General features: G+C 40.0%; 1 protein-coding gene across 1 annotated transcript; it reads right to left on the reverse strand.

The window, feature by feature from the left end:
- Positions 1-13,527: 13,527 nt before the first annotated feature.
- Positions 13,528-53,559, reverse strand: LOC126248517 (leucine-rich melanocyte differentiation-associated protein-like). Its single transcript, XM_049949566.1, has 6 exons — positions 53,250-53,559; positions 52,035-52,262; positions 41,391-41,530; positions 36,279-36,402; positions 18,637-18,721; positions 13,528-16,353 (listed from the first exon to the last, which is right to left on the reverse strand). The coding sequence occupies exons 1-6, from the start codon at positions 53,331-53,333 to the stop codon at positions 16,274-16,276; spliced, it is 741 nt and encodes a 246-aa protein (XP_049805523.1). The 5' UTR covers positions 53,334-53,559; the 3' UTR covers positions 13,528-16,273.
- Positions 53,560-72,089: the final 18,530 nt, after the last annotated feature.

Below are 72,089 nucleotides of genomic sequence, written 5' to 3' on the forward strand. Positions count from 1 at the left end.
AAGAAAAGTACGTAGCTTCTTGAATACTTAACTTTTAATCCATCCTTTGTATACATCGTTCTTGATGAGACATCTGGAGATTGTGGCGATACAAGTGAGACTCTTTAGATACAAGCTATCTAAGGCTAATGGCGCCTTGCTAGGTCGTAGCCATGGACTTAGCTGAAGGCTATTCTGTCTCTCGGCAAATGAGAGAAAGGCTTCGTCAGTGTAGTCGCTAGCAACGTCGTCGTACAACTGGGACGAGTGCTCGTACGTCTCTCGAGACCTGCCGTGTGGTGGCGCTCGGTCTGCGATCACTGCCAGTGGCGACACGCGGGTCCGACATGTACTAATGGACCGCGGCCGATTTAAAGCTACCACCTAGCAAGTGTGGTGTCTGGCGGTGACACCACATTATATACCTCAATCGGGTAAGCAGGTTAGAGAATTTAATTTGGGAAATGGATATATTAAAGTTAGCGATAGTGAGGGTTAATGAAGTGCACTAGCAGGAAGAACATAACCTGTGTTCACGTCAGTACAAGGTTATCAATGCAAAATCAGATAGAGATAATCTAGGAGTAGGTTTAATAATAAGACAATAGAAATGTGGGTAAGCTTCTACGAACAGCCAAGATATACAAAATCTTACAGGCATTACAGTAGCACAAGTTTATATGCTTACTAGCTCCACAGGTGATGAAGAGATTGGCGAATGTGTGCTGATATAAAGGAAATTGTTCAGATAGTTGTGATGGCTGACTGAAATTTAGTAGTAGGAAAAAGAAGAAATGGAAAAATACATAGTTTGGAACTTAAATAGTGGCAACACTGCTGTGGAGACACTATGCAATGGAATCTACTATTGTTGCTGATGTGCGCACAATCGAGGGAAACACAGTCACTTGTGAGCGAGTGGTCTAACGTAAAGGTGTCACTATGTTTTCGAAACAGGAGCAATGGAGTTGGAGCAAGATTGAATGTGCCAGAGGTCGTCCAGCACAACAGTGTCATCAAGACCTTCAAGAGGCATGTGGGAAATCGGCATTGCCGTACAGAATAGTGGCACATTGGGTAAAAACCTTCAACGAAGGTTGGCAAACTGTAGCAGACATGCATTGGGGAGGTCATCCTAGCATCTCTGAAGAAAACATGCATGCTATTGCCGCATTAGTGGACAGTGATTGATGACATATGATTCGTGAGCACGCCAACAAAACCAGGTTAGCACATATGACTGTTCTTTGCATCCAGAGGGAATGCCTGGGCATGAGAAAAATTTCATCGCAATGGGTTCCGCATGACTTGATGGAAATGCAGAAATGGATGCATTACGACGCTGCTCAGACACACTTGGAGCGCTATGAGCGTGAAGGAGTGGCTTTCTTGCACCGTATTGTAACACTGGATGAGACATGGGCCACATCATATGAGCCAAAACTGAAACACTAATCCAACGAATGGCGTCATTATGGGTCACCACGAAAGTTGAAAGTGTGTCAGAGCCCCAGTATGGTGAAAGTTATGGTGATTCTCATGTACGACTGTGATTGTGTTATACTAACGCATTACATTCCTCCATGGCAGGTCATCGATGCACAGTATTGCTGTTCATATTTGGAGCATCACCTGTGACCAGCTTTGCAAAAGAAGTGGCGACACTTTCTGCACAACCCACCCATCATTTTGCACGACAATGCCCAGGTGCAAGCTGTGGCTGCTCTGTTCGGTCGATGGGACTGGGAAGTACTGTACCATCCTCCATACTCACTGGATTTAAGTCCTTGTGACTTTGATTTGATTCCAAAGATGAAGGAACCACTTCATGACATTCACTTCAGAACTATTCCAGAGATTCGACAGGCAGTAGACGGCCCAATTCGCACCATCAACAGAACAGGCTTTGCTAACCGTGTACTACGCCTCCCACATTGCTGGCAATGGGTTCTACACAACACTGGTGACTACTTTGAAGGACAGTAACAGGTGCAAACATGTAACTCTTTTGTATCAGTTGTGAATAAATAGTTGCCACTATTTAAGTTCCAACCCTCATATTTGGAGAACATGGTCTGGATAAGATGAATGAAAGAGGAATCTGCGTGGTAAAATGTTACAAAGAACGTAACTGAATCATTGCCAACATTTGATTTCAATTCATGTAAGAAGACTGTGTATGGGGAAGACACCTAGAGACACTGGAAGGTATCAGAGTGATTATGTGATGGAAAGACGAGATTTTGGAATCAGGTTTTAAAGTGTAAAGACATTTCCAGAGGTAGGTGTGGACTCTGACCATAATTTATCTGTTATTAGCTGTAGATTAAAAGTGAAAAATTAGCATAATGGTAGGAAAGTAAGGAGATGGGACATGGATAAGTTGAAAGAACCAGAATTTCAGAAGGAGCATTAGACAATGTTAGACTGAAATAAGGGAAACAAATACAATAGAAATGAATGGATAACTTTGAGAGGTGAAACAGTGAAGGCAGCAGAGGATCACATAGGTAAAAAGACAAGACCTAGTACAAATCATCGGGTATCACAGTAGATAATGAATTTAATTGGCAAGAGGAGTAAATATAAAAATGAAGCAGGTGAGAGGGAATACAGATGTCTAAAAAATGAAACTGATAGAAAGGGCAAAAAGATTAAGCAGGAAGGTGTGGAGGTTAAATGCGAGGCTGTAGAAGCATACATAAGTAGACGAGAAATACATGCTGCTCATGGAAAATCAAAGAGATCTTTGGAAAAAAGAGAAGCGACTGTATAAATATTATGAGTTCAGATAGCAGCCAGCACTGTGCAAAAAAGGGAAAGCTGAAATGCAGTGTAAGATTATTGCCTCTACCAGGGCAATGAATCTGAAGGCAAGATTATAGGAAGGGAAGAAGAAGCAGATGAAGATGAGGTGGGAGAAATGCTAATGGAAGAATAATTTAACAGAGCACTGAAACATCTAAGTGAAAACAAGCCTCATGGAGTAAAGGACATTTCCTCAGAGTCCATGGGAGAGCTAGCCATGACAAAACTATTCCACCTGGTGTACAAGATATATGACAAAGGCAAAATACGCAATGATTCCAGGAAGAATATAATAATTCCAATTCAAAAGAACACAGGTGTTGACAGTTGTTATAAGAACTACCAAACCATCTCTCATGGTTCCAAAATATTGATATGAATTATTTACAGAAGAATGGAAAAACTAGTAGCAGCTGACTTTGGTGTTGAAAAGTTTGGGTTCCAGACAAATTTAGAAACCATGCAAGACAATACTGATCCTATGACATATCCTACAGGATAGGTTGAAGAAAGGCAAACTTACGTTAATTGCATTTGTAGATTTAGAGAAACCTTTCGGCAATGTGGATTGGACTATATACTTTGAAATTTTAAAAGTAGCATGGATAAAATACAAGGAGCAAAAGTTGTTTACAACTTCTATAGAAACCACACTGCAATTATGAGACTCGACGGATGTAAAAGGGAAGCAACTGTTGAGAAGAGAGTGATACAAGGATGTAGTCTATCCCTGATGTTATTCAGTCTGCACATTGAGCAAGTTGTGAAGGTAACCAAAGGGAAATTTTAAAATGGAATTAAAGTTCAGAAACAAGGCATAAGGATTTGCAGTTTTCTGATGAGATTGTAATCCTGTCAAAGATGGTTAAGGACCTGGTAGCAGTTGAACAGACTGGAAATTTTCTTGAAAAGAAATTATGAGATGTAGGTCAATAAATGTAAAAACAAGAGAAGTGGGATGAAATTGTAATAAATCAGGTGATGCTGAGGAATTAGATTATGAAATGACACACTGAAAGCAGCAGATGAGTTTTGTTATTTGGGCAACAAAATAACTGATGATGGTCCCAAAATGGTTAGGAAATCTTTTCTGAAGGTACTTGACTAGAATGTAGCTGTGTAAGGCAGTGAAACATGGACAAAAGGAAACTCAGACAAGAAGATAATACACTGAAGTGTTAAATAAATTAGTATAGGCATGCATATCCAAATACAGATATACGTAAACAGGCAGAATACGGCACTGTGTTTGGCAGTGCCTATATAAGACAACAAGTGTCTGTTGTAGTTGTTAGATTGGTTACTGCTGCTACAATAGCAGGTTATCAAGATTTGAGAGTTTGAATGTGATGTTAGTCGGTGCACAAGCGATGGGACACAGCATCTAGAAGGTAGCGGTGAAGTGGGGATTTTCCCTTACGGCCATTTCACGAGTGAATTGTGAATATCAGGAATTTGGTAAAACATCAAATCTCTGACATCGCTGCGGCCGGAAAAAGATCCTGCAAGAACGGGACCAATGACAACTCAGGAGAATTGTTCCACATGACAGAAGTGCAACCCTTCTGCAAATTGCTGCATATTTCAATGCTGGGCCATCAACAAGTATCAGTGTGAGAACCATTCAACAAAACATTATCAATATGGGCTTTCAGAGCTGAAGGCCCACTCGTGTACCCTTGATGACTGTGCAACACAAAGTTTTACACCTCACCTGGGCCCATCAACACTGACATTGAACTGTTGATGACTGGAAACATATCGCCCAGTCGGACAAGTCTCACTTCAAATTGTATCAAGCAGATGGATGTGTACAGGTAAGGAGACAATCTCATGACTCTATGGACCCTGAATATCAGCAGGGGACTGTTCAAGCTGGTGGAGGCTCTGTAATGGTGTGAGGCATGTACATTTGGATTGACATGGGACACCTATTACGTCTATATATGACTTTGACGGGTGACATGTTCGTAAGCATCCTGTCTGATCACCTGCATCCATTCACGTCCGTTGTGCATTCCGATGGACTTGAGCAATTCCACCAGGACATACGTTCAGAATTTCTACTGAGTGGCTCCAGGAACACTCTTCTGAATTTAAACACTTCCGCTGGCTTCCAAACTTTCCAGACATGAACATTATTGAACATATCTGGGATGCATTGCAACATACTGTTCAGAAGAGATCTCCACTGCCTCGTTCTCTTACAGATTTATGGGCAGCCCTACAAGATTCACTGTGCCAATTCCCGCCCCTCCACCCCCCCCCCCCACCACCCCCCTCCCAGCATTACTTCAGACATTAGTCGAGTCCATGCCACGTCATGTTTTGGCACTTCTGCATGCTTGCGGGAGCCCTACAAGGTATTAGGCAGGTGTACCTGTTCCTTTGGCTCTTCAGTGTAGAAGCTTTTAGAATGTCATGTTACAAAAGACTACTGAAGATTAGATGGGTTGATGGAATAGTAAATAAATCAAAATGGGGAAAAAAGAAATGTAGGCACAACTAAACCAAAATAATGGGTCAGTTCACAGAACACATTGTGGGGTATCAAGGAATTATCAGTTTGGTAATGGAGGTATCACATGCTCTAAGCCAAAATCACAAAACCACCGGGTGGTCACATGTGCAACTCTGCTTGCTTGTCATCAACTGGCTTGTGAATAACACCGACCATTCCTACCCTGCTACATTACTGGTGACGGGATACGGTGTCTTCATGCTAACATAAGGAAAAGAAAGGAATGGTTGAGCCCAAACAAAGCAGCAAGTTCTCAAACAAAGACCTGGGCACATTCACGAAAGATAATATTATGCACCTGGTGGAACAGCGACATTGTGGGATACTAAAAATTGCCTCCCTAAGGTGTAATCATCACTGCTGACAATTAGTGTGACAAACTGAGATGTCTTGCAGACACAGTCCATGAGCAATGGCCAGGAAGACTCCATGAAGTGATGCAACTCCACGATAACGCCTGCCTACGTTCTGATAGACTGACAAAATACACTATACAGAAGTTGGTCTGGGAAGTCTTTCGTGCCCACATTATTTGCCTGAATGTGTGCCCTCAGGTTTTCACCTCTTCCACTCTCTATCAAAGAACCTTCAGGGAACTTCCTTCCCAGATGAAAATGCGCTGAAAACATGGCTCAATGAATTCTTCACCAAAACTAAGCGATTTCTACAGTCACAAAATCGAAAAGTTACCCTAACTTTGGTAGACTGTTGTAAACAATGAAGGAGAATATATAATTGATAACTAAAGGTGCTGTTATGTGTATCCATTGTGTTTATTAAACTTACAGAAATGTGCAACAAACTTATACACTAGCCAAATACGGCGTATAGTAAATAACAGATTTGCTCCTCATGAATTATTAATAGTGCATAAATTATTAATTGGATATGATTAAAACTGAAAAATTTGCGAAAAGGAAGTTAAGGAGCTGTGACACACATTAATTGAAAGAACCAGAGGTTGTTGAGAATTTCAAGAGTATTAGATGTTCGCCTGAAACTAGGGCAACAAATACAATAAAAAATGAATGGATAGCTTTGAGAGTTGAAATCATTTCCCAAAATTACATTTTTATTATAATTTTAATTTAAATTTGTTTGCTTTGAGCAAAACAAACTCATTGGTTATGTCTCTGAAATGAAATTGGCAGCTGTGTCATATTCTGTCGACAAGACAGCTAAATTTGACAATCTGTTTCACCTATACCCCCCTTAAGTAGCTTTTTATTATCTTCAATTTGCCGAAACTGCACTGAAAAGATGCTGGTGTCACTAGACTTGTTATAAGTATCCTCAACTAATTTCAATATTGTAGCCCATACTTGGTTAAAAAAACTTCAAAATATACAAATGGGAAGCTGTATCAGTGTTAATCAGCTTTTTTGCCAGGTATTTGAAAGCCACCATTTTGTTAAACAGCTCAGCTGTATCAATATTTCTGCTATATTTGACACCAAAATCTGCTGCATATTTTTCAAAATAAGATACAGAGCTCTCATTTCAGACATTGCTAACAGGGAATAAAAGTAAGATGAAATAATATGTTACATGTGAGATCTGTTTCGCATTTCACTTATTGTTGAATCAAATAATTTGAAACACTCTAAGTTAAACAACTTTACTTCAATCATTAGTTGGCAGAAATCAGCAAAAATCAGAAGCCTTCGGTCAAATATCATATTTGCTTCGGCACCCACTCACCAAACTTTGAGAACCTACAATACCGCAGCGAAGTTGCATCAGATACTTCATTGTTGTACGTGAGCTGCATAGTTGTCAGCTGTAAGAACCAAGAGTACTGTTACTAAACTGAGTTAACTTGGGTTGAAGGAATTTCAAGTCAATCCACATTAGATTGTTGCCAACTCAAATTGTGTTCATGCGGTGTGCGGCTGCCGTCGCTATCGATAAGTTTCATGTCAGGTTGGAGTTTACTGCCACTGTGCGGAGTGAACCTGAGTTGAATTGTGTTGAGTCTAAGCCTACAAAATGGAATGTCTCTCACTGTGACCTTTAAAAATGCAGTAGTTTATTATGATGAGCTTCGTCTGATAAAAATTTGTGAAGTGCTTGATAAGTGTTACTTACAAGAGGGTCTATACAGAAAATTAGCAGCATGGCAATTCAGAAAAATACACTCCTGGAAATGGAAAAAAGAACACATTGACACCGGTGTGTCAGACCCACCATACTTGCTCCGGACACTGCGAGAGGGCTGTACAAGCAATGATCACACGCACGGCACAGCGGACACACCAGGAACCGCGGTGTTGGCCGTCGAATGGCGCTAGCTGCGCAGCATTTGTGCACCGCCGCCGTCAGTGTCAGCCAGTTTGCCGTGGCATACGGAGCTCCATCGCAGTCTTTAACACTGGTAGCATGCCGCGACAGCGTGGACGTGAACCGTATGTGCAGTTGACGGACTTTGAGCGAGGGCGTATAGTGGGCATGCGGGAGGCCGGGTGGACGTACCGCCGAATTGCTCAACACGTGGGGCGTGAGGTCTCCACAGTACATCGATGTTGTCGCCAGTGGTCGGCGGAAGGTGCACGTGCCCGTCGACCTGGGACCGGACCGCAGCGACGCACGGATGCACGCCAAGACCGTAGGATCCTACGCAGTGCCGTAGGGGACCGCACCGCCACCTCCCAGCAAATTAGGGACACTGTTGCTCCTGGGGTATCGGCGAGGACCATTCGCAACCGTCTCCATGAAGCTGGGCTACGGTCCCGCACACCGTTAGGCCGTCTTCCGCTCAGGCCCCAACATCGTGCAGCCCGCCTCCAGTGGTGTCGCGACAGGCGTGAATGGAGGGACGAATGGAGACGTGTCGTCTTCAGCGATGAGAGTCGCTTCTGCCTTGGTGCCAATGATGGTCGTATGCGTGTTTGGCGCCGTGCAGGTGAGCGCCACAATCAGGACTGCATACGACCGAGGCACACAGGGCCAACACCCGGCATCATGGTGTGGGGAGCGATCTCCTACACTGGCCGTACACCACTGGTGATCGTCGAGGGGACACTGAATAGTGCACGGTACATCCAAACCGTCATCGAACCCATCGTTCTACCATTCCTAGACCGGCAAGGGAACATGCTGTTCCAACAGGACAATGCACATCCGCATGTATCCCGTGCCACCCAACGTGCTCTAGAAGGTGTAAGTCAACTACCCTGGCCAGCAAGATCTCTGGATCTTTCCCCCATTGAGCATGTTTGGGACTGGATGAAGCGTCGTCTCACGCGGTCTGCAAGTCCAGCACGAACGCTGGTCCAACTGAGGCGCCAGGTGGAAATGGCATGGCAAGCCGTTCCACAGGACTACATCCAGCATCTCTACGATCGTCTCCATGGGAGAATAGCAGCCTGCATTGCTGCGAAAGGTGGATATACACTGTACCAGTGCCGACATTGTGCATGCTCTGTTGCCTGTGTCTATGTGCCTGTGGTTCTGTCAGTGTGATCATGTGATGTATCTGACCCCAGGAATGTGTCAATAAAGTTTCCCCTTCCTGGGACAATGAATTCACGGTGTTCTTATTTCAATTTCCAGGAGTGTATATACTTAAAATTTTGAGTACAAAATGACTGAGGGTAATGATGAAGAAATGAAAATTTACACAGTTCATGTTAGAGTTGTGGTATTTGGCTACCTGAAGATCATCAGGCTGTCATCAAAATCCTTATAGCAAATGCTGCGTGTCTCTCATGAGTGCGTTTTTGAATTGTGGCCTATAGCACGGAAACCATTCATGTATATGACAAAGCATTTGGCAACCTTGAGATCATGCGAGCACCATCCAGATCTTACAACAAATTCAACATGTCTCATGAGTGTATTTTGAAATTTCAGCCCATAGTGTGGCATCCATTAATGCTAGTGATGAGGCAATTGGCTACCTTAAGATTATCAGATCACTGACAAACCACTACAGCAAATTCTGGGTGTATCACCATCTTCAAAATTTCATGAATATATAGCCCATAAGAAGAAAAACTTGCAATGGGTGGAACATATTGCTTTGACATCAAATATTTGGTTGTCATAAAATAAAAATAAAAATGTGTTTTCAGTTTGATCACTGATTTCATATATGAAATTGCAATCAAACCAGTTCACAAACCATGCATATGCTACTGAGAGAAATTAACACTATTAGGATTTTCCTACCAACTCGGTTTGGTTACCACATCTTAACAGAAGTTACAATCCAAGCAGATGTGAACATGGCAAACGACATCCTGCTGACTGCGAAATTTTGGTTGGTTAACCAAACTGAATTGTAATTTGTGCTGATGTGAGCGAGAGAACAATGTTTAATGTTCTCTCAGCCTTTATGTTCCAACTAGGTTTGAACTTGGCTTACGCACAGTTTCAACTCGGTTTGGTGTAAACTCTTATTGAATCCCCACTAGGATCGGTTTGAGAACATCTTTCAACACAAGCAACTTATCATTTGGCACCTGCCCTCTCCCCCTTTTCCCTCGTAGGGTTTCAACCATGTCAGTTTTCACTACTACCTGTAATACACACTGTATAAAACTCTTACACTGATGCTCGTTCCCACTTGTCACCCCAAGCAGCTACTACTAATTGTGATATGTCCTGTATAGAAAACTTAACAACTGTCTCTCCCCAGGTGTTCCTTTCAGCTTGGCACCCTCCAAGCAGCGGCTTGTGTTGCACAGGCCCTAAATCAGCACCGGCACTGTCGACACACAGTCCATGTGATGCCTGTTTGGTAGAGGTCATTTCTTTATGATATTACTATGAAGAACTGCCACTGTGACAACAGCGTGAATTTAGTCTGTGGTTGAGAGAAAGGCTTCTTCTCACAGGTAGGGCATGTGAACTCGTGTACTGTTCCCAGTTAATTCTTAAATAGTCTTTTCTTTTTGTTTTTTCTTATGATCAGTTTCTGCACCCCCTTTGCTCCTGCACCCTTGGCAGAGGCCAATCTTGCCAAGACCTTGGTACGGTCCTGGTCATATGAATTAGAAAATGAATTCAGTTTTCCATTAGGTGTGATATTATAAGCGTCTTTCAACTTGTTTAAGCCTCTATACATATTTTGCTAGTTTGAACACATTGCTTACCAGCATTGTTACTGCTACCCAGTACAAGTGCCTGAGCAATAACATTTTTTATCGGTATGTGTAGTATATTGTGCGAGAATATCACTCATCTGGTAAGCTAACTCATATAAACTTGAAATCTTATCTACTGGTATAGCTTTTCAACCATTATTTCATCAACAGACTATGTGAAACAGACATAATATACATAAGAAGGAATAGTAATAATTGGATTCTACTCCATCAAAGACCTTGCATCGTGCTGGCTGTAATTATTATGAGTATTAAATGATAGAAATTTTTTTCCTCCACTCTCTTACTCTGAGTCTAATGGGTGTGAGCACTGAGATACAGATTAAGCTTTGTCAAAAATAAGAATACAACAACAGAGTAATAACACACTGATGGAAAGGAAATTCACAACACCAAAAAATAATTAATGTAGAGTAATGAAATTTCAGAAATGCATTTGTCTAAGTAACATACTTACGTGGCTGACATTGCAAGATCACAGGTTAATATAAGCACGAGATAGGCTGTTGCAAATGTGAAAAGCTGGTACATTAATAACGAGAGTAACCACAAGAATGTTGAACGCAGGCATGTAGACGTGCATGCATTGTGTTGTGCAGGTGCGAGATGTCAATTTGTGGGCTGGAGTTCCATGCCTGTCGCACTCACCACATCCATTCTCAAAGGTAATTAATGCTCACAACTGTTACAATGTGTATTTACAGCAAAACTGATCTGCATCCTCATAGAGGCGCTACTAATGCCACTCTTATGCAACTGGCACAAAATTTGAAAAGACATCATCTTTCAGGTGTAGAAACATGCCTACCAACTTTCGTTTGTCATGCAACTCCTCCTCGGTGTTGTGATTTTTTTTTTTTTCCAGTCAGTGTATTTTCATTCACTATTCACGGATAAATGCTTCGCAAACTACATTTAATATAAAATGTAGTACTTATATTCATTTTTGTTCCTTACCAGCTTGTGTGGTTATAATACAGTAGCAACTGCAGACAGTATGATTTCTAAATAAAATAATATTACAATTCCTCCTCAACAAAATTGGTGAAATATCCACATCTCTTGGCAGATTATTTCCCTCCCACACCATTTATTTGCGGCATACCTTAATCATTTTCAGTGTATTCATGAAGTTCACACTCACACACACATCTCTGTCCAGTCTCCTCCTTTTCTCAGACTATGACTGTTAAAGACTCTTATTTTGAATTTGCAATATCAACATATTTGGCAGCATATCTTCTGCCAGTGCCTTTCACATTGAGAAATCATATCTCTCTCTCTCTCTCTCTCTCTCTCTCATCCTCCCCCCCCCCCTCCAAAAAACAAAAAGTTATTGCTATTTGTGCGGATAGTAGAGGAACAACAATACATACACTGAGGTAATTAAAGTCATGGGACATCTCCTAATGTTGCGTTGGACCTCCTCTTGCCCAGCACAGTGCAGAAACTCAACATGGGATGGACTCAACAAGCCATTGGAAGTCCCCTGCACAAATATTGAGCCATGCTGCCTACGTAGCCATCCATAAAAGGGAAAGTGTTGCCAGTACAGAACTTTGTTCACAAACTGATCTATTGACTAAGTCAAATAGATGTTTCATGCTATTCTTGTCAGGTAATATGGGTGGCCACTTCATTTGCTCAAATTGTCCAGAATGTTCTTTGAGCCAACTGTGAAAAATTGTGGTCTGTTTACATATTTGATGGGAACATGGAGCCACCACCAGATTGCACAGTGCCTTGATGACAACTTGGGTCCCTGGCCTCATGGGAATTGCATCACACTCGAACCCTATCATCAGGTCTTACCAATGGAGATTGGGACTCATCTGAGCAGACCCCAGCTTTCCAGTCATCTAGAGTCCATCTGATATGTTTGCAATCCCAGGAGAGGTGCTACAGGCGATGTTGTGCTGTTAGCATCAGTCATCTGCTGCTGCACTCTACTGATGGATACATTCGTTGTAAGTCCCACATTGAGTTCTGTGGTTATTTCAAACAGTGTTGCTTGTCTGTTAGCACTGACAACTCTACGAAAACGCCGCTGCTCTGTCATTAAGCAAATCCCAGTGGCTACTGCGTTGTCCACGGTGAGAGGTAATGCCCAAAATTCAGTATTCTTGGCACACTCTTGACACTGTGGATCTAAGAATACTGAATTCCCTAATGGTTTCCGAAATGAAATGTCCCAGGCATCTAGCTCCAACTACCATTCTGAGTTCAAAGTCTGTTAATTCCCGTAGTGCGGCCATAATTACGTCAGAAACCTTTTCGTGTGAATCACCTGAGTACAAATGACTACTTTGCCACTGCACTGCCCTATATTTCCCTGTGTACACAATACTACTGCCGTCCGTGTATGCACATATTGCTACCCCATGACTTTTCTCACCTCAGTGTAAGTTCATATGAAAAAGAAACTTTGTTATGTCCTAGACCAGCGGCAGAAAAAAATATATTAAGTCACCTTAAGTGTTACATACTTAGGTGCTCTCTAATCTTAGACTACTCACTGGATAGTTTCAAGTTATATATGCACACTGTGGTGTTCCTCACTGCACAGTTTCAAGTTACCTATCCTCCCCAATCAGTGTCCCTCAGTGTATACCATGAGGTTACATTCAGACACATTTTCACACATATGCAAATATGTACACAAAAGGAGAACATCATCCTTCTCCCCCACACATGAGCGTGTGCCACATACCTTCAACCCCCCCCCCCCCCCCAAACCTTCAGCACTGCCTACATACTTTAAGAGTCAGTTATATTTTATGAAAAAATTACTAACTATTGCACTGAATACAAATATTATTCTTTCCCAGCTTATGCTGCTAACGGTCCATGCCTCTGAATTTGAACTGAATTAGTTTCATTATTTTTCCAGTTTTGGAACATGATATGTATACCATCATTTCCACTACTTCTGTAGAAAAACATCTATGTACTGTAAGTAGAAAGTTTCAAGGCTGTTTAGTCTTCAGATGACACTGTTTCAGTTACAATAAAACTACCCAGTATTGAATGAAAAAGGCAGCAAGGAAGCCCTATAACAGCAAGAAATACACTGAGGATCATCTAAAATGTAGAGGACAACAAACATTAACCAACTGTTAACTATATTTATTTACAAAATCTCGTATACAATACAAATTCTGTTACGTATAAAAGAGTTATACACACAAAGGCCTTAACAGAATAACATGATTCATATGAGAGAAGCATTTGTACATGTTTCAGATCTTTGTTGGTGACATCACAGTTGTTAGATATACCACTCAGTTTATTACAATAATAAAATATTTTTCTACAAAAGTATCAAGAGATATTTCACAATATCAACCGCTGAAAACAAACATCAGTACCTTCTTACCATCATGTTATTAAAGAGTATCATTTCTCACATGAGATTCTTAATATTGCAGTAAAGCTCATACAGGATTAGTCTATCATGGTCAAATTTATTTCTGGCATGAAACAGTGGTACTATGTTAAGGCACAACTTTTATTTTTGCACATGACTATTCCACTTTCGCAATTTTTAAGATCAACTTATAATAGTAGTAGCAATTGTAGTAAATAATAACAACAATGGCAAAGTTTATTAAGAATATGTTTTTTCTGTAGCTTTTGTCCAGTTTATCTCTAAGATGAGACTTGAACTCACAGTTATGAAATTAACAATTCCTACACAATTTTATTGTGTTATGAATGACCAGTTTTCATCAATTTTTCTTCTTTTTATGACTTGCCAATACAGTAGTCTCAAAAATTAGGATGACTAACTTTATCATCATTAGCTTTCACTTTTCTTTATGACACATTTTTAACATGTACTCAATCTACTTGGTCAATTGTTGCACAATTCGTTTTGGAAACAGATCTAATGACGCAAACACACTGTATATTTTAGTGAAAAAAAATGTGGTATTAAATTTGTATTTGATTCAGTAGTTCTCTCCATTCAAATAAAAGATTAGTTAACAATTGCACTACTTAAAATGGCCATAGACATCAGAACCCAATTTACAGCTAGAAGTTTATAACTTGTCAATTATAAAATGACAATGGCTACATTTCATGTTAATGTCAATTCTAACTATATCACAAAACTTATTTTCTGTGCTGCTGCTGCTAGATTAGGTTTTCCACTTGACATAGAAACAATAGTTCTAAAGCACCCAAATAATATCAATGTAAATTCAATCATATCTGTAAACTAGATCTGACATGCATCTACAGAGTCCTATGGCATGTAGTGGAAGTAATGCACATGTAATGGATTCACATATTGTGAAAACGTATTAGCATCAGCTACTTGTGACAAAAATAAAAGTTTGTGCTGGACTGGGACTCGAACCTGGATTTCCCACTTGACACTAGCAACTGGCTTAACCACTCTGGTTATCCGAACATGCCCCCAGTGCTGCTCCAAACATTAGATTCAGCTATTCAAGCATGCCCCCAGTACCGATCTGAACCTCGGATAGCCAAGGTTTGATTCGAGTCCCCATTCAGCACAAATTTTCATTTGTTACAAGTTGCTGATGCTAATACATATTCATGATATGTTAATCCATTTCATAATTCCCACAGCTTCAAATCATCAAAGACAGTGTCTGTTCGTTCAGACATGCATGCATGTCTGAAGGACATTGTATTTTAATAAATGCAGTTACTGCATAAACGTAGGCACTGTTGCCATTAATAATGAACAGATATTAATTTCATATCATTGGAAATCTAAGAAAGGCCTGCAGAGGTAACCTCATGTCAGAGTAACAGAAAATATTCACAACACCTGTTCTTGTTACTGTTGTAATGTATCAGTGCCTACCTCAATTACACTGGATTACAGGGCACTAGGCATCAAGGGAATGTAATTCCTAATGTGGAGCTTTTAGTTCAATGCAATTCTGTCACAGGATGACAAACTGAGGTGTTTAACATACTAACAAAATTGACAAATTTCACTTCTTTTATGATGAAGTTGAACAAACATTTACAGTTACAGCAGAACTCTACTGAAAAATCGTTACAACATGCCCTGTACCTGTAATTGGAGATGATGTGATTTCTAATACCACTAAGATGGTGGCATGGCACATATTGCCACAGTCAGCAGTGACTACTTTTCTCAATGTTCTGGGAATTCCTTTCTTTTTGGCTATCTGAAGCAGTAAATATTTCATACTAGGTTGGTAAATATGAGGTAGCTGAAAAAATATATATAAACACGATATAAAATGACATACCACATCATGTCATGGTTAGTTTGAGCAATGTGTGCAACAAAAGTGTACTCTCATAGTGTGCCAATATACAAGAAATGTACTTCACACATGTATGCCACAGAATGTAAGGTAGTAAGTGGATTTTCTTTTTGATACATTGAACATAAGCTCTCATTTACAACTAAAATAAATTCTGTAAAACATGAAATACTGATGACCACTATGCTCTGTCCAGCAAGAAAAAATATGGGAAAGGCACAACAAAATAACTGTTACACATCATTGCTTTTGGGCAAAGCTCTTCAGCAAAGAAAACACACATACACATTTACACAAGCAAGTCCGTGTTTTCTTTGCTGGAAAAGGCTTTAGCCAAAAGCTGTAATGTGTAACAATCTTTTTGTTCTGCCTGACCAACTCAATGGGCCATCTTTACAGTGAGTAGCAATCTATCCTTTTCCTAATATTGTTAATATTCCAGCCTGGAGTTACCACTGTTTGATTATGCTATGGGAAAGTAACTTAATGATTATGAGAGAAGTGCAAGGAGAGAAAATAAGATAATGACAATACCACATTAAATTAACAGTGACACCAGCTGCATGTCTTGCTTCTATTTCCTAAAGATCATTATTCTTAATGAAACGATTCCCTTCAGAGTGTTTCCCAGAGTAGCGGTACCGACATTTACCATATGCACCTGAAAAAAGGAGACACTAAGTATTTACTTTCTGAGACTAATGATGATCATAAAATATGTTTCAATGTCTCATATCAATATGCAGTTCAATAAACAAATAGCAATTTGAATGTGGTGCACAAATTTTTAGAACTACAAATTAGAACTACTGTTCCTTTTAGGGACTGGCTCTGTAGATAATCAATATATTAATTTTCATACTGGTGAAATAAACTGCATTTTTAGAAGACCTTGAGAATTTTAAAAAGAATGCAGCTGTTTTTCATATAATTTTCAGAAGCAACCAATGTTGTTTTAAAGCTTTCCACAAGACATTTTTCATGGAACAGCCATTTTGGATTTCTGTAACTGCTGTTAGTTAAGGTGACATGTCTTAAATGGTTGGAGGGTGTGACACAATGGAATTCTAAGTCAGTCCATGAGGCACAATTGGTTGGTGTAATTATTAGTGCACAGCAAACAAAATGACAAAATGTAGGGATATGTACAGACTAGCAGAGTTTTAAATTGAACATATAATCCTTTCCCAGCAGCTCTCTCTCTCTCTCTCTCTCTCTCTCTCTCTCTCTCTCTCTCTCTCTCTCTCTGGGAGGTGAGAATGCTTCAATACTTCATTAAGGTTTGCTAACCACCTGTCCTATATTCACATGTTGCTTCTGATGCGGCAAAACCAAATAGTACATGTGCTGTAGAAATTATGACCAAGCTCAACAGGAAAGTGACTTATGGAGCCTTGTCTGTTGTGTCCCAAATGTAGTGTGTTGACTCAACTTGTGTTTTTCACACAAAATTGGACAAGATACACTTAAGACATTACTTAAGTGACCCCTATCTAGTAAGGCACATCCTCATACCATGACAGTAATAGAATATGCTCTGTAACTTCTACTCTCAGCCTCAAGTATTTGTGGCACCGCAGAAATGTACTAGTACTGTGATTTCCACCCATTCTGAACAGGTTTCAGCACCCAGAATGGTTGTTTATCGACCATGCCATATTTAACTTTGGACATCATGGGAAATTTGTCACACAATTAATCGACATGGTAACATGTATCAGTATCCCTATTTAGCTGTGTTCAACTTCATAGGGTGAGTTTCCTTAGTCTATGAAACACAAAAACTCTCTACAGTAAATTGTGGTGTAGAACTGCAGCTCAGCACAGGTCCAGATGTCTTGGTGATTCACAGGTGGTAAAGAAGATTGGAGGCAGACAGTTCCCAAAACATATGTTCTCCATCTGTCATCTCGACACCCTGATTAGCAGCTGGATATAACGATCTTTAAAGTAACTTTGATTGACAGAACAATGACTGCCAGAGACATCTCAGCTACTGTACATACTAATTAGCTGATCTCTTGCTGGGAGTGGTACTATGTTCCTTTGGTATGTTTATCATTGACACTGGTTTATCTGTGAGTCTGTTTCTGATGAAATGACAGTTTTATGTCCTTAGATATGATGACACGCAAAACACATTGTGGGCTCACAACCGCTGTTCAGAACCAACAGGTACAATAAGCTGCACATGCCAATTGTCGCAGGGGGTGGGGGTTACTAATCCGCTAATCTGGAGGAATCTGGGAATCTGGCAAGTGATTTTTACATCTGTGTGGTCATCAGTCCTGTCACCAGAACATATCTGAACCCTTTTCAGAACCCAATCTGACAATGCACATCTCCACACCACTTGGTCACGTAGTCTTCCACTTGGGCTGTCTAAACAACAAAATCTCAGCCCCATCAAGCATACGTGGGACAGCAGAGCTGTCATTGATGTTTATTAGCTCATTGGCCCATAATGACCACAACCCAGTTACACCAACATTAAATAAAAGCCTTTGTTTCTGTAGCACACACACACATTCAACACCATAAAAACACATCACAAGAGATATTAGATTCTTGTGTGGTCTCACACACTGGCCCTACTCATTATCAAGGGCTATTAGCAACTAATATCTCTCTCCCTCTCCCTCCCTCTCTCTCTCTCTCTCTCTCTCTCTCTCTCTCTCTCTCTCTGTGTGTGTGTGTGTGTGTGTGTGTGTGTGTGTGTGAGAGAGAGAGAGAGAGAGAGAGAGAGAGAGAGAGAGAGAAGTGAAACAATAATCTTTCTGGAAGACTGGACTTTGCTTTATTAACAAAACTAAAGTGCGAGAAGTCTACGCACAATACTACAATTCTAAAATAGCCAAAAAACATGCTGTATATTTTAATAAAAGTAATCTTGCAACAATATTTGTACGGAGAAATTAATACGATATTCTGAATCTTTATTCACCTTGATGATCTCCAATACTTCGCTTAGAACCTGGTAGTGGTGTGTACTTGGAATTGAAGGTTGCAGGCGAGTCATCTCTACCTTCCTGCAGAATTGACAAAAACGAAAGTACTGTATAAATATATTTTGCAACACATTTTGCTGTAAAAGTTCATTACTTTCTACACAAAATATAAGAGCTGATAGTGGTAGTCTTGTAAATCACTACTGATTAGTTAAATTACCTCAACAATCCATTTAAATGTCTTAATTGTGAACTATTCCTCATTTATGCAAAAATCCCTTGATTGATCTTTTATTATAACACTGCTGCTGTTATCCTCAAAGTGATAAAAAAAGGAAGGAACGAAGGAAGGTAGATTAGAGATTAATGTCCCATCAACAGTACAGTCATTACGGATGGAGCACTAGCACAGATTATGAAAGGATGGGGAATGAAATCGTCCATGCACTTTTTAAAAGAACCATCTCAGCATTTGCCTGAAGTGTTTTAGGGAAATTGTGGAAAACCTAAATATGGATGGCTGGACAGGAATTTGAACTGTCGTCCTCCCGAATGTGAGCCCACTGTACTAGCCACTGCACCACTTTGCTCAAGTCACAAAGTGACAGTTTGCAACAAGTGTAACAGCAAAAGTTTGTTACAAAATTTATTTATGAAACCTTGGTGCAGGATTAGTAATCATACTTTACAGGACCACACATTGTGATTTAAGATTCGCTCCCTTTGGTGCAAGTCAATAGAATTTATTATATGTCAATTGATTGTGTTTTCTACATTACACACGCATTGTACAGTAGATGGTGGATTACATTTTTTGCATGATACACAATGCAAAATCAGTTTTTCATGTCCACTATATTCTTCACTATATCTAAAAGATACAGGTTGTACTTGGGCTGTCAATACAGCAATGCAACAAAACAGAAATCGGAAAGGGAAAAAAGGACAACAAATCGGTACAACTACCACTTTCGGCAACACATTTTCCTGCCATGATTCATTAAATTCTGTATCAAAAATCAAAAGTTTGCAATAATAGCTAATTTTAATAGTCTTATAAATTACAAATGATACATTAAATTCTCTACAATCCATTTTACAAACAAGATACAGAGTGAGGTGGTTTAGTGTTAAGGAACTAGACCCTGCATTTGGGACGGTGTGGTTCAAACTTCAAATCCAACCATCCAGATTATGTTTTATGTGCTTTAGGTAAGTAGCTAAGGTGAATGCTGGCATGGTTTTGCTGAATGTGCCACAGCTGACTTCCTGTTTCATCCTTTAAGAATGCAAACCGAGCTTCCATAGTTTTCTCATAAAAACACTTGTCTCAAAATTTCCGTAATTTATTTACATGTTTTATATTATTATATCAAACAACCATATGTTACATCAAGAAGTAACTAAAAATAATAGAGTGTATTTCATAATAATGCCATAGTTGCTATTTCTTTCAGACATATGCTGAAAACAGTCTTTAACACTTGAACCCCTTGTTTCTTTGGTGTTATTTTTTGAAATTTCATGCAGCTCAGCCCCATGTGTAAAATATAAGTGATGGAGTAAACTATTAGCTCTTAATGTACAAATAACTGAAGGGAATGCAGCTGCATGACATTGCTGACAGCTGCAGGTGGGTTTTTACGATCTCACTTAGTTGCATTCCCAAGTTATTTGAACATTGTATATGTCGGGAGAAACTGAGGTCTCACATTAGCTCGTAATGTTTGTTCTTTACATGGTATATAAAAAATGTTATGTAATCTTATACCACATCCTATAATATTATAACTAGCAGAAGAAACAGGCAACTCTGTCTTTTTTTAATTCCCTGAAATGAATTTCATGTGACTTGGTGCTCACTCTTGTAGTGATAAAAATAGTAACGCTCTTCCTCTTTTAGTAAATAGGATCTGGTTGTGCATTTGAAATATTTTTTTCATCCTACCAGGGATTTACAGTTCGTTGTTATGTATGAAAAATTCTTCTGTGAGTGGCATGTGACACCAAAGTGACAATAATAAAACAACTAGGAAAAGATCTTGATCTAACTTATAAGGTGAGCCTGAAGGTTAAGTGGAAACTGTTAAAGGCAAAAAGTGGTACTAAGAAGCTGTTTTGAAGCCTCCATTTAAGATCTTACATTATACAGTTTTTGGAAGCACAATATACCATAGTGTTATGTATGCACAGAGTAGGACAGCAGCCAACACATACATTGGTGCAGACAACTGTCCACAATGTCACATAACAATAAGTGTTATAAAACCTGATATGGAGCCGTGGGGCAAGGAGCATGTTTACGATTGCAGCATACTGACTCTGACAGGGAGTCAAGACACCGATCTGCTGTCAAAGTGATGCAATACTTAACACAAACATCACATGAGATGTGACCATGGTAGACATAACACACTTTACAACCAGTGCTAGTGTGGCCACAAGCCAATTGCAGCTGTTTTATGAGGCTTTGTGTCTTGTGCCATACAAATATTAGTACCACAACCCTCCTGTCCAATGGATTTCTTTGGAAATTGTTTCCAATTTGTTTGTTTATTCACTACTGACGCGGCATTCTCTTCAGATCAGTGCTCACTTTGTGAATCTCATCACTTGTGAAGCAACTGTTACATCTCACCAAAGCTGGACTGTAACAACTATCTTAACAGACCTTAGTATCTGGTATCAGGACATTATACCAAGGCATGTAATGTGGAACTACAGCATTGTATATTACACCCAGTACCAACGTTAGTCAATCTCAAAGCCTGGCTGATCATTACCCAAAGTCAACTACAGAACTGGACCCACCCGGTACACATGAAATCTACAGCTCCCAACGCACAGCAGTCAATGGTTGGGAGGACCACACAACAAAAGGAGTCACAGCTTCACATCTTGTGGAGGAGGAGGAGGAGGAGGAGGAGATTAGTGTCCAATATCTTGTCAACAATGAGGTCTATCTTGTAAACAACAAGGTCAATACAGGTGGAGCACAAGCTCAGATTAGGGAAGGATGGGGAGGGAGATTGGCTATGCCCTTTCAAAGGAACCATTCTGCCATTTGCCTGAAGCAATTTGGGGAAATCGCAGAAAACCTAAATCAGAACGGCCGGATGCAGGTTTGAACCATCGTCCTCCAGATTGCGAGTACAGTGTGCTAATCACTGCCTCACTTCTTGCACAAATGAGGTTCATTAGAGTGACATCTACATAATATTCCGCCATGAAAGATTAGCATGTGACGTAGGTGTGTCTTTATGGAAAATGAGGACTGAGCGTGAACCTTTTCAGTGACACACTGTGCAGCAGGTGAGGGACTAAAGTTCCTTGGCCACAGAATGTGATCGAGTCCATCCTCCATGAGAACAGACTGGGTGCAAAAAAAATTAAAACTTAAAATACGGAAATTGTTTTGGTATGAAAAACGAATCTATCAGCCAGAAAAAAAAGTGTTATGAACAGTAATGAAAGACTAAATGTGTAATGAGTGGACAATAGAAATGACACAGAACAGCCTGTCATGCTTGTGGTGCAAGGAACAAACGAAAGAAGACCTCGGTACCATCAAGAGGTGTAACAGCACTTGTGGAAGGTCCTCAGTAATACTAAAATAAGGAAGATATGACTGCAGGCAGTGAGTTGCACTGGAAGCATGAGGAACTACATGGGGTGAGCATGAGGGGCACATAGTCTCCAAAGTTGAGCCAGTCATGTGGCAATGGCAAATGATGCTCTGTGTAAATACAGCAGTAAAGTTAGAAGGGTGTAAGTTATGCAAAACAAGCAGCTAAAAATTACGGAAAAAAGGCAGGTGCAGCATTCGAAATGCAGTACTGAAGAAGACACAAATGTATTACACCAACTGGAGATGAATGAAAACCAGAAACAGATCTCGACATAAATATAATTTATATATAAAGTAGCTGATCACTGTATTTTTTCAAATAATACTAGAATGAATGATTAAGGTTTATTCTGTGTAAATGTAGCAATAGAGTTAAAGAAGAAACTTTAATGTGGTAAAGAATGCAAAAAGAGTTATGCCTCAGTTACATAGTGTGTGCAGCTGGTCCAGTTTATCTATGTCATGTATAGGTTAATAACCACAGGGCTATGAGAAAAGTGTCAGGCATGGTATGCTGCAAAGTGAGTGATATGAAAACTGAGGCTCGGCAGCAGTGGTCCTTTAAAGAATGTGTACAGGACTGGCTGAACTGAATGAGTCAAGGAAATAACCTATTGACAGAACACTTGGACAGTTTAAAACACAGTGGTGTCTGTTGCAATTGCTATGTTATATTCTTATTTCATGTACATACAATTACGTGAGAAGAAAAGGTAAAATTTAAGCATATCAGTTATAATACTTGTAATCTCTTTCAGGGTTATGGATGTTTGTACTGATCAGTGGAGATAAAGATAGTGTTTTGTTTTATGTAATGCATAAAATTTAAAAGCGATTCAAGTCTAAGTGCCAAGTACAAACATGCCAGAATACTGTGATGCCACATCAAGCCAAGAAGTGATTTCTGGATTAGGAAGCAGGGCTGCTCCTGAAAAGAGCAGTAATGAAGCTGCCAGCACCCTTTGCGTGTTTATGTGGAATGCATTGTGCTGTGTATGTAGCCATATGATATACAGCAAGACCAAGAGCACGCCACCAAGCAGACACTATTCACACCATAGTGGCACACTGAGATCCAATCCATTGTCACCTACATGGCATTCATATTATGGAACTGATTTCTTCTTCTGCCAGTCAGATCCATGTGCTGCTAATTCTGTAAGCCATTACAGGAGGCACTGATACTGGAACTGCTTTTCTGTTTTTGCAAATGAGATTGCAGGTACAAGATTATTCCACTGGCTGCAGATAAATGGAGATGTGCAACCACACTCACCCATTTTCTGCAATTCCACAGCTGCAGATACGGTTGCGGCTCATCAGTTCTTCTGTGCTACGGTTCCAACCAATGCTGATCATCCACTGCCACCACAACAGCAAGCCACTAAATATGAGTGATCGTTGGACAGTTCAACACTGAGTGTCTCATGAAATTCACATTCAAAGACAGAACTTAACAACTGTCATAGACAGTAGTCCAAACAGAGCTTCATAGACTAGATAGTTGGCTTTCAAGGTGTTATGTTAGTTAAAGGACAGGACTTGATCTCCAGCACCATGCATCTATCAGCACTCACCTCTGAGTATTGCAGATACACCACTGGGGGGAAAAAAATATACACCTTGAAAGACAGCGTCAACTTTGATCCAATGACGGAATATGCCAGCTGGGGGATAGTAGACATACTGATAATGGTTTCAACGTCGTCTGATAACAGATAGTGTAGTGGCATAACTACCAGAACACTATCTATGTCTACTATTCAATAGGGAATGCTGACAGCAAGACGGCTCAGTGTAGTGCAAATGCCTGAAGCAAGCTCGCACCCTTGCTTCCTACCGTCAACTGAGCAAGTTTGAAAGGGGTCAAATTGTGGCCTTCCGAGTTGCACAATGGTCCTTATGGAGAATTACCACACCAGTTGTATGTGCTGCATCAATTGTGCAACAATGCTGGCATGACTAGTCATGTGAATATTCTCACACCTGTAGATGAGGTTCTGGATGTCCATGCAGAACAGAAAGCCACCAGGATTATCATATTGAGATCATACACCTACCACAGCACAGATATGTCAACCAAATTTTTGCGAACCAGTTATTTGCAGTGGGACTATGGGCACGTACACCTCTAACCTGTCTTCCACTCACACAACAACATTGAAGTGCATGGCTTTACTGGTGCCATCAGAGGAGCACTTGGAGGATGGAATGGCATGGTGTGGTCTTCAGTGATGAAAGCACATTCTGCATGCATGCAAGTGATGGTCATTTGTGGGTATGATGTACACCTGGTGAGCCCTGTCTCATGGAGTGCATTCATCCAAGCAACCTTGACGTCTGGGGTGCGATAAGCTACAACTTTCGTTCACCTTTGGTGTTCCTGGAGAGGACACAAGCCAGCATTTGGTACATACAGGATGCTGTTAGACCATTTCTTCTGCTGTTCTTGCAACAGGAATGTTGTGTGTTGTTCTAACAGGATAAGGCTTGCCCACACACTGCCCGTTAAACTCAATGTGCTCTGCAAGACATGCAGCAACTTCCCTGGTCAACACGATCGCCAGAGTTGTCTCCAATCAAGCACATATGGGATATGATGGGACAAGAAATGACTCATGTGACTCATCAACCAAAAACTCTTACAGAACGACATGAACAGCACGGAGCAGGCATGGCATAACATATCCCAGGATAGTATTCACCATCTGTATGATTGACTGGATGCCAGAGTCAGTGCATGCATTGCTGCTTGTGGAGGCCACACCACGTACTAATATGGGTGTTTCAGCATGGCTTGCTTGGAAATGCTTGTGCTATTGATCTGTAATCATTTCATGTACTCCATATGCATTGTTGCAGCAATAAATCTTGAATGAAATGGAAATGTTGCAAAGGGTGTATATTTCTTTCCAACGGCATATATGTTATTGTAAGAAATGCTTATTATATGTTTCATATGTGTTAACCATATTAATTGTTTTAGAGATTATGTCCTGTAATCACATATGTTGCAAAGTGTGCACAGCTATCTTGTACATCACTGAATATTCTGTGGTAGGAGGTTTTCTTCCTGCTACCTATGGATTTTGGGTGCTAAACTTGCTTTGTGAATACATCAAAGTGGATCCTCAATATGAGGGCCACATGCATGGAAAACATGAAGTTATCGTTGTTTTACTGAGAGTGCATTCTGTTTGGCAAAGTGCTACAGTTAATTAAAGATGATTTATGAAGCCTAAATGACTGCAGCAGAATGAAAATTTGAAACGAGTAACCAAGGATTTCTATATCTAGGAAAGTATATTCGTGACAATGAATAAGATTTTTGTAAACTGTTTTTAAATTATTAAGTATGGTCTCCCTTAAAAAGGTTTTAGGTATGTTCAAATTGTAACAGTACTGTGCCTCATTTAGTACATGATGTTATCTGTATTCTCTATGATAAATATCTATAACGTAATAATCTATCGAGTTATTTCATAATAAGTGACAATATGTATGGGCATACAATGCATGCAGTCATGGCTGGTATTTACATCCTTGGCAATTTTTGTTATACAAGCATTAGGCCATGGTCTAAGGCATGTTTCTGTACCAAACATTTCATCTCCTAATGCTGCAGGCATCACAGAAACTATACAGTTGCAGGTAGCATATTAAAACTTAAACAAGCTCAGCAAGCCGAACTGCTTGATGGATTTATATGTTTTAAGACTCAGTTTCCTGGAATGAGGTTTGGCATTCAAGTAACTAAGAGTGGAAATTTTGGTAAAAGATTGTACTGTAATAGTGCTGATTGAATTTTCAAATTGCATTACGTGTTTATTAACGAATCTGCCAACAGGTGCAGTACATACATTTGGGAACTAGTTTCGAACCAGCTGGTTCATTTTTCAAGTCTGGCCTACTGTGGATGTACAGTTAACAAGAAACGTAAAAATGGCAATACATGCTTTATAAAATGATTGCAAAATGAGTTTTATTTTTACGTGCTAAGAGGCACGTGTGGATTGTGACAGTCATTCTGCGAACATTTTATAAACCATGTATTGCCATTTTGATGTTTATTATTGAGATTAGGCACTTTCAGTGCAGCCTCAGTTGGCCAGGCTTGAAAATGAACAGGTTGGTTATAAACTGGTCACCAAACATATGTACTGCAACTGTTGACAGACTCGTTCATAAATGCTTCATGGAATAGTAAAAAAGATGCTGGTTCCATGTCAATAAAATGTTGAAACTGAAGTTTAAAACTCTATCATAATTGACATTTAGCACTGACCCTGCAAATACTTGTCACAGAATATGTCCTGTAATCCTGGTTTATCAGGTTCAAACTTGTTATGCACGTTGGAATTCATTTGTATTAGTAAATGAATAAACACAGACTTGTTTGCTACAGTAGTTATTCTCTGCAGCAATCTGATAAATGACATTAATGATTCAATGTTTAGAGTTATTTATCATCATTAATCAGTTTATATGGCCTCATTTCTTGACTCACTTCTTACAGCAATCTTCAGCTCTTCCTAATATAATCTGAAGAGATACACTGTTATCTTCTTTGCTTGACCCAGCCATCCACTTGTTGCTCTTCATAATGGCCTTCTCCTTTCAATTTTACCTTGCAAGATGCCTTCTCTTCTCAAAATATGCCCAATTAACTGAAAATATCTTTGACTGGCACAAAATGAGTAACTTCGTGTGATTCTATGTTCTTCTATAATGGAAGAAATAGTTTTTCTTTCTCGCTATCATACAGATGTAATGTCTTCTACCAACACTGCATCTCAAAGCCATTACTTCAGCCTTTGTCACTAGCTTTCAGGGCCAGGGCTTGCAGCCATACAAGTGATACCAGCAAGCACATCTTTGTTGTTCTGGATATTGCACAGTTCTGGCAAAACTTGGTGAGTTAAACCATTGCTGCTTGGCCAAAGATGATTTATTATTTTATTTCTTTATCACACTTTCCAGTGTCCTAGTTATACACAATCATCCTCTACCTCCACATCCTTTAAGCACCCTGTACAACAGATTACATCTAAATCTTGGCAATTAATAACCATTAGTTTGCTCCTTTTCATGTTCATCTCTAGATTGAAATTTAAACTTATAGTCTTCACTCTGGGAAACAAATCGCCAAGTTTTACCTCACTTCCTGCAATGAGGGTAGCATCAGCCAGAAAATGTAGATTATTGATTTTCTTGCTGCTAACTGAAATTCTACCATCTCATCCATCCAGTGTGCTCCTGATGACACAGTTTGCATAAATGTTATAGATTTGATGGGATACCGTCTTGTCTAACACCATTTGCCACATCGAAAAAGTCCAAGTATTCACCACCAACCTTTATGCTTGAATTATGGCTGTTATAAAGACATTTTAGTAATGATACTAGGTGTTTTGGAAACCCAAATTCATTTAGCACATGCCACAGCTTGTCCCACATGACACAAACAAACATGCTGCACATGCCCAGCTAGGCAAAATTTTATTGATTGGCAACTCCATAGAGTGCTGTGTGCACAACGACCATATATGTGAAAGTAGAAGGAAGGTCAGCGTTGTCCGTAATTTTGATGGTTTATTGACAGCAAAATCGATTTTCAATCACATAGTATCATCTTCAGTGCTGTAGTGTACAAATTAAACTAATAGGCACTGGTGTCAAGTTATCAGCAACCAAAACTATGTAATGATCGCAATGAGTTATTGTGATCGTTACATAGCTTTGGTTGCTGATGATAACTTGACACCAGTGCCTATGAGTTTAATTTGTACACTACAGCACTGAAGATGATCACTATGTGATTGAAAATCAATTTTGCTGTCAATAAACCAGAAAAATTACAGCCAACACTGACCTTTCTTCTAACGAACAAACACCTTTTTAATCTAGGATGTAAGCAAAGGCAGGTAAACAGAACTCATGAGATTTTTCTATTATCTGCCTCAAATTCATGACTGCTTCTTATGTACCTTTACCTGTCACAAAATGTGCTCATTCTGCAGACATCTGAGATTACAGAACTGTCTTTAGCTGCTGATTCATTGTGTACAGGAGGACTTTGCTAGTATGCAATATTAATACTATGATCTGATAATTGGAGCAGTCCATAATTGAACCTTTTTATATGAAGAGGAATTGTAACAGATGTAGTCCAGTCTTTTGACCTTTTACAAATGTATCTGTATTGTTTGTAAAGTAATTTAAGAAGTATAATATAATAATATTTGTTACAAATATCAATATACGAACTACTTTATGAAATAGTTGAAGTGAGTTGAATGAGAAGGTCCAAGTTACCCACTGCCAATGTCCATGGCTTGATTCTTTTTACTCTTTTCCAACGTAATGTTTTTTCATGGAAGTTTTCAATCTACAAATTTGCAAATTACTCTAAGGGGAGAGTGTGTGATGTCTCTGGACACATCTGTCAACTTCTTTTATTCATTTTACGGGAGCCTCATAGTCACAGTGTGTACTGTGCATCGACTTCGTCAGCAGATATGGAAAATGCATTATAACACCTAATTTTGTGAATAAATGAGAATTTTTCACTACTTGGACATGTGGAAAGCCTCTTGACATATAAGGGGCATTCAAAAAGAAATGAGCTGGAGGCATAATTACATAAACCAGTACCTGTATGTTAGAAGAAATGACCCTGGCTGTTGTGACACAAGGTGGTGAATGGCTGTCTCATAAAATTCCTGGAGCTGCAATGTTAACCAGTTCCGTACGTACAGCCGGACATCACCATCCACACGAGTGCAGGAAAGGTTATGCTGATGTTCTTCTTTGACCAAGATGGCCTGCTTCTGATTCACTTCTTGCAGCACGGGACAACAGTGAATGTCCAGCATTACTCGTGAACCTTGACCACCCTTTGCCAAGCGATCAAAACATAACGACCAGGCAATCTCACCCGTGGAGTCATTGTGATCCACAACAATGCAAAGCCTCATATGGCCAACACAATCACGGCACTCCTGTAGAAATTCAAATGAGAGGTTCTCAGTCACACTCCATACAGTCCAGACCTCCGTCCCTGTCATTATGCCATTTTTGGTCCCCTTAAAAAGGCTCTGAGGAGCAAATGATTCACCTCGGACGACGATATCCAGCTGTATGTGCAGAACTGGTTAACATCACAGCCCTGAGAATTTTATGAGACAGCCATTCACTGCCTTGTGTTACAGTGGGACCAGTGTCTCAACAGGCAGTGTCAATACTTCTAACATACAGGTACTGGTTTCTGTCATTATGCCTCCAGCTCATTTCTTTTTGAATGCACCTTATATTAACATCTGTTTCATATATTTTGTGAATTACTGTGGCTTGTGTTTCCAAATTTATATACAAACATAGCAAGCCAATCATAGGTGAGGAGAACCAATTGCTCACACCTGTAGCTATATCTCAACTGACAGCTAATCAGTAACTAAAATCTAAGCATGCCACAACTCCATGAAAATACACATGAGCTTACCTATTGGCTAGTACAAAAAACTAGTATGCGGTTAAAATTAAAAGCATTGAACACACTCACCAAGGAGTTGGCACTCCCTTCCTGACAGAGGAATGTAATAACATACATCGAGTACAATACACTTTTCAATGTTATTCACCTGTCATTGAAACAACTGAACTATTGTCCGATTCATGAATGAAGGAAGTCTGTGCATGGCGAGGCACAGATGGGGGTTGTAGCACTGTGGTTCCAGACGACAGTTGCAGTACGTGCATACAGGGGTTTTGCACTTGAAGAAAGTATCTATCCTGCAAATTATGTTTATTGTTTGTTTACGTAGAATCTGTTGCTCACCACCATTATCAGCCATGACAACATGCGGCAAATGCAATAAAAATTCACTGTGAAACTCGCTATGATCAGATTTAATGCTCACATTGACTACAACACTCACAGCAGAGGACTCATGACACTACTGAATGCTCACAGGCTGTCAGAGAATTCATGACATCAAGTGCACAGAATGAGCCCAAACTTGATGGCCTTCATTCATGACTCTGAATATAGGTGGCAGTGGTACTTACGGTAGTGACCATCTATGCTGCTACAAGGACGGATATGCATAACCCTAGCTCTTGCAAAATACAAAAATAAAGAAAGAAATTAAAAGCACTTTAATTCACAGCTAGTTATTACACAAATAACATGAACATCTGTTTTTATATCATGGAATATTACCATACAATAATGGTTACCAGACCACTCACTCATATCATGCCATAGAACATTATTACTATTTCACACTCAGAATACAAATTGCAAGTTTATGTCACTAGATGCAGATAATAAGCTATCTTTTCAGCAACAATGAGTTTTGCTGAATAAAGTTTAGAAATTCTGTTGATAGATAGTAAGTTGCAGCATTCATTAATAGCATATTGCAGTATTAACCTAGATGTTAATTCTTGAGGTTGAGTGCATAAACAAAGCATACAACAGAATTTTTTTTTCAGGTATGTCAGTGTTTGTGACACATCTTATTTAATATGATTCCCTATAATTAAAAAATTAAGCTACCCATAGCTATACATTTAATTAAAAAAATTACTGTTTCTTTTCTTTGTTATTCACAGTGGTATCATTTTATCAATGGACAAGGCGGTCCAAATTGTGAAGTGTGCATGTGGACTTCCCTGTCAACTACGCACCTGTAGTTAATTGTAATTTTGTATAATTATTGTTCAGTTAATCTAGTAATGTACAACCATAATGAGTAGCAGAGACAGTGGGCCTACTCTAGCAGTTAACAAATTCGACCATGATATATCAGTTGTTCTGCTTGACACCCAAGAAAGCACATGTTACTATGATGATCATCAATTCAATACTTCTGGAGATTTAGTCATTTGTTTGACCCCATAGTGCAGCTATTAACACTGCACCAGTGAGTTTTCGGCAAATTTGAGCCATAATATCTCCGGCAATATTTTCTTGAAAGAAATGAAACTTGGTCATCTTGTACACCTTTTTGTGCTCTCTTAAGTGAAATAATACAGAAAAAGACTTCCTGAGTGATTGCATATGGATAATTTGAAGCAAAGTTGGTCAAAAAAATAGACATTAAAAAAATGTGAAGTTTAGCTTTTTATATCTTCAGAAGTAATTGTAAGGTACAACTGAAACCTTAAACATAATAACATACCAATACAAGATCTTAGAACACACAATTTCATTCACCTACTGCTTTCCAATAGTTTACAAATTGAGGGCAAACATGACAATTTTTCTAAAAATGACAAAAAGGCTACTTTTGGTCCACTTTTACAAAAAAAAGTGTCTTCTGCAAACTCTTTTAAACCATTGTAAGCAAGTTAAAATGCTTAAAGCATTTATTGATTATTACGACAACTGTTTTTGAAGATTCCCATTTTCAAGTATGTCTACATCGTCCTGACGCGCGTGTGTGTGTGTGTGTGTGTGTGTGTGTGTGTGTGTGTGTGTGTGAGAGAGAGAGACTGTATCTGGTGACTGCTCTTGTTACATTTCACATGAAATTCTAAAATATCGATTTCACATCGATTCTGTACTGTTTTATATGGTGTGGTGCAACTTTTTTTGTTATGGTTTAAGGGTGCAAAACTGCTACGGGCATAAGTGCCCCATTCTGTGCCTTAGGGAAGGGTAAAAAAAAAACCGAATGTGAAATCAGCAGCAACAGGAGCAAAACTCAAGCAGGAAGGAAACTGAAAACGGAAGGAAATCTTAGAAAACTACTATTGAAGGGGGGGGGGGTTGTATTCCCCAAATAAGAGCTTCAAATGACCGACCTCATTTCACTGACACTGATAAAATCAAGGACGCGATCAGCTGAGCACTGTAGTGCCCCAGAATTTTACGAAAGTCTGGAGACACTTGTGTTCCAGCCGTTTCAAACACGCGTTATTTTAAAGCAGGGCGTAAGGATGAGCACGGGATACTGCACCCATTTATTGTTTGTGCAGGCAAAACTGGAAGGGAGAAAATTCGGCGGCGCTGGTAAGTGTTCAGCGCGACCTGCCAAGAATAAACACATACGGCCCGGAAGCTTCGTGGCCGGCTGCAAAGAGTAATGTAGCTTTGTATTGTTGAAAAACAAATGGAGTGACTCGAGATAGTGACTGTTTAGTAGACACTAAACTGCTGTTGAGAGTACATGGACTGGACGTGGATAGTCAGCCACGATAAAAGCTTATGTGTTCATTGTGTTCAAAAATGTGTAATTAATCTTGGGTGCCCGGTAATGTGTGGGCTTATGTCATGAAGTTTAGTTGTTTTTTTGTACAAAGTGGAAATAAATATGTTATGGTGCATTGAATGATATTCCATGAGTAGCGTATTTTTAAATAAGAAGAGAGAGAGAGAGAGAGAGAGAGAGAGAGAGAGAGAGAGAGAGAGAGAGAAAACTTCCCCTTCCTAGCAGTGAAATCTTCAGAGAAGCGTCTGGTGCTAGCAGAAGACATTGGTGCTGCAAGAAAGGAGAACCAGCATTCTTCAACAAGTAAGTCCACGAAAACGCGTAAGCTGTACAGAGGGAGCTTAACATTACACCAGGCCATCACAGCATGTGTCATCTGCTAAAAGGGAAGATATATCAGGCGACAACTGTAAACGGGCATGTAGTGGATTAAAATAGGGGCACTGAAGTAAAAGGTGTTTCACTGTCCACGGTTGAGAGCAGTGAGGACAAAGCGGGAGAGGGTCACCATTTAAAAGATGTTGATGGCTAAAAGGACAGTGCCCTATCCGGAGTCTAGTTAAAATTACCTCCTCTCGACGACGAGGCCAGGAGGAAGAGGTCCAAGCACACGGAAGAGCTTTTACATCTCATAATTTATTATCGGGAAGTGTAGACCAATGTGTATGCCATAAAAGAGTAACACAACGACATAAAACACTCTACAGATCAGCAAAGGGAACCATGTGAACAGCGGGCCGAGGAAGAGAGACTGCAGCCTTGGCCACTATATCGGCTGCCTCATTTCCGCAGATATCAACGTGCCCTGCGATCCAGAGTAATGCTACGGAGACTCCCCCCAAGTGGAGCAAGTAGAAGCTGTCCTGAATCCAGTGGAACAGAGGGTGGACGGGATAAAGAGCTTGGAGGTTGAGAAGAGAGCTGAGCGAATCCAAACATATAATATACTGTAGCCGCTTATGGCAATGGATGTATTGGACAGCCGGAGAACAGCATAAAGCTCGGCAGTAAAACTGAACATTGGTTGGGCAGCCGAAATCTATTAGGGGTGTCGCCAACAATACAGGCACTCCCAACACCAAATGTGGTCTTTGAGCCATCAGTGTAAACAAATGTGACACCCTCCCATCCTCCATTTGTGCGCATAAAGTACACTCCTGGAAATTGAAATAAGAACACCGTGAATTCATTGTCCCAGGAAGGGGAAACTTTATTGACACATTCCTGGGGTCAGATACATAACATGATCACACTGACAGAACCACAGGCACATAGACACAGGCAACAGAGCATGCACAATGTTGGCACTAGTACAGTGTATATCCACCTTTCGCAGCAATGCAGGCTGCTATTCTCCCATGGAGACGATCGTAGAGATGCTGGATGTAGTCCTGTGGAACGGCTTGCCATGCCATTTCCACCTGGCGCCTCAGTTGGACCAGCGTTCGTGCTGGACGTGCAGACAGCGTGAGACGACGCTTCATCCAGTCCCAAACATGCTCAATGGGGGAAAGATCCGGAGATCTTGCTGGCCAGGGTAGTTGACTTACACCTTCTAGAGCACGTTGGGTGGCACGGGATACATGCGGACGTGCATTGTCCTGTTGGAACAGCAAGTTCCCTTGCCGGTCTAGGAATGGTAGAACGATGGGTTCGATGACGGTTTGGATGTACCGTGCACTATTCAGTGTCCCCTATACGATCACCAGTGGTGTACGGCCAGTGTAGGAGATCGCTCCCCACACCATGATGCCGGGTGTTGGCCCTGTGTGCCTCGGTCGTATGCAGTCCTGATTGTGGCGCTCACCTGCACGGCGCCAAACACGCATACGACCATCATTGGCACCAAGGCAGAAGCGACTCTCATCGCTGAAGACGACACGTCTCCATTCGTCCCTCCATTCACGCCTGTCGCGACACCACTGGAGGCGGACTGCACGATGTTGGGGCGTGAGCGGAAGACGGCCTAACGGTGTGCGGGACCGTAGCCCAGCTTCATGGAGACGGTTGCGAATGGTCCTCGCCGATACCCCAGGAGCAACAGTGTCCCTAATTTGCTGGGAAGTGGCGGTGCGGTCCCCTACGGCACTGCGTAGGATCCTACGGTCTTGGCGTGCATCCGTGCGTCGCTGCGGTCCGGTCCCAGGTCGACGGGCACGTGCACCTTCCGCCGACCACTGGCGACAACATCGATGTACTGTGGAGACCTCACGCCCCACGTGTTGAGCAATTCGGCGGTACGTCCACCCGGCCTCCCGCATGCCCACTATACGCCCTCGCTCAAAGTCCGTCAACTGCACATACGGTTCACGTCCACGCTGTCGCGGCATGCTACCAGTGTTAAAGACTGCGATGGAGCTCCGTATGCCACGGCAAACTGGCTGACACTGACGGCGGCGGTGCACAAATGCTGCGCAGCTAGCGCCATTCGACGGCCAACACCGCGGTTCCTGGTGTGTCCGCTGTGCCGTGCGTGTGATCATTGCTTGTACAGCCCTCTCGCAGTGTCCGGAGCAAGTATGGTGGGTCTGACACACCGGTGTCAATGTGTTCTTTTTTCCATTTCCAGGAGTGTAGCTTATGTCCGACGATAAACTATGAGGGGGGGGGGGGGTGCTATTCTTGGGGTACATAAAAAATCTTCTCAAGTAGGCTCTTTTTTGGAAGTCCAGGCGACCAATTTTGGGGCCCGTGATTTAGCAGGAGCTGATGAAGGGTGAGCCTGAGAATGAGCAGGTGATAGTGGAGGATGAATGGGCGATTTTTGGGCTGGCCAATCTGATGACCGTAGTGCTAAAGATGAGATCGCAAGTCTGTGTGGCTACCTCCTTAGTACACCAAGGTGATGCAAGGACAGTGCTATATTTACTCGCTGGGAGCACAGTGGGCTTTCTACTGGCAAATGACTTATGAACAGGAAATGTGGACACCTTTTCCTTCACTCGGATTTCCTGAATAACTCGTTTATCTTTGAAAACAGGGCAATCAGTAAAAGAAGCAGCATGGTCGCCCATACAGTTGATGCAACGAGGGGATGGAGGTGGACAATCACGCTCATGGGCATCCCTGTCACACGTAACGCATTTGGCCAGATTGGAACACGACTGGCTGGTAAGATTAAACTGCTGACACTGATAGCAACGCGTAGGGTTTGGGATGTAAGGGCAAACTGAAATGAACTCATATCCTGCTTTAATGTTCGATGGAAGTTGAACTCTTTCAAACATCAAGTGATTTTTCGCCCTCCATCGAAGACAGTAGCAATTTTTGGGGTTCCATCAAAGATGTCTTGATCCTCTACAATCCTGATGTTTACAAGATCCTCTGGGGGTGGGGCTTTCATACATTTCATACATCGGACATAGTACTGTCCATGAAAGATGCATGGAACACAGTAGTACACCTAGCTCTTACAGCCCAATAAATCAGCTGTGGCTGAGCACTACACAAACACCAGTCACTCCATGTGGTATGAAAATGTTTAAATTCTTGCACTGTCTTCATCTTTTCAGGACTCGGTGGTGAAAGAACCAGCTGAAATTCGTTTGGTGAAGAATTTAATTGCCAGAGATTGTGGTTTCAACATGGACAAATCATAGAATCCAGATCTCTGTTTAATAAACTCGCAAAGACCTTGCTACAGTGCAGCTAATAATGATACATCAGTATCCCAGTTACAGCTCAGTCCTGTTTATGTGAAATAAATCTTATGTTGTACTGAATTCAGTACCATATCTCTCTACAGGAAAATGACATATTACTTAAGAGTAAAAGTTACTTTTAAAGTACATACCACATTTGTGGGGCAGACCACCTTCATCAACTGACCTCTGCGACTAGCTTCCAAACGCTCTTCAGTTGTTACCTTTGTTGAATCAAGAAACTGAAGATTAGGTAGTCTATATAGTACATAGTACCTACAACAAAAAATACACATATATAATAAAGAATGCTATCACTCCACAGCATCCTTTTTTCTTTATTGCCTTCCCCTGTACCCCCACTTCCACCACTAGAGGGAGGGGGATGGAGGGGGAGTGGGAGGGAGAGGGGGATATATATATATATATATATATATATATATATATATATATATATATATATATATATATATATATATATATATATATATTTCCACTGATTCCTGGAATTATGTACATGAGTTCTGACATTAAAAACTCTCTGCCAGAATTTAATCAAAACCAGATTAATGATATGGATGTGACTTTTCTCAAGAAATGGCACTGATCTTCAGCTAGGCCTGCTTTGGATAGACACAAATCACTTGAATGAATATAACTGATTCAGGTTCTTCCAAATTTGTGAATAGTATTACATAACACTACTAATCCACTGAATTTCATTCTAGGAAAACAACTGCAGTTTAAACAGGAAAGTTATCTTTGATAAAGTAATGAAAACATGACTTGGTCAACAAACTGTAGAGTCCATTCAAAACAGGAAACAGTGTTAAAATATTATATATGGAAACAGATTCAGTTATAAAATGTGTGGCTAAATGTTGTAACTATCAAAACTAAATAACCACAAGCTTTACTGTTCACATGGAGAAAATAGTCTTCAATTTGTAACACATAAGTATTCAGATTTAGTACAACTAGCACACACTTTTTAAGATCATGTCAAACAGATGGTAGTGAGTCTACATCTACAAATTTAACACAGTGAAGGATTAAAACTACATGCCAGAGAAGGCCTAAAAATGAACCTTTGATTTTCGTCAAGCAAATCTGAGTTACAATGCAAATTTTAATGTCCTCTCTGATGTAAACAGCAAGATTTAATTTAAAAGCAAGTGTAAATTTGTGACAGAATAGTTCTCTTACAAGAAATTTATGATGGTGCTGAAAGCGGTGCTTGCAGGAATTAGTTTTTCCTGCAAGGATAGTCACTGTCTAGCAGTAACACAGGCAAACTAAAATGCTTCAGATGTCATATGTGATAAACCAACTTGAGGTAGGTTAGATATCAGCAGTAAATTGTACATAGCATTAATATGCTTGGATTTTAGGGTCTCAGACAAAGAGCAATGATTGGATGCGGGAGAAAGAAGGAAACTATGCATTGTTAATTCTGAACACTATCTTTTTGAGCAAAAATCGTTTCAACTGCATCATGGAATAACAATAATGTGTATTGCAGGAGAATTGACAGTTACTTATGTCTAAGACATTTGTCCCAAATAGAGGTGGAAGTCAAAATCTGATGTAGAACAATGTGTGACTATGTAGTTGCACTATACTTTGTACAGATAAACTGTTACAACACACTGTGCATTTATCCTGAAAGGAACTGTCTCTGTAACTCCGAGAGATTCAAAACATGTAAGAGTTCTGTCACATGCTCATGAGGCATTTGTGATGACTTAAACAATGTATAACTTTTCCAACAGACTGAAATGATTAGACATCTCATGCAGTCTACCATAGGGCAAGGTCTACTAACATGGACTGTCTTCTTGCGAGACACATACAAAGAAAATGTGTCTGCACATTGGAGATGGAAGGGCCTAACAGCTTTCAAGACCTGAATGTAATGGTCTTGTGTACCAGTGCATCTCTCACGTGATAATGTTAGAGGATGTTAGTCCAACGGCACATGTTCCTACATGTGTAAATACTCTGATCCGATGCATGAGAGAACATTTCAAGGAGTTACTAGTTTAACAAACTGATTCCAATACCTTGGTTCACATCAACTGGTCATTGCATTCCCTTTTGCCATAAAACTTATGACACTTCTTTAAAACTGAATTTTTCTGCATTACATTCACAGCCAATAACTGAAAATAAATGTCAGGAATTAATTTCTCCTTCTAAATAGAACTGTAAAGATTAAACAAATATTTTACAGCTTTTATGATGCAGAACTTAAAACATATGACACTCAAATTCACATGTTTTGTAATGTCTGCACAACAGCTTCCACATCTACATATATACTTTCCAAGCCACTGTACAGAGCACAGTGCTGCACATTCTGAACCAAGATGAGTAACTTTCTTCGCTGTTCTATTCACAAATAAAACACGGAGGAAAAGACATTATGTTTGTCTCATTACATACCCCAATATATACGTTGTTATTCTAACAGTCTTCCTGCAAGTTACACAATGGAGGTAGCACAACAGTTGCAAAGTCCCCTTGAGTACTGGCCTTTAAATTTACCTAAGAGAGTTTTACCATAACAATACTTCCTTTCTCCCAAACAGTTCCATTTAAGTTCTCAGGTCATTTCTGCAGCATTTCTATATAGGTTACAATTCTAGCAACCCATCCCCAACTTTATTAAATGTTTACTTGATAAGAATGGAGTGGTACTGTGGGAAAGGTCTCACAAGTGACTTATGTTTAATTTCCTTTACAGATGCCCTACACTTTTCCAGGGCACTCCCAGTAAATTCAAGTCTTGTATTTGACTTCCCTACAACTGATTTTATATCTTCATGCCACTTCATATTGCTTCATAGTCTTATCACCAAACATTTAAACAATGAGATATGCTTCAGAATTTTGCCATTACACGCCTACAGGTTCCCTCTCTTTGTCATGGGTATCATCTTCCATTTACCCACATTTAAAGAGAACTACTACTCAGTACACCAAATTCTGCATTTCCTTATGAGCATCCAGTAAGAGCACCTTTCAGGTAACAATCAGGGCACTGCAGTTTATCTGTTATGTATATTGAGAACAGTAGTGTGAATACTGATTTTACTTCCACTTTTGTTGAATATTAGTTGTCCAATATCATGTTCTCGGTCCTCTCAGCCAAATATTCTTTTAGTTTATCACTTTGGTTACTTACAAAAACAATAGAGAAAAAGTACTTGAACAGGAACTGTATAATTTGTTAACTTTACCCACATGAGATCATTCTTAATTTTAATCACGATGAAGTGACTGTAATGGCCAACTAGACAGTTGGACAAACTGTTAACTCGTTAATCTATATCACCAGCACCTCATACTTTCATTAATATGATTCTTCTTTTATCAGCAATGGATCACTAAATGCTTTGTTATCACACATCAACACTAGAAATTTCGCAGCTACTTCTATAAGGCTGGGGATAAAGCACCTCATCAAATAAGTGCTGCTATAATGAAACCAATCTGGTATAATATGTATATTAGGCTATTATTGGAGAACTTTGAAGATACTAACAGGTATGTAAGTCTGTATCCTAGTGAACATGAAGAGATCTACATTCATTTCTCTATGAACTGCAGTTACAATGTCTATTTCCACATCAGGTGCTGATTTTTCAATTTTCCATGAAAATGCACATGTTTCTCGATATAAGGACAAAGGTAATTTTCATGTGATGTGTTACTGCCAAGTAACAAAGCTCAATGAAACTTGGACCATACATAGAAAGAGCCACTACAATATAATACAGAAGGTAAATGAAAGAAATATTACACTGAAGTCATCATGATTTATGGTGATCCCCTGGGTATTCGAAAGGCAGGACATGGTTCTTAATAAAGTGTGTTATCACCATGGATGGCAATGCATGCACTGCAATGTGCTCTTATGCTGATCACAAGCCTGGTAAGGAGTGGTAGAGCATTACATTCCTCTACAGGTGTGGTTGACTATTGCTGGATGGTCATTGGTGCATGCAGACATGCTGCAATATGTCTTCCCGACACACTCCACTTGTGCTCTGCACTATCATTCCTGAAAAGATGCACATGGGGAAGGGTGGTGGTGGTGGTGGTGGTGGTTAGTGTTTAACACGTCCCGTCGACTACGAGGTCATTAGAGACAGAGCGCAAGCTCGGGTTAGGGAAGGAGTGGGAAGGAAATCGGCCGTGCCCTTTCAAAGGAACCATCCTGGCATTTGCCTGAAACGATTTAGGGAAATCACGGAAAACCTAAATCAGGATGGCTGGAGACGGGATTGAACCGTCGTATGGGGAAGGGGTACAGTAACACAATAACACTGACTAGTGAGTGTACCGTGGTCAAAGATTTGGAATTCAGTATTCCCATGGTAACTACATTATTCATACCCACACCATAAAACCTGGACCACAAAAACAATCATGTTTGACAACATTCCTGGGTGCATTAAGTGTTCCTGCCTCTCGCCATATGGTGCAGTCACCGATTGAGCACATGTGGGTAGTGTTTGGGAGACATATTGCAGCACATTTACATGCACCAAATACCATCCAGCTATAGTCAACTGCAATGGTGGAGGAATGGAATGTTCTATCACAAGAACTCCTTACCAACCTTGTGATCAGCACGGAAGCATGTTGCAGAGCAACCACTATCACCCGTGGTGAACACACTCCCTATTATGAAACATGTGCCACCTTTTGTGACATCAAGAGGACCATCATATATCGCAGTGACTTCACAGTAATCATTTCTACTCGGCTCATTGCTTATTTCTTTCAGTTTTCTTCTGTACTTACTGCAGCAGTTCTTCCAAGTATGGTCCCAGTTTCATTGAGCTGCATCAGTCGGCAGTGATACATTATGCGAAAGTTACTTTCATCCCTAAGTTTTGAACACCAGTGTATATAGACATCTAATGCCCTTAATGTACTGCATTTTTATCTCCAATTATAAATGTTAACTATGTACTTCTTGCTCACATACAAATGATTCAGATACCATTTGTTAACAAAACATTTGGGTATTAGCCACACTAGCTATAGTTGCAACATAGTTTGCAGCAATAGTAACTGTCACCATTTAACAGAAGTACAAACTGTAGCACGAGACAAAGAAAAATTATATGGTATTTGCAGATGTACACAATTCCAGCTGTACTCACTTCTGAGAGACAAGAATGTCTAAAACTAAAAAAAAAAAAATTCAGTTACTTGGAATAATATTTTCTGTCCTTTTCACAATTGCTTACCTGTATCTTTGGTAGTCCTCTTCATCTTTTTCCATGTCTGACAGCTGATTTGGACATGCTACATTCCCCAAAAGGCTCAGGTACCGTAACGCTGGCAAATTATTTGATATTTTGTTCAACAGGAGCTCTAAGTTGACAATCTAAAAGCAGAAAACTTTTTTTCATGCTTATTTATTGCATTGGCATTTTTGTACAGCGTGAAATTGAGTAACACTGTACAATTTTGGGTACCATGAATAATTTCTGCAGAATTTACCAGAATACAAGTTATGTGAGGTACTCACACAATGAGTCATGCACAATTTAAAACTAATGACAGCAATTTGAAGCAAACTGGTGACATAAGAACTCAGAATAAGTCAATCGACTCGCTTAACAACTACAGATTTACAGCAAAAATAATCCTCACATATGATTAAGTGGGTGGTTGACTATTTCTAGATTGTGCAGCAGTATCAGAATAGATTGATGCCTCACCTCAAAATTTGATAGCTTGTCCCAAGCGTGGGACATTTTAGGTCAAAGTATCTCAGGAAGACCAGTACCAAAACACTAAGACTCCCCCACATGGAGCAATTGGTCATAAAGGCAGAGTTCTGGTTGAGGACAGAGAGTACAGAAGTGCAGGACACAGGTCTTGGCAGCTGAAAACTGGATGCCACGGGTGAGAGCTCAGGACTGTGCCTTTCGTATGCCATCCTGCAGTTAGCATTCAGCCACACCCACAGTGAAGGAGAAATCCCACAGCTGCTGCCAGATCATTGATAGTACTAGAAAAAGGGGCACACTCAATAGAGCGCCCAGCAGGACCCCAACATTTGTATATTTGTGGGGGGGGGGGGGGGGGGAGTACAGTGGGACACACATTTTTACATGGAAAGTACAGTGTTACAAGAAGTTCCAGAAAAAAATTGGGAGCAGGCCCCGGAGACCCCACTCATGGAGGGTGACGAAGATGTGATGATGGCATGTGGTATCATAAGGCTTTTGCATGTCGAAGAAGACAGCGATAAGGTGTTGATGCCAGGGGAAAGCTGACTGGACAGCATACTCCAGACAGACCAAATTTTTAGCAGTAAAATGGCCTTGGCAAAAACCGCCCTGGGACGGGACTGAAAGACCACGAGACTCGAGGTACAAACTCTGCCGCTAGCTCATCATACGTTCGAGCAACTTGCAGAGAACATTAGTGAGATTAATTGGGCGATCACTCTCCACCTCAAGGGGGTATTTACTCTGTTTCAGTACTAGGACGATCACAATTTCTTGCCACTGAGATGGAAACTCACCCTCACTCCAGATACAGCTGAAAATAGAAAGGACATGATGTTGGCAATCCACTGATAGGTGTCTTGAGCATTTGGCTGTGGAAGTGGTCTGGCCCTGGAATGGTGTCAGTGTAGAGGGCTAGAGCACTGGGGAATTCCCATTCACTGAGCAGATGATTATAAGGCTCCAGGTGACTGACGTGTACTGAAAGGCTAACGACAGAATGGCTGCAGTTGTGATACACGAATATCTTCACATGGCAGGGTGCTAAGAGTGAGAGAAAGGACAAAGGCACCCTAGTCAGCATTTCCCAGAGCCCATCTGGATGGACGACCAGGCTAGTGACGTTGAGGGAGGGACAGGATGATCTCTCACAAAGATCATTATGGACTCTCCATGGATGGAAAAGGCCAGGGTTGCAAATGGAAAGACAAATGGCCAAATAAGATCCTTATGACACACTGAAATGTGTAGGGTCACAGATATTCAAGAGAGAAAAATCAATTTCTGCAAGCAACATTTTGATAGCTGTATCACAGCCAGTGTTCATAGTTCCAAACCACAAAACGTTGCGGGCATTGAAGTCACCCACAATGAGAAAGGGTAGGGGGAGCTGAGAAATCAGTGCACACAACATGTCCTGAGCCGCTTCACCATCAGGATTGAGCTACACATTACAGACAGTAAAATCGAGAAACATCCTCATACAAACAGTCACAGCCTCCAAAGTCGTATCAAGTGGCATGTGTTCATTGCAGACAGAGTCCAGAATATACGTGCAAACTCAGACCGACACTCTGTCATAGTCAACTTTATTCTTAAAATAGCCCCAATAGTCATGGAGGGTAAGGGTTGGGAATGCTGGAAACTAAGTTTCCTGGATGGACATGCAGAAAGTTGGGGAAATGCATAAGAGATGTTGTAACTCAGCCAGGTGGTGGAAAAAACTGAGACATTTCCACTGGAGAATCATACTACTGGTATCCTGTGGGGATGTGAAGGGACCAAGGAGGCAAATATGCCCCAGGGTTGCCTGCTGCCACTGGTTGCAAGGATATGGCATCAATACACATCAGAAGCAGGTTGTTGGGGGCGAGGGGGGGTGGGGGGGGGCGAGGGGGCTCCAGTGACACAGGAGCCACCAGGAACTCTGCCAAGGGTACAGAGTTTAAACATGCAGGGTGCAGCAGCACAGGAACCACTGGAATCTCATTTATCTTTATCTTGGACATCTTCTTTTTGTTCCTCTTCTCCTTGAATGATTTCAATGTTGGCGAGATCTATTCTGTACAAGTTTCAGGGACAGAGGAGGAATGCGAAGCCCCTACAACCAACAACATGTGGCTCCTTCAGCCACAGCCTGGGATCTGGTTGCAGATCAACATAATCCTGGGAGGGGAGCGTCTTGCAAGACCCGTTCCTGGTGAGAGATGCTGGAGAAGGGAGTCGCTTTTCTGGCCTGGGGTTGGGAATCAACGTCCCCAGTGGGTGAAGAAGTCAACACTCCCAACTGCCAGGGGCGCATATGTAGTTCAACAATTCCCAAAGGCCCTATGTGGGAGGCGTAAAGGGCAGGGTCCTGTTGTTATAGAGGATAATGATGTAGCAATAGCAAAAATCATCACCACATGTACATGATGCAGATGATCATATTTCTTCTTGACCTCCTCATACCCCAGTTGATCAAGGGTCTTTTATTCTTGTATTTTCTTTTCTTTTTGGAAGACAGTGCAGTCCTGTGAACAGGAGAATGGTGTTTCTCACAGTTGACATAGATAGGGGGTGGGGCACGAAGAGCGCCTGTGTACAACAGGAAGACATGTGCTTTGATATTGTGCATTTGTAGCACCGCATGGGAGGGGAACATATGATTTCACATCACACGGATACACCATCATGATGACGTTTTCCAACTCCCCCCCCCCCAATGGACCTTCAAAGGCCAAGATGAAGGTCCCAGTATCGACCCTACTGTCCTTTAGTCCCCACTTGACATGGCAGACAAAATGCACACCCCATCTCTCCAAACTGGCATGCAACTCATCATCGGTCTGTAAAAGGAGGTCATGGTGGACGTTGATATCCTGTTATGTGGAGGGCGTGGGGGGAGGTGGGTGATAGCAACAGGAATGGAATCCAGTTTGTCACAGGCAAGCAGTGCCTGTGACTGAGCAGGCCACAGAGTTTCAATCAGAAGCTAATGACTTTTTCATTTTCCTTATCACTTCTACTTCCCCAAACCTGTTCTCAATATGTTCAACAAAGAATAATGGTTTTATGGCCACAAAGGAATCCCTGTTGGTCCAAGAGCAAACAAACTATTCTGGGGAGTATTTCTCTCCTTGTCTCTTAGCCCTGTGTTCCCCCCTATGGCATAGCCAAGAAACATTGTGGGGGTCATATCTCTCTGTATTGTAGAAAGTTTTTCCTTCAAAAGGGACTTCTGTTGCCAAACATCCAGCAGTTGAAGAAAGTTTAAGGTGCTTCATTTGCAAGTCATCTGCCTTGGTTATTGAAGAGAAATAGTAGGTAAAGCTCAACAATGGGGACCATGTAGTGAAAGATAAAATGGTGTATAAAGTGCCAGAAAAAAATGTCCCCCCAAATCCAAACATGGCTGGCACATAAAGATCGTGCAATGGCAAGTCAGTGGGGGAAAAAAGAATAGGAGAAGGATAGACTTAAAGCACAAAAGGGAAGTAGTGCTGTCACAGCTGGGGTCTCGTGTTAGTTAAACACGTACTCACAAAATAGATGTGTGCCCGTGGGAGGTGTGTGTGTGTGGGGGGGGGGGGGGGGGGGGTGAAGGGGTCTGTAAGATGATTCAGCATGACAATGGACCTAATTAACCAATGGCTGAATACACCACACTATACATTTAAAGACGAGTGTAGATGAAAATGTGCTCAACAGTGGTATGTGGATTTTTGAAGCATCATCCCATCATGAAACTGTATGAAAAGAATTAATCAGTGATTGAGGAGTACCCACTCAGAAATCTCCATTTGTTGAGAGTTACCATCTGTACAAAGATGTAGCAATGAATGAAAAACAAACCACACTGACTTAACATTCATTGGACTATTATGTATGGATCACAAATAGGTATCTAAATGTCTCAGATTCTATGATTGTAACTACATTCTATCAGTTGAAGAGTGGCTTCTTCTACCTCCACATGTGTCCACTTTCACACCCAGAAGATATATGTATAAAAGGGTTAAAATACGCAAAGTGGTGGATAACTGACATACATGAAGACTGAGAACTGAAGCTCACAGCATTCTCTGCTATGATTATGTGAGGTTTCAGTTTATGCAAGAGTGCAAAAGTCCACGTAACTCAATGCTTTTGTTTAACTGAATACTGCATATACTGTCCCCAATGTCTTATTTACTTCAGTAAGTGTATGACAAAAACTTTTTAAAGACACATCACTGCTTCACTTTTGAGACTGTCCACACGACTTTCTCCTTTGATGAGACAATAAGCACCTGCTGATGTCCTGACTACAATGTCTTCATTAACACTGCCTGGGCCAGAGTGGCACAAAAAGTATAACTATACTGTTAAATATACTCATTCTCCCCCCCCCCCCCCCTCTCTCTCTCGTGGTGGCAACTGAATAGCTAGAAGTATGTGCAGTTGTATGACATTTTACTCTGGCAGAGGAGAATCTCGCCACAGAGAGACCGATGAATCCAAATGGTGAAGCTTGTGGAGAACAACAATGAAATGTTTCTGTACAAGCTCATGGTGTTGAGTAGGTCCAACTTTGATTTATTTCATGCCAAAAGCAGCAGATAGGCAACAGAAAAGGATTAAGGAGACATACTTTACTGCACGGACCTCAGTATATCCCAGTTCATTCTGTGATTTAGATGATTGTACAACAAAATGCAGTACAGTTACATTAATGGAGTTCTCTCACTGGGTCCTGTGTCACTGTGGTTAGGGAGACAAGATCCGGCTGCAACATTAACAGAGAGAGTTTAAGCTATGACGTAATATATCCTCAATACATGTACCAATGAATTGTTGCATTGTTTACAAAAATTTACAAGGCGTAGTGTACAAAAATTTGACTCCGGGAGTGGAAAATTACATAAACTACAAAATATGTATGATTTTTCTTGAGTAACTGATGTCCCATACAATACCAAGATATTGTGGATGTTGGCTGTGAAATACGCAGAGAGCATAACTTACAGAATTATTCTGATGGTGTGCATCCCAGACACTCAAGAGCATACCCCAGAGACAAGATAACATTCCACTCCCATGTACGCCTCAATTATGTCATATGGATTATTGTGGAAACATTACTATAACAAAGCACTGCTTCAAATCACACTACAAGCCACAAAATAAATTATCTTCAGGGTGGCAATCAGGCTAGGATGATTATAATGTCAGGGGCAACTGAAGTTTGCGGTACCATCCATCTGCTTTGACCAGTGGCATAACCATGATGCGATGTGCGATGTCATGTTGTCACAGCATATTTTAAATAGACTGTATTTGCAGAAGGTGTGACTGGAGTATGCAGTGGCACTCTCAGGTGTGAGATGCTTATGTTTCCAAATTATTTGAGAGTGACGTTAATGATTCATTGTACTCAGAGTATTTTTTGTGAGAATAATACGGGAGAGTTTGTGGCAGTTGTTAGTGAGTTATTTTGATGTTGGAGGTTATCAGCAATAGGTTAGTTTCAGAATTATTAGTGTGGTGTGTTGTTTATAGTTAGGGATTTAATTTTATATTTCGTTTTTTTATTAGTTATGAATATGACAACGAAGTTCATGAGTATGCCAGAATGGAGAACATCATATTGACCACAACTGAATTCCAAAAGTTATTCGGTTTAATTGTTGAGTATATGGAAGGTTATGTTTGTGGAGAATATATGAGACTGAACAAAGTTGCTGCATCTCCGACCTGCCAATAGTATATGTGGTGTGTTCGGCAGGACGATGTATGGCATTCTATGTGGAGGAGTTTCTGCCTTGAGAATTCAAAGCTAGCCATTTGGGAGATTGTGTTAATGTCATATTATTTTTGCTATCACTAGACTGCTAGATTTATCTGTCAACGGACATTGTTTGGTAAGTGTGTAATTTTTTCTTTTATTTTTAGTATGTATGGTATGTGAGTTTATGTGCATAACTGGGTGTTCCTTGTACATCAAAATTGATGTTAATGTAATTTTTTATGAATTTTTCAACTGTGTTGTTAGCTGTGAGTAATTATGCTGTATTGTGATTAGTGAATATCATGGAATTTGTTTTACCTAAATTGGATTAGATTAGATTCAGTTTTTGTTCCATAGACCCAAAAAATGAGATGATTCTCGTGGGTGTGGAACATGTCAGAACATATAACATTTGAATGTAATACTTATTACCCTCTCATCAACTGTAAAGAGATTGTCGAAATAGATGAATACAATGCAGTAAACTGGAACAGCTAATATTTACAGAATTAACACGCTGTCAGAATGAAGAATTGTTATGCACTATTAATAAGTTTATCATGCAAAAAATACCTATCTTGACTGTTGTGACCAAGTACTGTCAAAACTGAAATCTGAAAAGACATTTTTACTTAAACTGGCTTACCAGTCTCTGATAAGATATCAAAAAGTCTTTCAAACTCTGTTTAAACCAAGATTTATCTGAAACCAAGTTTTTTAATGGTTGTTGGCAATTTATTGAAAATGTGTGTTCCTGAATATTGGACCCCTTTTCGGACCAAAGTAAGTGATTTTAGGTCTTTATGTAGATCGTTCTTATTCCTAGTACTGATACTATGTATTGAGCTATTGGTTGGAATAAAGATATATTACTTGCAACAAATTTCATTAAGGAATAAATATACTGAGAAGCAGTGGTTAGAATACCAAGTTACTTAAAAGGTTTCTACATGATGTTCTTGAATTTACACCACAAATTATTCTTATCACATGCTTTTGCACACTAAAAACTTTTGCTCGGTTTAATGAGTTACCCCAGAATATAATACTGTATGACATAATAGAATGAAAGTAAGCAAAGTATGCAAGTTTTTTTATATTCATATCTCCTACATCTGACACCATTCTAACTGCAAATACAGACTTGTTTAGGAGCTTAAGCAATTTTGTGGTATGCCCTTCCCAACTGAATTTATTATCGAGTTGTAATCCCAGAAATTCAACACTGCATGTCTTCATATGTTATACACATGCTGGAAGGAAATCTCTTACAGGTTCTGAACTGCATATAGTGGGTCTTCTGAAAGTTTAATGACAGTGAATTAGCTTTAAATCATTTATTAATGTGAGTGAAAATTTGATTAGCAGCTCTTTTTAAATCTTTACTTGACTTGCCACTTATTGCAATGTTTGTATCATCTGGAAACAAAACAAACTTAGCATCTGGCAATGTAACAGACGAGAGGTCGTTAACATATACAAGAAAAACCAATGGACCCGAGATGGAACCTTGAGAAACACCACATGTAATTAATTCCCAATCAGATGAAGACTGCCTTCTTACTGCACATGTATTTTGCAACAACGCCCTTTGTTTGCTGTTGGATAGATAAGACTCAAACCAATTCGCAGCATTGCCAGTGACACCATAATATCCTAATTTACTTAAGAGAATGCTGTGGTTCACACAGTCAAAGGCTTTTGACAGGTCACAGAAAATGAAAGTAGCTTCTAATTTATTATCTAATGAATTAAGTGCATTCTTACTGTAAGTGTGAATAGCATTCTCTACATCAGAACCCTTTAAGAAATCCAGACTGTGACTTGGACAATATACTATTTGCAGTCAGATGCTTAAGGAGATGCTTGAACACAACCTTTTCAAATACTTTTGAGAAAGCCGGCAAAAGTGAGGTTAGGTTTTCGATACGAGTTATATGAGCTCTTGTTTTGTTGCACTGTGGACCTACATCTACATTTATACTCCGCAAGCCATCCAACGGTGGGTGTGTGGCGGAGGGCACTTTATGTGCCACTGTCATTACCTCCCTTTTCTGTTCCAGTCGCGTATGGTTCGGGGGAAGAACGACTGTCTGAAAGCCTCCATGCTCGCTCGAATCTATCTAATTTTACATTCGTGATCTCCTCGGGAGGTATAAGTAGGGGTAAGCAATATATTCGATACCTCATCCAGAAACGCACCCTCTCGAAACCTGGACAGCAACCTACACCGCGATGCAGAGCGCCTCTCTTGCAGAGTCTGCCACTTGAGTTTGCTAAACATCTCCGTAACGTTATCACGGTTATCAAATAACCCTGTGACGAAACGCGCCACTCTTCTTTGGATCTTCTCTATCTCCTCCGTCAACCCGATCTGGTACGGATCCCACACTGTTGAGCAATACTCAAGTATAGGTCGAACGAGTGTTTTGTAAGCCACTTCCTTTGTTGATGGACTACATTTTCTAAGCACTCTCCCAATGAATCTCAACCTGGTACCCGCCTTACCAACAATTAATTTTATGTGATCATTCCACTTCAAATCGTTCCGCACACATACTCCCAGATATTTTACAGAAGTAACTGCTACCAGTGTTTGTTCCGCTATCATATAGTCATACAATAAAGGATCCTTCTTTCTATGTATTCGCAATACATTACATTTGTCTATGTTAAGGGTCAGTTGCCACTCCCTGCACCAAGTGCCTATCCGCTGCAGATCTTCCTGCATTTCGCTACAATTTTCTAATGCTGCAACTTCTCTGTATACTACAGCATCATCCGCGAAAAGCCGCATGGTACTTCCGACACTATCTACTAGGTTGTACCTGGTTGTAGCTTTTAGGTCAAGTGAATTGTTAGATGCTGGATTTGTTGACTTGTATATGGTTTTGTGGTATTGTGGATTTTGTTTGATTTATACACATCAAGCGAAATTTCTGGTACCAGGCTTTTCAGCTATGCATGGGTTTGTGGTACCATGAAAATCATCTGAGCAATCTAGGCCATGTGAAATCTTTGGCACTGGGTTTTGAAGCTACATGTGAGTTCATGGGCTTGGTTTGAGCTATATGTGTCAAGTGAAATGTTCAGTATATCTTTTTTTCTTTTTGTAGCTCCTTGTGGGTTCTTGGTATTGTGGACTTTGTTTGCGTCATGTAAAATTTCCAATACCAGTTTTTTTTTTCAGGTGTTCTTTTTTGTAATTTTATTGATTGCTAACAATTTCATTAATTTGATCTTTGCATTAGTGATAGGCCTGACATGTCTTCATTATTATGATATCCATACATTTTGCTTGTCTCCACTCAAAATCCCCTAAATCCTGTTGTCCAGTTAGTTTCAAATATTTCTGCAGTTAAATATTTTTCATATTATCTGTGTTTGTTCATGTGTGTAATGAGTGGCATCATGGTACCCATATTGTACAAGATTGGATTCATCTGACAGAAGTTCGCAATCTTTTTTGTGTGTCTTTTGATGAATCAGCACCTCTCCTATTCAGTTTTGTATTTGGTTTACATTACTTGATACAGTTTTGTGTTGGATACAATAAAAATTTATAAGCAGGAAGAGAACAGGATTTGAGAAATATCTTAATTCTTTTTCCTGACCGATTCACAAGTGCCAGAAAATTATAATGATCTCTAGATGTGTACTTTTTTTTATCTTTTTCATTTGACCCTTAGATTTCTGTATGATATGAATAGGGAGGTGACAACAATAACTTCCTTTATCTCCTTTCAGAAAATTTCCCACTGGTAGCTGACTTTTTCCACACTATGATGTCTCACCTTCATAATGGGATTTATGGAACACAATGTTCAAAATTTCATTTGTCTTGGTACCAAAACAATATCGTAGCACAACTTACAGATTATATGAAATGATGAGAAATTTTAAAGAACGAGGAACCAAACTAATGGAATACAGTAGCATAATTCTGTGTGTTTGTGCTTCTGAACTGATAAATAACAAGAGAGAGCAATAGCTGTTGATGATGATGATGATGATGATGATGATGATGATGATTGGTTTGTGGGGCACTCAACTGCGTGGTCATCAGCGTCCGTACAAAGTCCCAGTTGTTAAGCAGTGCAATTTTTACACAGTCGAATCTAGCCACTGTCACGAATGATGATGATAAGGATGAAATGATGAGGACAACACAAACACCCTGCTCCCGGGCAGAGAAAATCCCCAACCCGGCCCGGAATCGAACCCGGGACCCCGTGATCCAGAGGCAGCAACGGCAGCCATTAGACCACAAGCAGACAGCAACAGCTGTGAACATCTGAGTGAACAGCCAAGCCAAATACATGAAAATAATTTAAATTGTAAGAGTTAAATATGTTCTTAAAGCATACAGTAAAAAAGTCATCAGATTTTTGGCACAGACTTACATTATTCTTATTGAGGGAAAGTGTATGCAAATGCTGCAAACGTGGCAGGCACAATGTATCTGTTAAATTGTTGTTGTCCAACACCAGTTCTTTCAACAAGGTGAATTGTTCAAGACCCTGAAGAGTTGAGAGTTGGTTGAAGCTAAGGTCCATATAATGCACACTTGGCGCATACACTTGTATCAATGGAGATGGAATACGCGAGCAGTCTTGACCCACATAGGTTAGCTAGAATAACAAGTAAAAACCAGTGTACATTGAAAACTTGTAAAATTAAAAATAAGCTGTTTCATTCCTTTGCTATTTAAAAGATTATACTCTCTGAAATAATTACAGATTTCAATGAGACACTGTACTGAACAAACAATTACAGTATTATAAATAAATGCACATTGGCTTCTCCTATCTGCTGTTATTACATAATCTGTGTGACATAATGTGCAATAAAACTCAAATAAAAAGTAATTAAAGTGGTCATGAACCAGAATGTTGGTTTAAACACTACAGTGCTTTACTACACATGCTCTTGCAAAAGGGAAAATGTCTTTCCCTTCCTCTGATCCCCATATAAATGGGGTGTACATTTTGAATTACACAGCAAATTATCCATTTTATGGATCTACATTACCACAGGCGAAACTAAAGTTTTGTGGCAAAATAAAACTACAGGGCCAGCTGGGTACTCAATCCCGAATCTTATATTTTGTAGCATGCCACTTCCCATTGTGCCATTCACATATAAGGTCAACTACTCTGTCATACTACTTTATTTTAGGTCTGTCATCATATGATGTAAATCTAGTAATAATCTGAAGCCAATACTTAGTGATTATTTCACAAAATGTTAGATGAAACGTTAGGCACAAAAATTCCAAAAATAAATACTGGGAGCTGGCATCTGTCGCAGTCCAAAACAATTTGGTTCCAGAGGATGTATCTTGAGGAAAACACTCTCAAGCTTGCATGTAGTTCTCTTTGATGATAAAACAGGGCCTTCATTTCCGATACTATCCCTAAATAAAACTAGTACTCAAAATACCGACGTCATTCTCATTTTACATGTACTGTATCGTACAGTATGTTCTTTTGGCTATTATTAAAAAATACTTAATGGAAAGTGATTCTGAAACACTCAAGCTCATAAAATACATTTAAGGAACACCGTCAGCGGCATCCCACACACTTCAACGGCCCTTTAATACGACCGTGTCTCACCTTACTGTTTTCGAAAATTATGGCATTTCGATTCACTTCGGCACATTTATTGTCCTTTTCCAAACACAAATCACTGGTTTTCATGATCCAGTTGTGTTTATAAATATACGCGGCACTGTAAACAAATCACTTCACATTGCAAAGATTATATTTTGTTGCATAAAATATGTTGACGTTTATCATTTGTTTACAAGTCATGTGAACTGTGACGCAAGACTTACAAGGTCCGTGCGCACACAATGATCTACATGCCCATATACTTGCGCAAATGCGTGTGTATGCAGTATCTCGCCGCAAAGCTCGTGTGTTGACATGACAAAGCTTCATCCTCTATCCGTCTACTGGTCTGTCATATGTCCGTCTAAGAAAGAACTTTCGGGGGCGTGGCTAACATCTCGCGAAAAATACTTCAGTTCCGGACAATGTTCGCAACTAGGCTTAAAAAAGTGTTAATAATGTGTTAGACGTAGAAAATACAATGTAAGTGGTCAAGACATTGCCTCCTTAAGCTAGTTCAGTTTCCACATTTTAACTTACCGGTACCTTTTGATTTATACCGGAAACCTGACGACTGTCGAAATTATTTGCGAATGTACAGTATGTTCAAAAGTATCCGAACGACCTGAATTGGATTTCGCCTTATTTGCATGCAACCCGCATAACGCAGCTGTCTAGCAGGTCCTCTGATCGCTCCTCCGTACAGTCGTTTGACTATTGAAAATGGTTCCAACAAGTCACCACTAGAAAACACTGCTGTGTATCGCAATAACTCAAGATGTAAAGTAATACCACGATATTACAAATATCAGGCAACACCTTATCACAGATGCGACTGTCCTTAAGGCTTGTAAGCTCACATTTATTACAATAATGACATACCTGAAATGTTGTTAACTCTCTCGTTATTACGTCAGATAGTTAATGCACGTAGTTAGTTCGTCGTATTCATGATTTCCTCTTCAAAGTAACATACCTTACTTATTATTTAACACAAAATGACCTTAAAAATTTAGGTTATTCACGAGCAGCTAGTTGAGAATATGTATGAACTTCAAATGACACGACGAACCGTCTTGTTCTGCATATGGATTCAAACCCAGGCCATGCAGACTAAGCAAAGATTTCGTGACTGACGGAAACTAGCAGTGATTCCTGAGTAGGCAGACAGAGAGTGATATACCTCGATTTTAGACAGTATCAGTTAGCAAATATCAACCTTCAATTACATAACGTAAACATTTTTAACAGACACAATTCCTACTCAGCATCTATTGTCCCTGTTAACGAACTACGAGAGATATTAAATACTGCTTCTTCACAAGTAACTTACTTGAAATGCCGTGAGATAAAGCTTTGTGTTGGATAGGGACTCGAACCCAGAACATAATCCGTTTGTTACCGATGCACAGTCAACTGTGACATACAGGATTTTCTCGGCAATAGCTAGTTGTTTTAACTGAAATGACGAGAAGAAACATTAACTTTTTCCTTCTCAGGACTCCAAACCGGCACCTATCACTGCTATATTCTACAGAAAACGAACGTTAGATATGGGTTTGTTACACCAGCAGCGACATGTAGCTTGTTTGAACTTTAAATAATACGACGAAGAGTTCAGTGCTGACTGGGAATCGAACCCCACACATATCGTTGTTGACTACACGATACCAAATTTTTCTCGACTAGCTGCTCAGGATAACATCCTTGAACTTACAATGATCTCGCAAATAGTTCTGTGCCTCACTGGGAGTCAAAAACGTCAGATATCGTTAGTGTTGACAACGAATGAAAATACATTAAAAATCAAATTATTATCCACCAACCAATAAGTGTTCTCATGCTAGAGCTTGATAATACATAATGAAAGCTTGTGTGCCGGGCCAGGATTCGAACCCATTCATGCGCAATATGTGGATATGTTGTGGAATCTGCAGTTTTTGAGTTCAGAACCAATTTTATCGACATACAAAAGCTCAAATAAAAGATAGACTAAGTGTCCTGTAACTCTACATAGCGTTTGTTTCATCACTAGAAATAAATAACTAGTATAAGAAATGTTACTGGTGATAGTTTTTCTACATGTCGCCACTCCTGACTTTATTGTGGTTCAACCTAACGTCTGCTTGAAGGAATATCAGAGTTTAATGTGAATTTCAGACCACAATTCTATTATACCTTCTTCACTTGGCGTAGCCAGGAGAGAATAGAATCTGTCTCTCCCTACCAAAAACCATCGGCAGAAGTTGGAATCGAACCCACACCATAAGTAAATGAATCTATCATCAATCCAACAGACCACCAAATACTTTTTTCTGTGACTCAATTTTCTATCGTAACGCCGTTGCGCCACACTGGATGAGAATTCTGACACAAAGGCTCCCTGTAGTGGTTTGCAGCAAGTTGAGTACATTCATTTACTTGGTTGACTAAATCGCCATGAACTAGCTGCCTCGACTACCCAGTGCATACATTCGACTCTATTTTGTAATCATCGAAATAAAATCATGTGACTGCCACCTACACAGAACTGCCAACAAATGTAGGATGCAGAAATTTAAATAGGAAGTGTCCCTTTCCACTTGAGCTACTCTATTGCGCTATCTGTTTGTTAAAAAGGTCGTGCAGTGCAAAAGGAAAGCTAAAACTGTCTGTCTCTCAGAAGTCTAGATCCGGCCATATGCATTATCTCACAGCACTGTGGAATGCGGAAGATCTGGAGGAATTGTTATTGACTTCCGTAGCGGCTGTAGCTACATATTTGTTAGTAGCGTAACGGTAAGCGTCGCGCACTGTAAATATAACGTCGCGACTTCGAGTACATTCACTGCTACATTTTTTAAAACGCAGTTCTGTTTTCTGCTGAAGTTATCAATCTAATGGAATTTTGAAGACAATTTCCTTCACTTCTCAACCCAATATAGTCGCATGAGGAAGAAGGGCTACTAACTTCTGCGACATTTTATTCTTTTCAGGTTTAATAGACGGCCAGGCAGCAGATGCATCTAAAAACATTTGTATTATCTATGGGGAGAGCGCATCGTGCCAGAATAGGCCAGAAAAGTATTTTCTACATTAGATATCGTGTGTTAGTGGCATTTTACTCTTCTTCAAACCTTGTTTCACAGGTTTAACTCAGAACAAGTTTTCTACATGCATGTAATCAATAAACTGCATGTGCATTGTCAGATGGTTATATATAACGTCAGAGAATTCGCATTTCTCTCTTACGTTTAAAATTGTTTTAACAGCACTAAGAATTATAAGAAATGAGATAAAACTACCCACGATAACCTTATGATGAAAGTCTGTTTTAATAAAACTGAGTATCTGTACGCAAGCGTGCCTCTACTGGAACGAATTAGTAAAATACTACTCACTTAGATTTGGATTGGGTCTGTGTTTAATTGGTATGCTGTTTCAAACTCTAGAGGTATGCAAATGTGGCATTTCATAAATAAAGTTATGTATTCCTAGAAACCTAAAATTTTCTTGTCAGCAGCGGAAAAAGGCGTTACCTGTTGTGCTGCATTGTAAGTTTTTCACCATTGCACTATGAGCCGAAAGTATTGTCTTGCAATTTCCTTATCGATGTTTGATCTGACTACTTGTAGCTCTTTCACAGAAGAGATAAAATCTTCAGAGTCAGCGAGACTGGTACTGCGAACATATAAAAGAAACTTTTTCATAGGTCAGCAAGTTAGTCCAGAGCTAGCGAATAGGTATCTGCCTTGGTTTCCTCTTACGAGGCCAATAGTCGCTAGAACTCGTAAAGTGCTATTTGAAGGACGAGATTAGTTGCGAATTCCACGGGCAACGACTTTACTGGGCTGAAAACCATAAATTAACAATCTTTTGTTACACCTCAAGCGATAATAACTCAGGTTATTCAATGGAAATGACAGGAAAAATCAAGTGAACTTTGAGTTTTAATTCTGTGCACACCAGGAAGTAACTCTTCGATCACAGAGTTGCCAAACATAACTTGCCTTGTTGCCAAATCTCAGTTACAATACCAGCAGGAAGAAGACGAACCGATGTGATCCTACATTGGGATGGGAAGTGACCATAACTGGTGTGTCAAAGATATGGCTGCTACAGCCTGGAATATGTAATGCTTCTGAATAGCTTTTCTGTAACTAGGTTTAGGGACCAGAGCCTAATTACTAATAATACTCAGAATTGTGTGCAAACGATGCATCATAAACCAGTAACTCTCATAGGTGTTTTTATATTTCATTTGTAAGTGTACTCAAAACTACGAAACTCAATAACTTACGTTTTCGTGCCTCAGTGATAGTCGAGCACAACAAACAAATAAAAAAAGTATGTGTGTGTGTGTGTGTGTGTGTGTGTGTGTGTGTGTGTGTGTTCGAGAGAGAGAGAGAGAGAGAGAGAGATAAAAATAAAAAAAGAATGAGAGAGAGAGTAAGAAATTGTTGTAAAGAAATTCAATCATGGTATGTACAGAAATTTTTCATTAAAATGACATGTTCCACATAATTACATAATGTCGTATTCATGATCTATGGAACAAGTATTAATCTTATCAGATCTAACCTAATCTAATCATATCATATTGCTGACTAGCCATGAAGAGTCATGAATTACTGAAATTTTCGCCAATATCATTAACCAAATCTAAACTTGAAAATAAAAAACAACAGATTTTGTAATAAACTGGGACTCCTATCAAGGCCCTTTCGTCCCTGTTAACTAACCACGAAAGGCGTCTGATATACCTCCATTCAGAAGTAACAAATTGTGCATGCATTTAAAGATGAAGCGCATGATGTGAAGTTCTGTGACGGAGATACGAACCCACACGTAATCGGATTGTTAACTAAGTAAAATCAAATGTTAGATATCGGTTTTTCTAACCAGCTGCTAGGTGTCTGAATCTAAAATAAAGATACAAATGTTTGGGCCTGAGCGACGATCGAACCGCACACCTACCGTCCTTCTTTATCATCCACGAATATAGCTTAAGTATCAATTGTTTACTCACCAACAGTAAGATGTGTGCGTGTTTGAGCAGAAATAACGACACCTATTGCGATTGTTGGAAACACATGATCAGACATTAAAAATGCACGTTAATTTTCGGTAGCAGGCCAGGGAGCACGTCACAGGGCTTGAAATGAAATTATTAATATTTTTGAACTGGATCAGGATTCGGACCCACATACTTACCTTTGGAGGCGACCTAGAGAAGATTGCAGTCTTGGGAAAAGGAACGAAACGATTGAACTGTACTGTTCCAAGAGATTCAGATCCTCAAAAGAGGAGATACAAATTTGAATCACAGTCCCGCACCAAATTTTTCAACGTTTTTTGTTCAATCAAGTACAAGTAAAATAAGAGCCCTGTTCCTTTAAATGTTTATCGGTTCATCAAATAAAATAAAATTTTCAAATGTAAGTTAGTTTACTGGCGACTGTATTTCTGTTTACGATGACTTCCGCCTTTGTCATTTCCCAACATAAACCTGCTCTGCCCAGTTGGTAATGAAGGAACGTGATGTTTAATGCGGATCCTGGATTACAACGTCTTTCTCTTGAGGTTACCAGAGGTAAAGTAAATTTGTTTGTGCCTATTAAAAGCAAATGCCTGAACCCACGCATTGCACCCATGATAGTTCGTTCCACCAGACTATTGTGGGCACATTTCCCAGTCCCAGGAGTGTGCTGTAACGGATGATGTGCTTAGCTTACAAAACTAGTCACAGTGGAAAAAATGCGAGTCTATTAAATGGTTAAGTAGAAGCAGACTTCTGACACGGAGATTATGCTATTCTCATGTCAGAAGGCTGTAAAGACTCTTCTAGGCATCATAGCCTCGATGTGAAGCTATTTTTATTTCGAGAAAATCAACTGTGAAGTGTGAAGTTACCGGATAATTCGATTATTACCGTCATTATTACTGTCATTTTCTTCATACCGGTGCTGGAACACATGTGCTTGAAGATCATTTAATGTCTTTTGGTCATTATAGAAGTAGTTGCCCAAGAACAGGTTCTTTCCCTGTCTATGGAATCCTTTTTCATGTTAATATCAAACATCAGCAATTACTCGTAGATTATATTGAAACTAAAGTATTTGATGAAGACGTTACTTGATAACAAAAACGCGCTGCCTTTCATCGTTTACTTGCGCCTAGAAATGGCTGTCGAATACTGCCAAACCAAAAGCCAAGGGATTTTACTGCCTTCCGATATACGTCGCTGTCAGTTCTTCCATATGATTTGGTCGACGTGACCTGTTTCAAGTTGTGTATCACAGAGAGTGTTTTAGAAAATCAATTCTTTTCCTTTACAATAAACAGAAAGGTTTTCATTCTAAGCTATCCATGTTCAAAATTTACGCAATATTAGTTCAAATTTAATATTCGCTTCTATAATGTAGGAAAGTATTTCACAGTTGCAAAACCCGCACCCGACTCATTGACCTCACACTTAGTCGCTGACCACAAATTCTAGCCCATAGTGACACCAGTTTAAGTAACCTAATGTAGCGAAGACTGTTTACCAGTGCTCTTTCTCACCGGAAATACACAGTTCACTCATTGGGCTCTATAAGTACACTGTAACAGTAATTTCTGTGTGTATGCAATGCATACGGATTGTAGAATTTAGTGGTGCTCTCTCTTCCACTTCTACATCTACATCTACATCTATACTCCGCGAGCCACCTTACGGTGTGTGGTGGAGGGTACTTATTGTACCACTATCTGATCCCCCCTTCCCTGTTCCATTCACGAATTGTGCGTGGGAAGAACGACTGCTTGTAAGTCTCCGTATTTGCTCTAATTTCTCGGATCTTTTCGTTGTGATCATTACGCGAGATATATGTGGGCGGTAGTAATATGTTGCCCATCTCTTCCCGGAATGTGCTCTCTCGTAATTTCGATAATAAACCTCTCCGTATTGCGTAACGCCTTTCTTGAAGTGTCCGCCACTGGAGCTTGTTCAGCATCTCCGTAACGCTCTCGCGCTGACTAAATGTCCCCATGACGAATCGCGCTGCTTTTCGCTGGATCATGTCTATCTCTTCTATTAATCCAACCTGGTAAGGGTCCCATACTGATGAGCAATACTCAAGAATCGGACGAACAAGCGTTTTGTAAGCTACTTCTTTCGTCGATGAGTCACAATTTCTTAGAATTCTTCCTATGAATCTCAACCTGGCGCCTGCTTTTCCCACTATTTGTTTTATGTGATCATTCCACTTCAGATCGCTCCGGATAGTAACTCCTAAGTATTTTACGGTCGTTACCGCTTCCAATGATTTACCACCTATGGCATAATCGTACTGGAATGGATTTCTGCCCCTATGTATGCGCATTATATTACATTTATCTACGTTTAGGGAAAGCTGCCGGCTGTCGCACCATTCATTAATCCTCTGCAGGTCTTCCTGGGGTACGTACGAGTCTTCTGATGTTGCTACTTTCTTGTAGACAACCGTGTCATCTGCAAATAGCCTCACGGAGCTACCGATGTTGTCAACTAAGTCATTTATGTATATTGTAAACAATAAAGGTCCTATCACGCTTCCTTGCGGTACTCCCGAAATTACCTCTACATCTGCAGATTTTGAACCGTTAAGAATGACATGTTGTGTTCTTTCTTCTAGGAAATCCTGAATCCAATCACAAACCTGGTCCGATATTCCGTAAGCTCGTATTTTTTTCACTAAACGTAAGTGCGGAACCGTATCAAATGCCTTCCTGAAGTCCAGGAATACGGCATCAATCTGCTCGCCAGTGTCTACGGCACTGTGAATTTCTTGGACAAATAGGGCGAGCTGAGTTTCACATGATCTCTGTTTGCGGAATCCATGTTGGTTATGATGAAGGAGATTTGTATTATCTAAGAACGTCATAATACGAGAACATAAAACATGTTCCATTATTCTACAACAGATTGACGTAAGCGAAATAGGCCTATAATTATTCGCATCTGATTTATGACCCTTCTTGAAAATGGGAACGACCTGCGCTTTCTTCCAGTCGCTAGGTACTTTACGTTCTTCCAGAGATCTACGATAAATTGCTGATAGAAAGGGGGCAAGCTCTTTAGCATAATCACTGTAGAATCTTACGGGTATCTCGTCTGGTCCGGATGCTTTTCCGCTACTAAGTGATAGCAGTTGTTTTTCAATTCCGATATCGTTTATTTCAATATTTTCCATTTTGGCGTCCGTGCGACGGCTGAAGTCAGGGACCGTGTTACGATTTTCCGCAGTGAAACAGTTTCGGAACACTGAATTCAGTATTTCTGCCTTTCTTCGGTCGTCCTCTGTTTCGGTGCCATCGTGGTCAACGAGTGACTGAGTAGGGGATTTAGATCCGCTTACCGATTTTAAGCGGTACAATATGTCTGACCTAAACGGGCCCTTTATCATTACAGGCCATGGGCAGTGCAACATCATACTGACAACAGCAATGTGCTTATACAGACAACCTCACTGTTCGTTTTACCTGATTTTGTAATAATTTAAATAAAACAACATGACCTTTCAGTGGGAGACATTTCGTCCCCCTTTTCATTCTGTGAAATTTGTCAGTAAGGTTTTTGCCTTCCAACCAGCGAAATGCGGCAGAGTACGGGTGGTAAACGATTCACAAACCACGATTTAGTGCCGATAAGACGATTTCGTTAAACATTGTCATAGCTGAAAAAATTTTGTTTCTTCTTAAATTGTCTTATGCAACAACGTTCGCAGATATCTCAAATAGGAATAGCTCTTTATCCAGATACAAAGGTTGTAAAACAAACTTCCCAAAGTTTGTGTCAGGTTGCTCTTTTCGTCTGATAGCACTGTGTAAGTATTTTGTCTTAGAGGTATCAGAAGTAGTGCTACTGCAGCTGTTGGAATCATTGGTTCAAAACGATTTTACCACCAATTGGTACAGTACTGCTAAATATTCAAAATGATTATCAACCTAAGTCTGAGTTCATCCACAAACTGAGGCTTATTTATAATACTGATGCTAGGCTGTGTCTTCCTTGAGTGGGCATTGGAAGGCGTTTACACACACGTATACAGTACTATGAATACTTCATACGCTATAGTTAACGTTGCTCCCATAAACTTCGACAAAAAAAAAATTAACCGCCGAGTCGTTCACGCAAGGTGGACAATACAGTTGTGCTCCCCCTCATAATTCTATGTCCGGCAGTATTCTCGATCTGGCAACATCGTAGGCTGCGGCACTTCCCGGAGGAAGTCTTGACTGCAGTCTGAGTATATCACTCCTGACTATTACCGTAGTCTTGAGGTAAAACGCGAGACTTGCTAATACGACGTCTGGCAATCGAAAGCACACGTCGACAAAACTATTGTCGCCCTGTTCCTCTTGGTGCTGAAGCTATGAGTGTAATTCAAGCGAATCTGCAATGTATTTCGCTTTCTGTCACACTGGCAATAACAGCTTGGTTCAACAATATTTTAGCGAGAGATTTCTTGGCCGACCATCTGCCTCTGAACAGTGCATGCATCTGAGTTTTCTGGGACCCGTTTGCTGCCTACCGGCAGGGGCTGAGCCACTGCGCTGCCTCACCTTCTGCCAACAACATCTGCTCCACTCCTCACTCTCGACAGTGTGAAATGCTTTAATGTTGTTGAGTGGTGACCCATAAAATCTGTCTACCATTTCTGTTTCACACTCGATAGCAACGGAGGCACAAAAACGTTTTTATTTGATGAGTATTTTATTACACTAGTATGCAATACATCAATGTGGCACAGAACTAATTTCATTGTTTCTGATCCAATGCGCTATAATTAAAGCGTCATATCGTGTCCTTTTTCCTTTCACAGGAGATTCTACAAATAATTTATTTTTGTCATGGATTCATATGTATTAGTGAAGGCACAGAGAGTAAATGCAATGTAACGTGTTTGGCTTCTTTCTTTGATTCCCTATGGTAAATGGAGGCGAAACATTGTGTCAGTACCTTTCAGAACCTACTCTTTAGCTAGTCAGGCAAACTGCTTGTTTTGAGATCCATACATTAATTAATGGTGAAGTGAAAGCTGTTCAAAAATGATATTTAAAATATTCAATTGGATTTAAGGCGACAAAATTGTCCATATTTGAAGCTACCCAGAGAAAATGTAAGTTGCTAGAGCTGCTGTTAGCAAATGTCTGCAGAGAGTACCTAATTGCTACTGTGGAAATTTAGCATAGAAGCCCTATAGTAATGAAGAGGTTCATTTACTTCATACTTTTCACCCTGGCATGTGAGTCTTACGTGAAGTACAATATTGAAATTCGTATCACTGATGGTCTATTCGAATTCCTTCAGAGACGCTTGTACTGTGAAGCAGCTTGGCAGTCAGAAAGCCGAGATCCATGACCATTAACACAACTTACTGAGTCGAGCTACCAAGAGGACTTGATATGTAAAGGTTTTCTTTCGATATCGTTGCAGAATTTTTTCTAGAAATTCGCAAATAAATCACATGTAACGATTGGTCAGCGCAAATGTCAATGCCTCCAACAAATTGCTGTAAATGTTGTGTGTTCACAGGACACAAGTTCCAGTACACTGTCGGTCTAGAAAAGAAATTTCAGCGGCAAGCGTCTATGTCAGTGGTCTTCAAACTGCGGTCGAGTCAAATGTTCATGTGGCCCATAGTTCTCAGCCGTATTTCGTGATAATGTGCTTCCAGCATTTAACAGCAGAATCACCTGGCGTCAAGAACTTCTTAATAGTGTTTGTTTGTAGCAAGTAATATAAAATCAAATTAAGTCTGTTATAATACAATGCAACGAGTAAAAGAAAAATAGCAGTCAAAATGTTTAATAAACATTAGTTATCATGTCTTATATTTCAATTACTGTTATAATTAATGTAATACACTAATTTATGTAGTTGAGCATCTAACAGTAAGATCGTTAGGGGAAGGTGTGGTAAAGTGGCCAAAGCGGGAAAAGCGGCCATTGTTTGAACTCAGTAGAAGAGTAACAGCAGCAGAGGCAGCCAGAAACATCTGCATAGTGTACATGGATAATGCCACTGGATGGAGCATGGCAAGAAAATTCTTTTCTCGTTTTAAAGAGGATCGGTTTGAGATTAGTGACCATCCACGCTCAGGAAGACTTTGGGCTCTGATGAAAATCTTTTAAATGCATTAAACCACAATGATACATGTCAGTGTATGCGAGAATTTGCAAATGTGATGAACTGTAATCATTCCACCATCGTGTGATATTTGCATCTAATGGGGAAGGTTCAAAAATCGGGTCAATGGCTACTGCATGCTGTAAGCTAAAATCACAAAAACCAGCGAGTGGTCATATGTGTAACTCTGCTTGCTCGTCATCAACTGGCTCGTGAACAACAACAACGATTCCTATCCTGTATCATTACTGGTGATGAGAAATGGTGCTTCTATGCTAACATAAGGAAAAGAAAAGAATGGTTGAGCCCAAGCGAAAAAAAGAAAGGAAAGAAAAACTGCAGCTCCCCATACAGAGACCTGAGAGCATCCACAAAAGATAACGTTTTGCATCTGGTGGAACAGCGATGATGTGGTGTACTACAAATTGCTTCCCTGAGGTGTAACCATCACTGCTTATATTTGTTGTCAACAACTAAGGCGTCTGGCGGACGCAGTCCAAGTACAACGACGAGGAAGACTGCATAAAGTGATGCTTCTCCACAATAATGCTTGCCTGCATTCTGATAGACTGACAGAAAAACAGTGTACAGCTGTTGGGTTGGGAAGTAATTCTGCACCCACCTTATTCACCTGATCTTTCTCCCTCCGATTTTCACCTTTTCCACTCTCTATCAACCTTCAAGGAACTTCCTTTCTGGAAGAAAATGCTCTCTGAACATGCCTCGGCGAGTTTTTCGCCTCAAACCGCGTGATTTCTACAGTTACGGAAATGAAAAGTTGCCCCAACGTTGGCAGACTGTTGTAAATAGTGAAGGAGAAAGTATTATTGATGAGCAAAGACTCTGTTATGTGTATCTCCTTTATTTATTACACTTATGTAAAAACGCTATGAACTTATGCTCTAGCACAATAATTAAACTTTCGCTACGTGAGCCAGTATAGACGGAAAACTATTTACCATGTGGATACCTAGCTTTATAGGAAAGATCTTCAGACTGTGTGCTGCAGGATTTGCGTTGTTAGTAGTGTTAGTGTGGTGAGTGCCGTTAGGTGCTGGTACTGGTATGGCGATGTAAGGTTGAAAAACAAGCATGTGCATTACAATTGCAGGCAGTCAACACTGGTCTGGACAAGGGTAGCTAGGCTCTACTCACAAAGCTGTTGTATCAAAACAGCAGCAATAGTGCTGTTGCTCTTCCGAGTATTGATGCATTGAAGGAATATGGAGAGGTCCTCTTTCCGCACTAGGGTTGAGGAATATGATTAGAAGGTTCGAATTAACTGGCGATTTGGGAATTGCTTCTGTGGGAGGTGGAAGGCCAATTGCGCCAGGAATTGTTGAAGAAGTTACTGTTGCCATGGCTGAGAATGGTGAAGAAAATGAAGGAAACTCAATCATTGGCTGATCGTTCGAAACTATGTGGCCACCAAGATCACCAGATTTGATCCGTTGTGATTTCTAGCCATGGGGTAACCTGAAGGACAGGGTAATGAATAAGACAGTAACACACATTGGAGGTTGAAGATAAATATAAAGAGGATGGTAGCCAAATTCCAGCCGAGATGTCTCATGCAGCAGTAGAGCAATCTTCAATGCAGTTCCAGGCTGGTGTGGAAGCAGATCGCCGTCACATTGAGCATCGTTTGTAACCTGGAACGTAAATGTGGTACACAATTAACAAATTCTATCCTCTCATGTGGAAATTAAAATATGCTTTCTTTGAGTGGTTTATTCATTATTTCCCTATTGCATGTCTTTGCAAATGTTCCTACATAGTTTCATTGTCATACAATCACTTCATTTTTCGCGGGGGCCCTCTGAAGTAGCGAAAGTTTTATTATAACCTTCCTTTACATCGCCATTCTTGTCAGTGAGATTGAAAGAGGAAGCTTGTTGCGTCATCTTTTAGTAAAAAATAGTATTATGTTGTAAGATAAGTCATTTATATTATTCCTGTTACTTGACCTGTTATGAGTCCGATAACTTTTTACAGTATCAATGTTTAAACAACGTCTTTTGGTCTATAAATGTAGTTCATTGATAGTTTCAGTCTGATAATTTCTTCTGTCGACTGCTAATCTCGACATGGAGTATGATACGAAACAGTGGCCACTCTGCTCCTTGGGAAATGTGACCAGGGTGTTTATCCCAATAACAGTCAGTTACCTCTAAAAATACGCATTATACAACAAATAAAACTGCCTTCTGTGCTCTTTCATACTTGTTTACAAAGTTGTCATCCACCATTCTACCCCCACCAACCAAAAGGAAGTTTTCCCACAAATATACCTCGTGAGTTGCAGAGCAAACTCAACGACTAGTGTAATTAGTTGCGGATGGACTTGGAAATATGTAATTACCTTTTGACGTTCATAACACCTTATGCTTGTGTGATACGGAAAAATACTTGTGTACGGAGAGAAATTACTTCAAATGAACAGCTGACACTGACGTTAAGATTCCTGGGAATAGCTAGAACCTACAAGGAGCTAGAATTCTCATTGCAATTTCTGCACAAGCTTTGAGCGGAATAGTACCCAACATATGTGAAGCTATTTACTCTGTCCTGAAAGATTTTATGAAGGCAAATAGTGTACCTCAATTCTGTAACATATCTATCCTCGATGTTGCAGACAGTATTTTTAGAATTTTATATGTGTTTGAAACAAAGCATAGTCTTAGAAATTATAGGTCAATGAGCTTTAGTTTAGTTTCTTTTCCGAGTCGGGATTTCGCTGTCTGAAGTCTACCCACAACCTGTTATAGACTTTAGCACTAGAATATACGATTTTGATCTCTAGACAGGTATTCTTAATATATCTTGAAAGTTTTACTTCTGGTATTGTGGTAGTGCATTCTACAGTTCACCTCTAATGCACTCTTGTTATAAACCACATATCATTTTAGGAAGTAAAACAAGTATAACGAACTCTATGTCACGTAGGCTCTCCTCAAGACCTCCGATTATCATCTTAACATAATATTATGACTGCACTCTTCTTTAAAATAAATAGGGCCTACTTCTTGGCTACACTGTCTTGTAAGATTATGAGATAGGACAGTACTGAACGAAAGTGTGCTAGCAATCCCTTTTGTAGATCAACATACTGAGAAAGATTTCTAAATGTAAAACAAGCAGAACTGAGATTTTAGTAAAGTTATTCACATGCTAGTGCCACCTCAGTTTCACGAAGTGATTTCTATCTGTATCATCCAGAAGAGGAATTGGGTAAAGCTCTGTGTTCATATCTGCAGTCATTTTCCTGAGTTGTTACTTGTATGCTTTTTGTCTTCTACATACGTAAGTAGAGTTTCAAAAGACAAATAATAGTCAATGATATCTACAAGAGAAACCTTAACTCTATTTCATGTGATCCACCTACATTGTAATCACTTAGAAAGCAGAAGATATCAAAACACCACATCGTTTCCAGTGCCAGATCAAATAGCTTTTGTTAAGTCGCTTAGCTTCTTGCGGTCACTGACCAGTATAATTATTGAGCATTTCTTGCTTGGCATGTATGTAGGTTAAACATTAAAATGTTATTCCCGCTGAACCTCTCAGTGTGGTGTTATGTTTTACCTGCCTTGCTGGATTGGCCTTAGGTAATGTGGAGATGATTGTCCTCATGTTGCTGCAGAGAAAATTATTCTCGCAGTAAGATTGACCTGTGGTGAAGTGTAGATGAGTTTACCTCAGGGTTGTTGTGGAGAAAATTATTCTCACAGCCGGTCAGGCCAACATGTTTTCAGCCTGTGGTGCGGTTGGTAGCCCATTTTCATGATTAGCTGACTGCAGGATTGATCCAAATTATTGTAGAATGCATGTGCACTTTGCGGGATTCTGTAGCGTAAAAGCGGAAATCCAGTGTCTTCATGCAGCAGACGAGTTGAATACAGCCTCGGGAAGTGCAGGACGAGTTTCAGTGCTCAGTTCTGAACCCCCTGGAGCATTTCGATGTGTGAGTTGGCTGTCTTCCCCCAAACTCCAACACTGGTCTGACCAGTGTCTGGTAAAGTGTAATGCCGTGGTGCAGCGGTAGCGACGACTGTGGATTAAACAGCGGATACAAGGCGCGGAGGCGCCCCACTGCTCTGCTTCTGACGTCATGAATGTGTGGGACCTAGGTGAGTTTTTGGTCGAAGGTCAACCCAAGGTACTCTGTGGTCTTCATCCATGGGATGGGGACTCCCATTATGTGGTACAGGCGATAGATCCTTTGAGTGAAGATTACTGGCCTGGCTCTTGGTGGCATTGAATTTAAGTCTCCAGTTGGTCGCACATGGTCGCATTGTATCGCACCCGAGTTGTATGCGGCGTCTCATCTGGATGTTCACGCTGCGGATGAGCAGCGCTGTATCACCGGCTCTTTGCAGTAAACAGTCCACAACAATTTTGTTTTATTATTGTTTTCCTCTTTGTTGTAGGGTCAACCGCTAGTAATTTCTCTATTAAAGAGTAATAAGAAGCTGCCTTCTTATCTTGATCGCTGTAGTCCTTGCTCTTAATTTTCCACAAACATTTGTAACTCCTATATATTTCAATAAATTCAGAAATTTAACACCCTAAAGCACTGAAGCGTATTAACCAATTTAACTGTGTACACAGTTTAACTGTGTACACTAAGAGAGAAACACAAAACTGGGCAACGGAGTGACTCAAACGTGTTTTGCAAGCCAGATTTGCGGTGATCTTCTGTTCACACTCTCCATTTGTCTGTGTGTAGATGTGAAAGGGCGATCTATGGCCTATACTGTGGCTCCCTGAGTGATGGAAGTTTTCACACACTTAATGAGTCACATAGTGATCCCCATGGAGACACATAAATATCTGTTTAGACTCGTAATTCCTCATACAGCTTGGCAACATGCTTCTATGGCAGTAATTTCACCGCTTGAACAGCCGATATCGACATTGGGATTCACGGCAACAGGAAGGAATTACAAAGATTTATAAGGCGTAGTCAAATGAAAATGAGGCCCACATGTTGCCAAGGTTATTTTGAGTACGCTGCAGAAGTTTCGTTGGGAGGCACTTACGCATTATTTGACTGCCCCTCATAGAATTTTTAATAGCAATGTCGCAACAAGCACTAAGCAAAATCATACCTGACACCTGCAAAGCTATATACCGTATGATCAAAAAGTCAGTATAAATTTGAAAACTGAATAAATCACGGAAATAATATATATATATATATATATATATATATATATATATATATATATATATATATATATATATATGTAGAGGTATAAATTGAAACACATGCCTGTAATGACATGCGGTTTCATTAGAACCGAAAAATACAAGAGTTCAAAAAAGTCTACAGATGGCGCTTCATCTGATCAGAATAGCAGTAATTAGCATAACAAAGTAAGACAAAGCAAAGATGATGTTCTTTACAGGAAATGCTCAATATGTCCACCATCATTCCTCAACAATAGCTGTAGTCGAGGAATAATGTGAACAGCACTGTAAAGCATGTCCATAGTTATCGTGAGGCGTTGGCGTCGGATTCTGTCTTTCAGCATACCTAGAGATGTCGGTCGATCACGATACACTCGAGACTTCTGGTAACCCCAAAGCCAATAATCGCACGGACTGAGGTCTGGGGACCTGGGAGACCAAGCATGACGAAAGTGGCGGCTGAGCACACGATCATCACCAAACGACGCGCGCAAGAGATCTTTCACGCGTCTAGCAATATGGGGTGGAGCGCCATCCTGCGGTTTGGTTTTAATAAAACCCCGTGTCATTCCAAGCATGTGTGTCAATTTTTACCTCTCTATCTACATTATTCCGTGGGTTATTAAGATTTCAAATTTATACTGACTTTTTGATCACCCGGTACATTGTGCTGAAGAAAAATTTATTCAAAAATGGTTCAAATGGCTCTGAACACTATGGGACTTAACTTCTGAGGTCATCAGTCCCCAAAAATTTATTAATGACAAATGAAGTATCTCAGTTATGTAACATATTAATTGTCATAAACTACAGATAATATTTTTACATGTTTAGCCATGTTTCGATGTCCATATATTGTAATAAATTATACTAGTGGTAAAAGGGGTATCTTTTACTTTCGCTCAGATTATATGGGGATTTTCAATTCCCTGTCCGAAGTCTATCAGCAACCTATTACGAACTTTTGCACCAGAATATAAAATTATGTCCTGAAGTCTACATATGAATTTGCATTCTATTCAAAAGTTTTATTTTTAATATTTTGGTAGTGAACTGTACAATTTTCCTTTAATTCACTTTTGTTTGGACCACATATTTCATTAGGGAGTAAATGAACCATATTGACACACAAGTTTAAGACCCACTACGTCCCAGTCACTGCTGCAAGTGCTCCTTTATCAACTTAACACAATATTCCAATTGCACTACTCTGTATAATAAATAATTTTATTTTTATTTTATCTACACTGCCTCAAATAATTATGGCAGAGGACAATACTGATTAAATAATATTTTTGTTTAAGTCCACAACTAGTCTTTCTTCCTCTGTTATATGCTGAGAATGCTTTGGGACTGTTGCAGGACTGAATTGTTGTTGTGCTTATACGAACAGCTTGCTTAGATATGGTGTGGTCTATTGGCGAAATACAGCTATGGCAAAACAAACTTTCGAACTTCAAAAAAGGGCAACCAAAATAATAAAAGGAGTTCCCTACAGAAAGCCATACAGGGAAATATTCAAAGAATTTAAAATAATTATACTCCTTAGCTTATACATTTATTCATGAGTGCTCTCTGAAAACTCACCCGGAATTTCCAATGTAGAATAATCAGATCCGTAACTACGAAACAAGAAGCAGATTATTTTCATTTTGTCTCACAAAAGTGTATTTTATCGACCCAATATACTTTTAGCGTATTGCCTGATACAATAGACAACATCAAATGCTTTCATAAATTCAAAGCAAAGCTACAACAATTTGTAACCACACATAGCTCTTATAACATTGAAGAATATCTGTAAATGATAAAGTAAAATTGTTTACATATACTGATTTATTTAAATGTAATTTTGTTAACAAGCTAAATATAAGACATTTTATTGCAATTAGCTCTGGCTATGTACTGACTACATTCATAGAATGTGTATTGTTAATGGCTGATTGAAGAGACTGAACTGAATTCAACAAGTGGCTGCTTCTTTGTCTTGATCACTGAAATCCTTGGTCTTAACTTTCCACATATTTCAGTAAATTCAGCAATAAACTCCCTAAAGCACTGATGCATGTCAACCATTTCAGATTTCACGTTGTAGTCAAAGCCAAGAAACACTACGCTGCAGACTGAACAAACAGCTTACTCAAACATGTTTCACTTGCCAATTTTTCGGTGACCTCCTGTCCACAGGCTACGACTTTTCCTACACAGATCTGATTTGCGTCCACATGTTTAAGCAATTGTGGTCAAACCTCCAACTTCCAGTTTTCACACATATTATATCTGCACAAATCTCCTGTCCCCATGCTACAATCTGTTTGCGGAACTGTCATGGGTGCAGACATTTGTGCAGACTGATCTTTGTGTATGGACTAGCTTTAACTTCTAGACAATTTTGTAGTGTGTCAAGACAAGTGACTAAAATTAGGATGCCACAATTGCTCTCGGCTGGTGTTCGCCTGAAATCGGTCACTAGACGTCCCTCACTAGCTACTTTTGAGATGCCATATTTTACTCGTCGT

Source organism: Schistocerca nitens, chromosome 3 (genome assembly GCF_023898315.1).
Source record: "Schistocerca nitens isolate TAMUIC-IGC-003100 chromosome 3, iqSchNite1.1, whole genome shotgun sequence".
Taxonomy (NCBI): Eukaryota; Metazoa; Arthropoda; class Insecta; order Orthoptera; family Acrididae; genus Schistocerca; species Schistocerca nitens.

Excerpts from the sequence above, each read along its gene's own strand:
- LOC126248517 (XM_049949566.1), bottom strand. The coding sequence starts at position 53,333 with ATGAAAACCAGTGATTTGTGTTTGGAAAAGGACAATAAATGTGCCGAA. Across the intron at positions 18,722-36,278 it reads TGGTCTGCCCCACAAATGTG|GAAGGTAGAGATGACTCGCC; the intron begins GTATGTACTTTA and ends TCAATTCTGCAG. Across the intron at positions 16,354-18,636 it reads AAGTATTGGAGATCATCAAG|GTGCATATGGTAAATGTCGG; the intron begins GTGAATAAAGAT and ends TCCTTTTTTCAG.